Source organism: Amaranthus tricolor, chromosome 3, assembly GCF_026212465.1.
Source record: "Amaranthus tricolor cultivar Red isolate AtriRed21 chromosome 3, ASM2621246v1, whole genome shotgun sequence".
In the NCBI taxonomy this organism is placed as follows: Eukaryota; Viridiplantae; Streptophyta; class Magnoliopsida; order Caryophyllales; family Amaranthaceae; genus Amaranthus; species Amaranthus tricolor.
In genome coordinates this window covers 34,162,503-34,215,635 of record NC_080049.1, presented here as the reverse complement: position 1 = coordinate 34,215,635, position 53,133 = coordinate 34,162,503, and the positions used below count along the sequence as shown (strand labels likewise).

Sequence of the window (53,133 nt, the reverse complement as noted above, 5' to 3'; positions counted from 1 at the left end):
TCTTACTAATAATCAAATGCCCTATTAATATTTGATAGAATTACTTAAATAATATTCGATTGATTTTAAACTATAACTATTAAAACAATTGTTATACTGTTAGTTTGAATAAAGAAATAATTAAATTAGTTATATCGTATATATTGATCAATTAGTTGGAACTTTTAAAATTTATTACTAATAACTAAGCACCCTATTAATAGAATTAATTAAATCTTAGATTAATTTAAAACTATGATTATGTAAAAAACATTTATTATATTTTTAGTTCGAATAAAGAAACAATAATCAATTATATCAAATGGATCAATTAGCTAGTAGTAAGCTCCTTTTGTTTGTTTTTAAATTTGTGCATACCACTTATTTTTAGTTTGCATAAGGCAACATTTCTTTTTATATCATATTTGATCAATTAGTAGGAACTTTTTTTGTGCCATATATTTTTCCCTTTAGTATATTTTAGTGGAAAGTTGTTAGTTTCCTGCTTAGTTGAAATACTAGCTATTCTCTTATTTCAACTAATAACATAATTAGTTTAAATAACTATCGTTTTATGATGTGTGCTTTTATATCTATAGTGATCTAATATAAAAAAGTACTCTAGCTACAATAATATATCCTTCTAAATTTCATGTGTATTGTTAATTATATATACTGTATCCCTTTTTTATATTTCAACCATCAACTTAAACTTTTTTAGAGTTAATTTCTTAATATGATATCAAAGACAATATGACGTAAGATCCACTTAATTTTTAAAACTAACGAGCTTTTTACGTAAAAGGACATGATAAAATATATACTATCAATTAAAGTTTTAAATTATGTTCGTTCCTCCATAAATTTTTTATTTTTGTTGATGAAATGATTTGAACAACATCATTAGACTAAATGTGAACTTAAAAAATAATTATTATGGGGCCTAAAATAAAATATCAAGGAATATTGGAGGTTCAAATGCAATATTTAGCCTTTTTTTTTTAGAAATATCTTGGTTAGATCTCCAAGTAAAGCAGCCACTAGTAGGTGGAGACATGATTGAATTAAAATTTAGAAAATCAGGCCCATTTAAAAAAAAAATTATTTTGGAAAATTTATTAAGGAAGATATTTAATAAACAATGAATAATATAGTTTGGCCAATCTAGCATCATATTTCAAATAAGCTGCCTAAAAGGTCATATTAGAAGAGGTAGCCAAATAAATTCGTTATATTAATTTTGTTAGAGTATATGACATATTTTTTAAGTCTTGAAAGTTTTTTATTAAACTAGTATAAAATCTGTGCAACGCATGAGGTTTTATGCAGTGAATTTTTTTAAAACGTAAATTTTAAGTTATTGTGCAATTGCATATTATTATTATTATAAAATTATAGTAAATATATAAAATGTAATAATATATTCAAAATGTTTACAATAATATAATAGCTTGATAAATAATTATAGAGTAAAGTAATAAAAAAATAAGAAAAATTATCTAGAATAATCTAACGTTTTATTGATTTTCCTATAATAATCTAAACTTTTGATTAATCATGAATAATATCAATTTTAGGGTCACATACCCAAGAATATTGTTGTCCAAATGGTGACCGATTTTTGCAGGTTAATTGTTACAAAAAAGAAAATTAAAATTAAAATATTAAATATTAAAAGTTATAATAAAAAAACTTACTTTATTTCTTTTTAATTTTATTAAATTTTTTCATTTTTATAATTTAATTTTGTATTTATTTTTTTTATGCAAAATGACTTGTTTTGTAGATAAGAGCTTACCTTTGTAGATTCTTAGCAAGCACTCCTTATATTTGGGATTATTATATTTTATCTAAAGTTGAGATTATTGTAGGACATTAGTAAAAAATTTAAATTATTCTTAGGTAATTTTTCCAGAAAATTAATAAAAAATATCATATTAACATTATAAAGTTATAGTGATTTAAAAAATATAATAATAATATATTTAAATTAATGCAACAATATAAAAACTCCAATAAATGATTAAGAGCAATAAACAAACAATAAAAATATAGTTTTATATTATCATTAAGAAATTATAGTAATTTAAATAAAATGTAATAATATATTTAAAATTTTTAAAACACAATTACTCAATAAAAGATTCAATAACAGAGTGATAAAAAACAAAACAAAAAAATAACATTGTGTATTGTTATTATGAAATTATATTAATTTAAAATATAATATTATACTCCAAATATTTAAATTTTAACAATAATTCGTTATGGAAAAAATATACTACATTAAATATTTTCATTGCAATTACCAAAAAAGTTTCATATTATTACTAAAAATATTTATTTTGACTATTTAATTTATGTTATTCTTATTAAAGGGAAATAGTGACATTCTATGTCTTTTATTACAGAATTATCTAATCATTTGATTGTATGATTTCAATTATCAAAAAAGTTTCCTTTTATTTTGGAAAACTAAATTTTTATTATAGAAACAATTTCATCATTCATATTGTATAATTTTACTTCATTTGGTAAATAACTGTTAGATTATAATTTGTAACTTAACAGCAAAATTATAATATTGTATGATTAATTTTTTAATATAATATCAGAGGCGAATGTCATAAGAGATCAGGTAATTTTCCAACTAGTAAATTGTCAAGAGTTCAGCAAATTACATTAATTTTTATGGAGGCTGGGATTGCCAATGCAACCCCAGGTTACAAGCTAAGTCCGCCAATGAATTTCCATCCCAATTTTGATAACCTAAAATCAATTATTTACTTGTCGTCGAACAAGACCAATTAAAATTAAATTGATTAAAAAAAAAACAAAAACCAAAATTGCTAACTATAATTAATTTATTTGATTAGGATACTTAATCAATTTGGACACTAGTAGACGTAGTAACCATGAAATTATTATAGTATACCAAAAGAGTAGTTACTTCATCTTATAGTAATAACAAAATCTCTTTTTCACATTGCTAATGAGAACCATCCACATTAATGCATCTTAAATTTCAAAAAAAAAAAAAAAACATAATAATATAGACAAGATTACCATGAGTTTTTAAAAAAATTATAAAAATAATCCCAACCCTCTTATTCACTATAATTGTGCTATTTGGTTTTTAGATACTATTTATTGGTCATTTTTATTTTGTATTTTCTTCATAATTTATAAGTCAAAGCATAGTCATGTTGGATTTTGTTTAATTTATTTCGTTGTAAATTTTATAATGTCAATAATTTTTAATTTTTAATGAAACACAATTAGAAATATTTACGATTAAATATGTGCATTGACAAACGTGCAAAAATCAAATTGAAACAATAATACTCCTTCCCATTTACTTTAAATGTTCCATTTGGTTTTGACATATTTGCTAATGCACGTTTTCAATCTTAAATATCTATAATTGTGTTTGAGTAAAAATTATAAAAGTTATTATCAATAAGACGAATCAAACAAGATCTCACTTGACTATATTAATATATAAAATAAAATAAAAGCATAGCTTATAAAAAGAGTAATTAATAAATAATATTAAAAAATCAAATGAGACATTTAAAGTGAACGTGAAAAATATTGAATATGAGAGAATATTAGTGTATTTTGTTTAAAGCTTTTTTTTTAAAAAATAAATTTTAGTTTAATTAATATGGATGATTTGAGTTTGCTCATAATTTTGTTTCTTTTTTTCTCTCTCTTCCTCTTTTCTTATATATCTAATCTAACCATCAATTCGTGTCAATGAAAGCGATCTTCAACCTTTTTTTGTAACCCTTTAAAACCCCGTTTGGCTTTTTACCCATTCCTCAATTCCCCCCAAGAAAACCCCATCTTTAATTCGATTGATATTATGTTCTTATTTTCTGAAAGAAAGAGGGAGAAAATTTAAGAGGCTATAAATTCTAGTTGGTGAACGTAGGTTTCCCTTAGCTACTAAGATTTCTGTTCTTTTCCCTGTATATTCCAAATCCCTGATCAATCAATTTCCCAAAAACAACAAACAATCCAACTTTTTTCGTAAGGGGTCTAGCTAAACATGGAATTTTACTCTTACCCATCTTCCCAAACAATGGCTTCTTCTTCATCAATTTTGTATAATCTGGGTGAAAAAATTCGTGGAACCCTTAGTTTTGCTCTTTCTGTTACTCTTGGAAGTCTTTTCTCTGCCTTCTTCACGTTTTGCTTTGCATTAGGTTTGCCCCTTTTGTTCATTTCCTTGAATTTCATATTTTTATGCATTTAGAATTGTTGTTTGTGTCAAAAATTGATATGGGTTTTTAGTTAATTAATGATTCTTGTTGATTTGATTTGGGTTTTTAATAATTTTTGATAATTTTAATTTGATCTGGTGTGTTGGTCTTGCTGGGGAAATGGGAAATTCATGAACTTTGACTGTAAACTTATTGTCTTACAGAGGTGTAGGTGGGCATTTATCATTATAAAAATTCATCAATTTTGACTGGATAAATCAATGGACTGTTTGAGATTTGATCATTTTATTGGATTAAGTAGATTGCAAATTGTATGCTTTTTCCTAAATTACTAATCAAAATCTAGGATTTGATAGGATGATTTGGTATAGTTATTGAGTTTTATTAATTTTATAATAGGATGGAAGTTAATTTTGTGAGTCATATAGTATAATGATAATAATGTATTGGTGTGGCAGTTGGGACACTGTTGGGAGCCATGACTGGGGCATTGATAGGGCAAGAAACAGAGAGTGGGTTTGTAAGAGGAGCCGCCATTGGAGCTATTTCTGGTGCTGTTTTCTCAATTGAGGTTTTTGAATCATCAGTTGTTCTTTGGAGATCAGATGAATCTGGAATTGGCTGTCTTCTTTACCTGGTAGGAATGAATTTTGTGAAGTATTACTTTGTTGGTTTATCTAGTATTGTATTACTCCTATTTAATATGAAATTGTAGACTATTATTTACTAGTGTTAACTTGAGATTGTAATGAAACTTACTTGGATATTTGGGAATTTGGAATACACCCTTGTCTATGAAAACCTCGTTATATTTCTGTTTGGGTAAGGCTAGAGCAGTGTAACATAATTTGCCAGTTAAATCGCTCGAAATGACCCTAAAATAGCCCAAAATTGACTGTAATTAGCTTTTTTTATTCGCAATTCGCAAGTAGATTAGTGAATCATGTGACAGTGGTCTAGAGAGTGGTGAGTAGCAAACCTTTATCATAAGGTGAAAGGTAAAACCTTCAACCAAGCCGGTCCATGATTCTTTGGAGTTCAAGATAGGATATTCAAGAAAAATATGGTGCAATGAACTCATTTTAGGTTTGTGGTGTGAGAAGGTGGATACTAATGGTGTATTCTTTCATTCTTAGTTTCTTTTTCTTAAATAAACTTTGTGTCTTTAATTGGTTGTTTTTGTTAAGTTATTCTTTGAAAATGATTGCATTCTTCATACTCTGGCTTGGATATAGTGTTTTGATCTTTATTTGGGCTAAAAACACCGAATTTCGTTAAGATTGAGTGGGTTTCTTTGGACTTTTTTCTTGTTTGTGTTATAGGAATACCATTATTTACAACAAACCAATTTTTACTGTTAAATTTGGAGGCTGAGTAACTTTTCCTTGGACTTTATAGATTGATGTGATCGCGAGCCTGTTGAGTGGTAGGCTTGTTCGTGAACGAATCGGTCCAGCAATGCTTAGTGCAGTACAAAGTCAGGTGAGTATGTGCTTTCTTTTTTAGCCAGTTATGGAAGGAACCCTTTATACAAAAATTGCTTGCTAATCTTAATGTATCGATCATTAGATGGGTGCCGTTGAAACAAACTTCGAGGAAGTTACGAATATATTTGACATAGGCGGGGTGAAGGGTTTACCGGGGGATTTAGTAGACAAGATACCAAAGATCAAAATCACAAACACAAACAATATCGATGATTCAGGGGAACGAGTCTCCTGTTCTGTATGCCTTCAGGTTCGAGACTATTTTTTACCTTTCTAATTGCATTTTTTATTTCTTGAATCCAATATATGTTTACAAATTCCGATGTAATATACTCAGGATTTCCAAATCGGAGAAATAGTTCGAAGTCTACCTCAATGTCACCACATGTTTCATCTTCCCTGCATCGATAAGTGGCTGATGAGGCACGGTTCCTGCCCGTTGTGCAGAAGGGATCTGTAATGTATTCAACTCTTGTGCTATTTTTGACCTTCTTAACTTACTCTTACTACTTTTTTCTTATCTTTTTGGTTGAGATGCTGTTTTTTGTTCATTAATATACTCATAAAACAGCCTCAGATAGAGATTAGTTATATATATAGCTCTTATGCCTTTGTTTATGGCATTGTTGTATTTGAATGGATGATCATGTACAAAAATTTTGAGAGTTGATTATGCTCTTCTTTTTCACTTTTTGATTTGATCCGAACTTTGACCTTGAGATTTTTCATTATTACTGCTCCCGCCGTTTTTTTTGTTATTTTTATTTACTTTTTTACAGTTTTCAAAGTAATTTGTAATTTTTCAGTCTTAATATCTTCAAATATACATCATAAAAAATTATAAAAAATATAGTATAATAAAAAAAGTATATATTAAGATAGTTTTAATGAGATCTTATATGTATGTATTCTATCTTTTACTTTATATAACTCTGATAAACCTTAGTCAAATTTCTATTTTTTTAAAGTGAAATATTCTAAATTCTATATGAGAAGAACATTAAAAACTGAGAGAGTAATTATTAAGTATTTCCAATAACATGTTTCAATGTTTATGCTGAGACTTGCAAGAAACTTTATGCATAGTCTAACCCATTTTGGATGACTTTTTTATCAACTACTCACAATCAGCTTGATAAAATTTACTCGTATGAACTAAAAATTAATTTTCATCGAGGCATATCGTATTCAATGAAGAAGAAGATTTATGTGGATAACCATCAAAATTAATTTATTGATTAATATAGTTTAATTTTATCGTTAAGAATTAAGACTTCCATATTGTTGTTTAGTAAAAATTATTTTCAGTGGATCATCAATGTTCTTTTTTTAATAATTTTTACTTTGAATGATTGTAGCTAGTTATTTACTATGTAGGTTTATATTGTTTTGTCTTTACTCTTTAGTGCATAGTTTGGTCATCAGTTATTTTAATAATTTTTTACTTTTGACTCTTTGAAAACGTCTAAGTTAATATTTCTATGTCATATTACCATTCTTGAATACATGGTAAAATCAAAGAACAAAATTATTTATTCTAATTGAGATAAACCTGATTTTTTTATATGGCACATTTAAAATTTTACGAACTACAACTTTAAAGTTCTTGTGGTTTGCAAATTGTAGCCCCAATGCTATATTTTAATCATAACCACCAAAGTATCAATTTCAAGCCAAATCACAAAACTTTGACTATTTTAATAGTCAGAGTTTTAAGTTAAGTGGTCGAATATCTGTGATTTGATTTGAATGTTGTTGATATTGATATTTTAGTTGCTATATTTTAAAAAAAATAAAACTAAAACTGTAATTTGCAAATAACTTAAACTTTGAAACTTCGATTTCCAAATTAATCTTGATTTTAATATAATAGGAATAGTACTATAAATTTAATGTTTAATTCTGTTGAGTAGTTGCTAGTTGGACATCTATGGCGACTCCAACAATGAAAATTTCAATTCTATGAAGTATTAAATGCTTTTCATAAAGGCCCCTCTAATATGTGCTTTATGGAAAACCATGTGTTGTCTCCTTTCTGTATTGGGGAAACTTTCTGTTTAATGGATTTGTCAATAATTCTAGTTTGATTTTTAAGAACATTTGTCTATTTCACTTGTTTTTACTACTTTTTTATTGTAACATAAAATTTCCGTGCGAGACGGAATTTTCGTAAGATACTTCTTATATAGAGGCTAAATAATCAACTAATATAATTATTAATATATGGTCTCCTCATTTTAAAATTGTCTTATCAAAAAATTAGTCTCTCACAAAATAGCTATTATTGTAAAACTTTCACATGAAATTTTACTATTTATCAAAGTATGCAACAAGTCAACGAAAATTAAAAGTCTTAAATATTCCACATTAAATAAGAGGTGAAATTAATTTACGCACATAAATTTTGTCGTGTTTACTTTTGATATTATATCAAAAAATCTTTTTAAATTAAAAAATTTAAACTTATAATTAAAGAACCAAAATATGTATTTTTTTTTATTCTGATAGGCTAGAAAGGGCATCTCTACATGAAGCGAGATTGGAGAAACCGAAATAAATTATATACTTTTATATGTTTTATAAAAAAATGCAAACGATTTGACCGATGATCGATGCAGTCATGCAATATTGTGTTTTTGGTGATCATTCTATCCTAATACAATTTATTTGAACTTACATGTTATATATAGATGTATTAAATTGAACAAATTTGAACGTAAATAATTTATTAGTATTTTATTTCAGTGGACTTTGATTAACCTTTTTGTGATTTAAGTACATATTATTATTCAGATGAAGTAGGATCCTTTAGTGGACATGAGTTTTAAGCATTACGAGCTTAGTTATATCATTATTATATTTAATGTGTTCTCTTCAAAGATATATTCTTCTTCCGTTCCAAGGTACATGCATCAAATAAATTTGTGTGTGATTTAATACGTTTGTCGGATTGTTTATATCTAGAGTTACACATGACTAAAAATTATAAAACTTTGACATTATAAAAATATGCAACGAAACGAATACAACAAGATTAAATATGACTATGTTTCTTCTCTTATAATAACAGAAATATTTAAATTATTATAAAATAATAAATAGTGCAAAAATTAGTTTGATACAAGTAATATTGTAATATGGCATATAGCTGCCTGTTGTTGACTTGCAGCCTTAAGTGTTCTACAATTTCAAAAATCAAAATCTAACCTTCCTCTTTGACTTATAGTTGCATAGTTATATTCAAACTAAAAATTAATGTTGAATTATAGCTGCACTACCAAAAAATATATGGGAACTGATCCATCGAAATACTAGCAAAAAATTATACCAAGTAGTTACAAATTGTATTCTCATACATGACTTTTCTATACCATTTTACCCCCATCTCATTCTCATAAAATTTGCTATAATTTCCATTTTAGACCATCTTATGGGTTAAGCTACATTTACTTTTTTGTTCATGACAATTGACTTACACTTTTTTTTAATTTTAATCTCATATTTAACTTATCTTTTTATCTCACCCATGTATTTATCACATTTTACCATACAATATCTCTTTTTCTCCCGTGTCTTGGGTTGCTTACAAATTCTCTGTACTCCATAATTTCTAATTTTATCCATTCCTTTAAGTTTACAATATTTCTTTTAATAGAAATATCCTCGTCTTTTTTTCATTTACATCGACACACTTGTTCTTCTCTTAATATCATTCATACAATAATATAAATTATTTCTTACCGTCGCTAATGTTTCAAGTTGTTATCATGCTTCTTAGAAGATCTTTCTTGAGTTGAAGGATTTTTTAACCGCACTCTTTTTTATGGGTATGAATTATTGTCTTTCTTTCTTTCCAAGACCCTGATTTTTCTATGAGGGGATAGACCGAGTATGATGGTGATAATGAAAATATCTAACGTTTGAATGATTACCCTGTGTAGTATATATAATTCACTACACATGTTGGGCCCATCCTTGCGAAAAATAAATATAGTATCATCAATGCAATGCAATGGTAGATCAATGTATTGGAAGTGCGAGAGAGATGGGAGCATAGTATTTTGTGAATTGTAATTGTGGTCATTGAAATTACAAAGATTTAATTCATTAAAATCATTCATTCACATTTCTGATTTCAGCCAGACAACACATGAGTTCTGAGTTAGAGATGTGAGCAGAAATTATTGATTAAATTGACCAGTTAAAAATATTGGTTCATAAATCAACTATTTAAATTAGTTGTTTAAGTTAACTGTTATAAAGATTTTTAGTAAAAATTATTTGTTGACAGTTGGTTGTTTATTAGAAAAAAATTGAGCCAAAAACCAAAAACTAATAATAAAAAAGCTATTATTTAATTTTTTTTATTTTGGTTGAAAAGTCGGTTTTTCATCAGCTAGCTTAAAAACCATTAAACCATTTTTCTTATTATTTAACCAACTAAAAAGTTAAAAACTATACAAGAAAAAAACAATAGAAACTACTTGCCAAAACACCATTTACCTAATTAAACACCAATGTTTAAGCTCAATTTAGTTCGTTCACCATTATCATTCATCACCTTCACAATCAAGCTATTATATTTATCAGCTAGTTAATTAAAATATAAGTTTATTATTCCTATTTAACTAGGATTAATAACAGGGGGTCTTTGAAGGTATGCAAGGTGATCAACCGCACAGTACCTTCTCTTTCTCTCCTATATGAAAAGTTAATAATAAAATATATGTTAAGTTTATTAATAAAATAAATATATTTACTAAAAACGCAAAATAAAAGTTTTGCACATAATCCCAAATTTTTCTAAACCTAATTAATAGGGTATTTTGAAATAGTACTAAAGAAAATTAATAACCAAATCACACACAAAAAAACAAGTTCATTGATATAAACATAGGAAATTAGGGTTGATGACTAACAATCAAGTTTTAACAACTATATATATTTTCGTGCCATGCACACATATTTTTATAAGATTTTCGTAGAAACTTAATTTTAAGATCTTTAGGCTGTTATAATATTTATTTATTTGAATAACTATATATTATAATAATTTATATTGTGATGTAATTACTATTATTTTTATCGAGTTGATGGATTTATTGGCCGTGATATCTTTATTTTCTTTGATAAGAGTATGATATGTCGTCATTCAACTTTCTTAGACCCTGATCATTTGAGTGGAATAATATACTAAATATGATAATGATGATGTTGTATTAAAACATATTTTAAATTTTTTAATATATATATATATATATATATATATATATATATATATATATATATATATATATATATATATATATAATAGATTAATGTTTACCACATAACTTTTTCAGAAATGTATTTTTCTTTCATATCTTATACTCCTTATATTTACATTCAGATCTTAGTATAATATAAATTAATATATATAAATGAATTTCATATTTTAAAATAGATTAACAATTTTATCCATGCATATAAATGATTTATTTCAATTCATATTCACATTCAATTTTTGTACTTATTTAATAGAATTTATGCAACAATAATATAAATACTGTTTAAAAAATTAAATGAGTGTTCATAGAATTGGTTGAGTCTATGAGGCATTTAGACAACTAAATATTTAATCGATAATCAATAAAACTATATATATTTCTCAACTAGTTTAACTACTTATCGTGCAAATGAACGAGATATTGTTGTTTTGACCAACAATAAATATTCGCTTTTATTAAAAAATAATAAACTTGATTTGATTGTTATGAAATATTTTCTATTAAATGATCAAATATATTATTTTAAACACATGTATTTATAAATGAGGATATTGTTACATGTGGAAAAAAACTTAATTATAATTTAAATATGATTTTATGAGTCATAAAATAACTTAAATACATGTATCAAATTAGTAATATTTTATTTAAATCATTTATAAGTCGTATTTGACACGAGAATCTATCTATTATATTTATAAAAGAGAATATTGTTAATTATATCTTAAAAAATACTCGCTTGAAAGTTAAGAACAAGTAGCGTACATATTTGAATTTTCAATTAGGTAATGAGATATATATTATATTGGTATAAAATACGTGTCATAAATGAGGGAGTAAAGAAAAGGAAAAATAAATTTCCTAGTAAAATTTAAGTGGTAAATGCTCATCGCTAGTTCTACTCTCAACCAAACAAAAATTTTCCTAGTAGTTATGCTCTTTTGGGTAGTAAATCCTTACTTTATTTAGAACATACTTTTCTCTGTTTCCTCCCTCTTTAACTTTAACTTTCTATTTTTTATCTTTTACATGTACTTTTTTAGGAAATTTATTTTGAGATGAACTTTTATAGGAATTACCGAGTGGCATATAAATAGAGTCCAATATACTACAAGTGATCAAGGGTGAAAGTAACAACAACAAAAAAAAAAAAAAAAAAAAAGTGTTTGTGATTCTTGAGTTATGGCACATTTTCAAAGTGGATCATCAAGTCCCATGGGAGGTAAAGTTAAAAGCAATCTAACACTTTTACTTAATTCAGAAACAAGAAACCTTAATAATGGTGATGCGGCCAAGATAATTCCGCCTCCTAGTCCTAGCCTTACTACGATCAGTGCATACGCAGTTCCTATTCAATGCCCCCACATGAGGTTCTTTTCTAATCCTGATTTTGCTTATCGATTCTAGATTGTGCTGACCAACCTAAGATTTTAACTACTAGGTTTTTGATGAATTTTATCTAATATATTCAATAATTTTTTACAATGTTTCTTGAGAATTTTATTTAATAAATTTTAACTATTAGGATTTTGATCAACAGTTAACTTTTATAATTCTAATTAATAAGTTATATTATAGGCATTCACACGAATCATGTGAAGATGGAATAAATGAAGTATTTATCATTTCCAATGATAATGTAAGTTATACTCTCACTATATGTCGTTTCATTGCCTCCTAATTTTCTTCAAAAATGTATTTTCTAAAAAGCGTATGTTTTTCGTTTTCTAATATTCTTCCCATTTAAAACATTTTATTTTGGAGAAAGAAATTTGATTAAGAGTTTTAAAACATATAGTAGATGATAAAATATATTCATGTGAAATCTTGTTAGATTTGTCTTAAGGCATACTTTTTTATTATATATTCTTTTATAATTTTTTATATTACGTATTTAAAGATATTAAGGCTTAAAAGTTTACTTTAAAATTATGCGAAAAGTAAACAAGAATAACAAAAAAAGAATGGAAAGAGTACAATATTTAATAATTTTATTATAAAATGATAACCAAAATTATTGGATGTCAAAGTTTTAATGTGGCATCATACTTCCAGCATACTATCAGCAAATAAATATTTAAAAAATTGTTAGATACTTAATACTTCTTATAATAAATTCCTTATATAAAAAATGCATCTAAAAATGATCGTTTATTGGAAAAAATTAATTTTTACAACAGTAAAATTAAATCTTTTTAATTGGAGTAAATTTTACAATCAAAGGAATAAATATCAAAACATATAAGTAATTACGAATCTTCTAAGTTAAGTAAATCTTATTAGAATGATCAAAAAATGATCTACTATTATGCGTACTTATTTTAAAATTTTTTAAAATTAACAATATCTTTTGTAGGAAAAAAATTTCTAAATTATTCAGACATTATTTTTGCAAGCTATATTGAATAAAAACCTTAACGTGATGTTTTAAATTTCGCTTATTAGGTCAAAAATATTTTGAATAATCAATAAAAACCATAACATTGCAGGGTTGTCTCCGACATTTCAGAGGTCCTGAGCAAAATCTAAATTATGGGCCCCTAAAATCTAAAATTACGCACTAATACATTTTGGTATTTGTAAATGAATTTGTTTATCAATACTTTAATTAGTAGAATTAATTTTTATCAATATGTTAAAACATTATTAAATTTTATAATTACATGGAACCAACAACTATTAATCATAAATACAAATAGCCAATCCTTCTAAGTTTAAAGATTATACCACTATTATCATTTATCTTAATTGAACTAATAATAAAAATAGTAAATTAAAAACAATCTAGAGAGATTAAATTGCTCACTTACAATAATTTATACTAGTATATCCTAATCATTCACAAGCTAATAATACAAATTTATTAACCAATTTATATAATTATCTTTTAAAATAGATTGAGTGTGAATACATAAAATTATAAAACTCTCTCTATCCATCTAATTTTGCTACACAATACAAAAAACCCATATTTTAATTATGAGGCCCCTTATAAATTAGGGCTCTGAGCAGTAGCTCATGGTGCTCCTCTAATAGCCGGCCTTGTAACATTATAAGGGTTTTATATATATCTTTATACTAACAACTTTGTACATCATCACACGGATTTTATACTAGCTAGTTGCTATAATATTTGTTTGGTTGATTTTTTTGGACAAACATACGAACTGGAAATCAAAGTATAAAAATTTAATTATCAAAGAGTTGTCAGCGATTCCAAATTCCCGTATTAATTACAAATTACAAAACAAGAAAAACATTTCTTATAAATTTAACAAACAAAATCATGTTCAAGAAATTAGAAATTTTCATTTAAAATTACTTTTTGTGTCAACGAAAGAATCAATAATCATATTTATGTGCAAGATATAAATGATGTAATTAATCATATTATATATGTTTTTACAGACAATTGGATCTCCAATACCAAGACCTCATAATCCGCTAATCCATGATGTCAAATTCGTCCATCAAGAACTTCTATCTCGTTGGTACAAATCTTCGTCACCACCCATTTGAAGTCTATATATAAACACAAATTGTAGTACGAAGTGATTTCAATGTGAGACACGCTCCACAAATGAGTTAAATAATCTAACTAACAAAAATTATGATAGTAAGGATTCTTTATAATTTTGAGACCATCTTACTGAAAAACAGTCGCTTTTAAAAATAGTTGGTATATACTAGTATATTATACCATTGTTTTGTCAATTAGCTTGGGTAAATAATCAGTTCAATGAGCTTGTATTATATTCTTGTACCCATCCTTTTATTTTAATGTTACTTTAGAGAGTGCTCGTGCGATGCATGACTTTATTAAGTTTTCTGACATATTTGTATAAATTAAGAAATTAAATTTTAAGAAATAAATTTTACATTGTAGTTATATTTCATTCACCTTGAACGGTTGTATACATTATGTACATTAAATGATATTTTGCATTGTGCGCGCAAGTGATTGTGAAAATTTAGTTCATGATAAATAAATTACAACAAAAAAAGTATATCATGTTTTAACCATTTCAAAAAAATCAAATACATTAAATAATACTCTATTAATAAATAAAATTGAAAATATTTTATAAATAATTAAATAAATGAAATAAATTATACTATGATTCTCTAATATATGAAATGATATAAGCTAAAGAGTAAAAAATCATAATAAAGTAAAAAAAATAATAATTAGAAAGTAGTAAAGTCAAAGATATAAATATTAGTAATAATAATAATGACATTATCATTATATCTTAGAAGAAAAACTTTTATTGAAAAAATAGCACTAAATTTGATCCAATGCTAAATTTGCATATAAAATAATCATTTTCAGACTAGCATAAACAGAAGGGTTAAGGTGTAAGGATGTTTAATATCTAAAAGTGATGTTGACCACGAAACGATGATTAGATACAAGAATTGATGGTTTGATAGTGCAGCCTCAAAATCACTCGAGAAACTAGCGCAAGAAGTATTAGGAATATATATAATACACCAATATGTACCAATTACCATGAACAAATTTTGTAGGCATCATGATCTTCACAAATATGACCAATGTACAAATAAAATATTTCCTTTGTCTCTCTCATTTTGCACAAGTTATAAAATAGGTGAAATTTAATAAAAAGAGAAATTAGATTGGAAAATGAAATAACAATATATTATAGACACTTTGATAAACAACGACTATAAGAAATGATGGCTTACAAACATTAATAAGAAAAACAACCACATTGAATCAAAGACACAAGGTTAATCATGCCTTAAATAAGGTTTTCTCATGGCCTTTACAAGCTAAATAGTAACTAAGTTGATATAGTCAAGACTCAAGAGTTTCTTTTATTAGTAGGTAGACAGAGGATATGGAAGGGTCACGTGTAGGGATGGTCATGGGGCAGATTTGAAGCGGGTCTGGCCAGACTCGAACCCAGACCCTTAGATCCAGACCCGGATCCGGACTCTAAGGGTTCAAAATTTTCAAACCCAGACCCAGACTCTCCGGATCTGATGGGTCTAGGATTCTTGATGGGTGCTTAATGAGTCTTAAACAAAGTCTCTTTGATTGCCAAAATTGAACCTTTTGCGAGTCTTTTTGTATTTTTGTAAGCAACTTATTATCGTATTACAAACACTTGTTCGAGTCCATAAAATTCAAATACAAAATAATTACTAAAAAGTAAAAAATATTTAATTGTATAGGGCCCGAGTCCGGGTCTGAGGGGCGGGTCTAGGGTCTGGGTCTCGAGGTCGAGTCTAGGTTCGGGTCCGGGTCCCAATGTGCAGACCCGGACCCGGACCCGTCAAATATTTTCTTGATCCAGATTCAACTCGGATCTGATGGGTCTCAAAAAATAAGACCCAGACCCTTAAAACTGGGGCGGGTCCAACAGAATCCTAGACCCATAACCATCCCTAGTCACGTGAGAATAAGATTCATAACCATACATGATACATGAAAAAAAATATTATTCTTTTAATTTAAATAATACTAATTTTTAATAAATTTTTTTATTTCTTTTAACAATAACGATTATTTATAAATAACAACGAAGACAAAATACATTATATAAAATAAAAAAAAAACTCACTCCATTTCTTAAAAAAGTTTCCATTTTGTTATATTGGGGTGTTTCACTTTTTGTCCCCATAAAAAATTTTTTTATTTTTATCACAAATTTTGGATAAAAATAACCTTATTCATCTCCATTTTAATATTTTTATAATGCTTATGGTCTAAACATATCTTCCATTAATTGATTTTAATATTTTTATAATCCTTATGGTCCACATGTTTCCCACTAACTTTATAAATATATTTGTTTTTTAGTTTTGGTTCCCATATATATTTTATACAATTTTTTTTATATTTTATAATGTTTATTACTATTTTTTCATCAAATTTATTATTTAATAAAATAATATTTTAAAAATTCTAATTTTTTTAATTCACGTGAACATCTATATGGAAATTTATTAAGGAACAAAGATTATAACATAAAATCTCAAAAGCAAAGAAGTGAAGAACACATAAGAATAATTTTTGTTAAATAATTGTTATTTATCCATACATTTAAAAAAAAATGAAAATGTTACAGTTGAGTTGGAAACCGACCTAATATAAATTTCCTCTTTTCCGATGATAAAGGCCCTTATAATCGTCAACGACAGGGGTCTCTGCAACTCTCAAATCACACATCAAATGCTTCTCATTGCCTTCCCCTTTCTCTATACTTCTAAGCGTAATGGGAACCCCAAAACACTTAGTGAGTAACCCAACCCGAATCCGTATCCCTGGATCCGGGTCTGATGAAGTATTCGGCTGGCTCTGATGTGGGTGATGATGGAAGCGGATCGGTTTGGAAAAAACAAGAAAGATGAAAGTGGTGCCAGTAGAAATGATTACAAGTGAAGATGGTGAGTCGAGAATCGATTCAGGGTAAGTAAAAGGTTTTATGTTTTTTCTTTTTTGTTTGTTTGTTTGTTTGTTTGTTTGTTTGTTTGTAACGTAACAAAATTGGATGATTTTGTTTCAGTGTTTGTAGCGTATGTCTATTTTACGAGTTTTTCTATTTTTGATATTGTTATCGTGATGGAAAATTTGCGGAATGGTGTGTCTAATGTCTTTACATGTATTTGTTAAATCTTTCGTATTTTTGCTGTTGAATTTTGTTAGAGAATGCACAATTGATGAACTAATGCTTGTAATTAATTGAATTGCGAGTACACATTTTCAAGTTGTTGATGGTGTTTTTTAGTTGCAAAAGAGGAGTGTATATTTTAATGCGTTTTGGTTTATTGAGTTGATATCCTTTTCATTGCTGATGAAACTATTATGTGAGTTGTGAGCATTTTAAGGCTCATTAGAATTGAATTGTAATATTATTAGTGTTTGGTTTATTTGGGAACATTCTGTTTTAGGCTATAAAGGTAGAACTTTTATCTTTTTCATCATTGATGAGAGTCTAATTTGTGACCTTTTTAAGGCTTATGGCTTTGTGTTTGATGTTGATGAACTTACAAATTAGGGTTTTATGCCAAGACTAATAAGAATAAATGCATTATAATGATTTTAGATTTCTAGATTTTGCTTGGTGATTGTTTATATATTAAAGAATTATTGTGCTCAGTGGTTTGAGAAAACCTTGATTTTCTGATAGAAGTGTTGAGTATTGGTGGATATGTTGATAACAAAGTGGGATGTTAATTTTTGGTTACAAAGCTGGAATATGTATGACCTTTCATTGATTCTCAAATGTATTGTATATAAACAAGTCATATCATTGATTATAATGTACTAGAGTCTAATTTTTGTGAAGTTCTCAATGATATTTGTTTTCTAAAATTTTGGTGTCTTGAGGAGAAATTTGAGAAAAGGTGTGAATTTTAATATACAATGTGGATTTAATGAGAATATTCTATTTTGGGCTATCAAGGTGGAGCTTATATCATATCATTATGGATGAGATTATAACCTATAGTGGTATTTTAAGGGAAAATTAGAAGCTCGTTTCCAAAAACTTTTAACTAATGGTAGAAACATCTCGATAACTTTAAGATGCAATTGCCATGAAAATGAAAAAGTAGGCATGAGTGTCGAATTGAAGTAAGAAAATCTTGTACCTGACTGTAGTCAGTATGAGTAAACATAAGTAAATATTGGGGGACTAAAAAGGCTTGAAAATAACTTAACTTAGTGAATACTTTTCCGGCGAAAGACTTCCCCATACATCATTAATGATTTTGTGTTTGTAAGAATCATTTCGTAGATTTTTTGTGTTTTGAGAGGATTGTCATTATGATAGTGATTATGCGCAAATAATTGTTCAATAATTTGTCTAATAGCGATATGTGCTAAGTGGTACAAGTTTCGTAACTCGTAAGGCATGTTTATTCTTGTAAGGTGAAGCTTGTGCTGTACTAGGAGCTCATTCTGTTGCTTTGTAGTTTAGTGTAGGAAATTGTATGGGTAAGTATAAATTTTGGAAAGAATTTTTCAAGATTTTGTTTGAGAACAATAATTCATTTCATAGTAGAGATTTCAATTATGAAATCATAAATAAAGAACTTGAGAATGCCAAGGTTTAAGTACTCATTTTCAAATTTTAAACTTTAACTACTTTTAAAACAAGTGTGGAATTAGTTCAAATATGATTTTTTTGATTTGCCAAACACTAAATTTAAGTCAAGTTTAGATTTCCAAATGAAATATTGCTAAATCATGCTAACCAAACGCAACATAAAGGAGTTTGATATGTTTTCCTTTATTATTGTTATTCATTTCTCCCAAAATCAGAAATAGGATTATTTTTGTCTTTGATAAATTAAATTTTAAAATCTAATGATATAATTGCTTGTCATCGTGCCAAAGTGTTTTCTGAAACTAAATTATAACATCTTTTATATACTTCATTTGATGATTATTTATCTTTGGAGAGTCTTATGAGAACATAATTCATTTGACGGTGAGCCATATTCCTGAAATGCACATAACAAGTTGGTCTTGATTATCTATCTTTTGAGAGTCTTACGAGAACTGGGCTCATAAAATTAGAATGTAATAAATTATTGATAATATGTATGATATAATACAATACAATTTTGAGTTTATTACAAATCGCAAATGCTTCCAATGGAAACCCTCCATCTTATATTCATTATACATAAATTGCAGTATCTATGCAGTTGTTTGAAAGAGACACTTTTCAGCATAGTGTTAAATCATTTTTGTGTCTTTTTGTCGTACCTAGTGAAATCCTTAGTTATATAATCATTCATTTGTACATTGTGTAACCGGCCTGTTTTTCTAGAGTATACATGATAATTGAGGCCCTAAAATGTGTTATATTCTCTATCTGTTTTTTCTTGTAGCAACATGGAGAAACTATTCCATGGGTATCATAGGGAGGAATGAGGACCATTTTTGACATGTTTGGAGCAGTGTAGAATTATATTTCATGATCGAAGTGCTTATTACAACATTATCTGAGAAGATGGAGGCCCTTCTAAACATACATAATCATACATGATACCACGAAACATTTCATTATTTCTGGATTGTGTGAGGAAAACTGTATTATGTCCACGTTTAAGCAAAGAAGACGGTACACCTATGGTATACAAGCGATACAGTCCATGAATCCCATGTCTTGCGATTGCGTTATCCCGACCTATAAGCAATGTTGTGAACAAAGGCTTACTTTGCACATCAGGATTGTTAATTCTCACCTGGAAAAATCACTAATTTGTTAGACTCCACGTAACAAGGCTGAATGTTACTGTTTGGCATGGTTCTGTCTAGGGTAGAAGAAACCTGACCCATGAATAGCATATAATAGTACACTAAAAAATGTGACTCACTTGTAGTTCAGATTGTGTTGCAGATGCAAGCGCGATTTGTAAAGTGTACGTAGTATTTGGTGCAATGGTCAGTAAAGGGAAAACAATCCGCCATGTTGTGGGCTGATAAGTTTTTCCTATCCTTCTGCATCCATGAGTTTACATCAATAATGTCTAGACTTAAAGTATTGCACAAATCTAGGTAGTAGTTGTAGTTGGATTTACCTAAGCACATGAGCGAAAAACCAATGCTTCCGAAAATCACTGACACCAACTGTGTAAACAAGGTCATGTCTCGGGTATAGATCAGTGTAACGATCCCATAGACCATATTGTCTGTACCTATTGGCTCCAAAGAAAAACCGAAAAATTTCGATGAAATGATTGTTATGTTAGCAAAAAACATGGGAAACAGCGGTCTAGAAAATTTGGAAAACTAACTTGTTTTCAGCATCGTTGACAAACACAGGGTTGGTGAAGTGTGGAGTAGGGTCAGGCACAAAGTATTCAGCTGCACTGCGATCAGGGAATCCAATTTCCCAGAGTGTCGGCCCACTTCTTGGAGGTATAAAAACTTGATCACCAATGTTTATTTGCTTCCCTTTATTTGAAGGAAGTTGCATTTAGACTAGTAGACATGATATGATGTGGAATTGAAGTGTTAGAATTCACATTTTGACAGTGCAGTTGAAGATAAGTACCTGCTACAATGTTAACAGCTGCAGCAGATTTGTAGTCTCCAATAAATCCTGGAACCCATGCAAAGAAATTGTAGATGCCAACACGAACATTCGGTATCAGAAACCTTCCTTCACTATCAGTCTGAATCCAGAATTGATAGCCCTGCAACATCACTCATGGTTAGTCCTCTGTTTCACATTATATGTGAGCCAATCTAATAGTAATTGTATGGTCCTTTGTCTTTCATTGCTTACTTTCATTTCGTATTGCCATGAACCTGGTTCACCAGGTGCAGCCAAGCCAACCCAACCAAAATTTGCGGGTGTTGGTACTTTTGACCTATTATAATTCATGAAGAAAGTTCAGTACCTGAAAAACGCGCACTTATGCAAACATGTTAAGCAATGTAAATATTAGAAGAAACCAACTCAGGATGATTTGAATCTCAGGATATGTTAATGCTCCCTCTGTCCCACCGAATATCCTCCCTATGCAATTAGTGAACAAACCAAGGAAAGTAGGTAAAAGTGGTATTTCAAGGGGAAGTGAGAGAAATGTGTAAATGAGATGAAAAGGTAAGTCAAATGCGTAGATGAGAATTAAAAAAAAAAGTGAGTCATGGTCAAAAATTACAATGGAGAAACTTTGGTGGGACGGACTAAAAGGAAAACTGAGTCAAAACTCACGGGATAGAGGGAGTATAATTTATTACACCCCCTCATTTAAGAGCCCTCTGGGATGAATATTGTAGATGCAATTAGTTTAAGTTAAAGAATCACTCAACCAAAGGTTTTAGATGATGAGTGAAACCTTATGCTATATACTCTATCAAAGGATTCAAGAAAATACCCATTATTGACAAACAATCTACCCACAACTGATCCGCGTTGATTAGCCTTAGGGAAATCTGGGGATAATGGGAACTCATAAGGCCAGTTCTTAACTTCTGTCTGCATCTGTTCTTTCGCTTGTTGCCATAATACAACAGGATCTGCTTTCCCATGAGCCGAATTCAAATGAACCAAGTATGGTCCAAAAACCTTTTTCCATGGTTCTCCATTTTTGAATCTCATTATTAAGTCATTACCACCATAATGTGTACTGTGAAACATCTATTGACATAATAATGATGGTTAACCGATGTTACATTGCACAAAAAAGGTGTAATTAATGAGAATTAGTTTACATACAGAAATCATCGTTGGTCCAACATGAGATGTAAGGTCTTGTTTAAGAGGTCCCCCCATTCGGAATTCATCACTTGGTGTTATAAGCCAAATTCCTACTGCAGGTTTAAAGGAAATCCATCCATGTAACTTGTTATCTTTATCTTCACATGAATATTGGTACTTGTCATCAACCTTTACCATAAATGGAACGAACTCAATGTCATTAGACTAATAATTTGTTCGGAAGTTGATTTTCTCCTAACAAAACATATAACCGTAGATTAGCTGAATCATATTCTAAAGCAACAATATTAAACCCTTAGCCTTAACAATATGGGGGTCATATAGCATATTATTTCTCAACAATCATCAATTTAAATCTTTGATTGTATTGGTTTCTCGATATGGTATCTATCGAGTATGATGATGACCTGTGTTGCATCTATAAATAGTCCAATAGGTTTTCGTATCAAAGGACGTGATAAAATACATAAGATTCCCCCGAGGCTACAACCTTTAGCTTATAGTTGAGTTGACCATCAACTTATGATTATAGCCTCATGATATGTTAATTACTCACTATTCTATCAGATTCGACTACATAAAATGTTATATACTCAGCTACTCATATCATGAAAGGTGACAACTAAAGTAGATGACATAATATACCTGTCCTTTAATCTTAGAATTAGTGGGTTTTGTTATTCGAACAGCTTCTTTATAGGCCAATCGCTGACCAGTCTCTCGATCACGCAAGGTTGGCATAATTCTTTGTATTTTATCTGAAATTGCCATATAAGTAAACCTACAAATATATTCTTTATGTTATACACACAAAATTTCAATGTAAGGTGATTAGTTTAGAAATGTGAGAGATCTTACAATGTAGTTTGAAGCTTAAAAACAGTCCTGATCTGATCCACATCCAAAGGTGGCAAACCTTCTGCACGTTCAAAAATGGCATAAGAGTAGAATCCTGACCGTCCACGCAGCAATACATATCTACATGATCAACAACCCAAAGATCAAGATTGCATATATACTTGTTAGTCTCAACTTCTTTTATATATATATATATATATATATATATATATATATATATATATATATATATATATATATATATATCTTCTTAGGATTATTAAGGGTCGGTTTTGAGATTTAAGAGGCTTGGGGCGAAATATTAATTATCGGCATATTCAACCTTTTGCGCCCTTATTGGGTCGGTCCTGAGACTAATGAATATTCTATTTAATAATTGTACCTGATTTCAACTTGTAGCGGAAGTGATGAAGTTCTTTGACAGAAAAATGAAATCTCTGCTTGATCTGGAGTTTGGCTTATGATTTTATAACTTCTCCCTCCAAGCCTGTCAACTTACCAGTTAGATATCAAATACTATTCTTTTTATAGTTTTATTAATTCTTATAATTGTCACCGCATAATGTTTAACATGTCATTTTGAACATTAAAACACTTTAGATATTTAAACATAGTTGTTTAAAAGAGTTGCTTTAATCTGCTGTGAGTTTCTCATACAAGAATTGCTCGTGAAGTTATCATGTTATGAGAAACTCCTATTCTAAGCATGGAATTCTAAATAATACCCAATTTCATTTGTATCATCATTGTCTGGATTACTGACTGATGCTATGTCCCAGTACCTGTATACACATATTAAATTAAAAAATTCTTAATCAATCACCGTGATTTGTAAAACACCACAAAAAAAAAGTAAAAAAGTAAAAAAAATCAAAAAAGAAAAATTAAAATAATAAAACTCTCACTCTATCAAATCTTACCATATTATTTACTAAGACCGTCTCATATTAAATCACATTTTACATATTTCTTATTATGTACTTTCATATGCAAGGTATGCTTATAAGTTGACATTAACACTAGCCAAGGATCATTTTTGCAAGAAAATTGAGTAGAAAAAATTCATAATTGATGATATTCGTCTCTACTATATCAATAAATTTTCTCCACTCTTTAAATTTGTTATACAACATTTAAAAATTATCTCATTTCAATTTATGCTATGTAGTAAATTTAAAGGGGCGAAGAAAATTTTATTGTCAAAAAAATTAAAGGTAAATACCCTCTATCAGATAGGCGATTAGTGACATCTAGTACATTGTCTATGCCACCGAATCGTATTCCAATAATGAAACCTTCTGGAATGGAGAAAGTCACTTGAATTATGCCATTGTCCAACACAATCTGCACCATATTGCACGTATTTATACATTATTATTTTTTTTTAAGAAATATACATTATTATTATTATTATTATTATTATTTAACTTGTAGCATTACAATTTGTACTCTTATTATGATTCATACTTCTTTTCAAAAAAAAGGATCTTTTTTATTATTATTATTTATGATTGTCATTCTAAGTTACATGTATAAAAAATAAGAAAGTTGATCAGCACACAAGTAATCAACTTTAAATTAGTATGCGGTTTTTTTGAAAGGTGGCTAGAAATAGGGTTTATCTCAAAGCGACAATATCATACTAATGTGGAATATTTGCGGTGGTGCACTCACCAATTAGAGACAAAGGTTTGACCAGGGAGAATAGTGGAGTAACACTATGGATGGCATCCTAAAATGCTGAAGTGCATACGTGGGTGGATTTCCAGTTTGACCTAACGATGGTAATGGTGGCTAGTATATTAGAAAGAGACTTCATTGTGGTCAAGTAAGTAGTTTTTGTTGATAAGGGGTGGTACAAGATTCAGTCGGCTCGCGACAATCAACCAGTTGTCGACAACAGTGGATTGGTGCTGTAATGCAGGCGCTGAGGTCCAGGCTTCCAAATTTTGATAGAGAGTGGGGAGGAAGACATAGTCGAAAAATGGGAGAATTAAGGTAATTGAATAATCATTAACTAGTATATGTTTCGTGCAATGCACAAATATATTAATTTATTAAGTTATATAAAAAAATTTATTGAATATAATTGTTTATTTTTCAAAACTAACCATTATATTGATCATAACTATATTTTACTAACTAAAATGATTATTAGTAAAATGATTTTATTTCACTGATTAAAATAATTTTTACTAATAAAAATAGTTTTTATGAATGATAATTTTTCTTTCCTAAATGAACCAATTAATCTTAATATATATTAAATTTATGGTTTACTAAACAGAGGCTATATTATTGTGCAAACATTATATCAAACTTCCTTCTATGAAATGAATATATGGTATACTCATACACAAATATTTTATTTATGACATGCTCAAAATATATACTTCTATAATTTTTTTTATCATGATTATCATTGTTAGATTATTCTAGATAAAATTTTAGGTATTATTTTGTAAATATTAAAGTTGACAAATTTTTTGATGCTACATAATTTAAGAGTTTTTAATTATAAGGTTATTTATAGTTAACAACTATTTTATATTTTAATTATTTTTATATCGTAAATAAGGCATAATTAATAGTTTACTCATTTAATTTACTAAATCAAAGTTACCCAAAATATTTTTTTTTAAAAAAGTGTATTTAAAAATTTAAAGGTTCTAGAATTGACTTTTTTCTTACTATAATTGTTCATTTAGAAATGAAATTTAATTAAAACTCAAAGTTTTCATATTTAATTACTTAAAATTTAGGAGGGAAAACATGATGTATAAAGGTGACAAGCGTCATATTCTTTTATTGTTTTAGTAGAATGTATGATGATTTTCTGCCGTTAATAGTCATTAATTGTAATAGTTCTCATAAATTATTAATTATGTTAAAGTTATAAATTATCAAATGTGAATGTTATAGCTTAGTGATATTAATTAGAGTTTAATTAATCAATTTGGCAGTAGGTCATAATTTCAAACCTTAAGTGCAACTTTATTGAATTTTTTTAATGGGATTATCATCTTAATTCAAGGAGACGTATTATATTGTTAGAGGAGGGAACACAAGTGGTGTTGTTCTTAGTGAGAGGAAGGGATTTTGACTGTTATCAATTCTCATGTGGAAAAAAATAAGAAAGAGTTGACTAGGATTTAAGTGGTACAACTTCCAATTAGTATGCCGCATTTTGAATAGGAGTTGAAAGTTGAAACTATTTTTATGGGGTATCAAATTAATTCAGCTTATTTGCGACTGGTGAACCCAATAATTTTTAAAGTAGTTCAGATTCTCTACAAAAAATTCTATATTTTCTTTCCAATTTATATGAACTATATACTTCCTACTACCTATATATTAATTATTTAAAAATACTCGAGCATTATGATTTTTATTTTAAACAACATTATTGACATAATAATACAAGGGGTGCTAATATGCCTATCAGACCTGAATGTTTTGATGATGAATAAAAAGAAGGGAGACAGAAAGAAGTAGGAAAAATTATTGTGAATAATATAAATTTTGTCAATTTTTTTTATGAAACACTAACTTTAATTAACCTTAAATAAGATTAATTTAGGGATATTTTTTTAAAATAATATGAACTTTCGTTTAACCAACATACTATAAACAAATTAATATTGATATTATACTATTACGAACACATCCTAAATTGTTAGGAGTATTATTTATAGCTAAGTAAAAGTTGATATTATTCTTGAAAAATTAAGAAAAATTTGTATTATTGATGAAAATTTTATCCAAAGAAATATTTACCTGATTAGCAGTAACATTGACCAGTACAGGAGCAGCACTATCAGTACCAGAGTCCGGCGGCATATTTGGTATACTTCCCCCTCCCATCCTATTGCATATTATAGAAAGTACTCCATTATTTTTTGAGGTATTTTAAGTTCTCATATCGTGAAAAATTTACTTGATACAATTATTTGGATCATTTGGCCAATGACTTATTTGTTTTACTTATCTCTAATTTTCAAATATGAATATAAAATAGAAGTATGCATATTGCCATAACAACCTTTTTAAAAACACAAGAGAAATTGACAACCTTTCTCAAGAATTCCAAAAAAAAAAATATTTAAAAATATGCATGATTGGATAGCGTGAAAAATTAAAATTTTAGGTTGCTAAAAACATGAAATTAGAGAAATTGGCTACATATTAGGTTTAAAGGGTACATTTAAGGATTACAAAGCGATATATGTTTTTTCTGTTAAAAAAATAAGTTGTAAGTATATATAAAAATGTTATAATTAAAATGTTAACCATTCCCTTTAATTTCAAATATGTATTCATTTTCTCGAATTTTTATAGTCCTAGAAAATATAAAAGTCACGTGAACTTGAGGTAGTTCAAAACAAAATCAACTCCTCAAAAAAAAAATTCATAAATCAAAGTTCTGAGGAATGAATAAATTAGAAAATACTTACGGATTTCTGCCACTACAATCTCCTGCAAACATCAACTGGATAAAAAATATGATTTTCATTATATCCTTCCATTTTGTGATATTTCGATTCTCCATTTATAAATATTGAACCCTGTAAATTCTGAAAATAAATTACATAAATATTTGAAAACTTTTTAAAAATATTTATGATCAAAACTTTGTCACACAAACTTTTTATTTGTCTTGAGAAGAGGGGATTTTATTTGTACAAAAATGATTTCTTCTGATTTATGATGAAGCTTTGTGATTTATTCTATCAGAATTTTGTACAAATAAAATCATCTTGCAAAAATAATTTATTCAATCATCTAAAATATTGTTTGTTGCTGAATTTTTATGATTAATTCTGATTTATGATGGTGCTCTTATGCAAGATTGAATGAGATAGTTAAAATCTTTGTTAAAATAGAAGGCAATAATCTCCAATTATGTTCTTATGCAAGATTAATTTCTATTAAAATAGGATCTCACTGAAATTAACAACAAAAATGCTAATTATACAAATAGTTTCCTTAACTAGAAATAAATTGTTTTAAGTTGCAAGATCAACAATTGCTATATCATTTCCTTGTTTGTGTCTTGTGTCTTTATCCCTATCTTTCTAATCTTATACTTTGGTTCCAAATTATTTGCATCATTTATTACTCTTAATTTGTAATTAATTATAAATTTATAAGTTAAAATAAGCATAGTCAAGTGAGATATTGTTTATTCGTCTCAATGCAAAGATTATTAATATCGAATTTTTATAATTTTTTATTATACATTGTTAGATATATTAAGGATTAAATCAGTGCATTAAATATCATGAAAAAAATAAATGTTACAAGTATTTTACAACAGATAAAATATGATAGAAATGATTAGCTTATACAGTATCCTTGCGTTTCACTTTGACATCAGTGACACATAATGTCAGTAAAAAAATATTCACCTCTTAAGAATTGAGTCTTGTTTCAGTTGAAGCAAGTACTGCTTTTCACTGGTAAGGTCTTAAATTCGATTCTCAATAAGTCTTTCCTCCTCTAAGCATACCATGTAATCAAATAAAAAATGTTTGCCTCCGCCTAAGGAGCTTAGGCCTCATGCATTATGGATTATGTAGTAAACTTACATTAACGAAAGGGCAAGTGAAACATTTATTGAGTAAAAATGTGGTTAACTGTTGGGATCAAGTCCCGAATAGAAATGAACAAAACTAATAGTGAAACATATATAAAAAATAAAAAATAGGACAGAGAATTTAAACCTGCATGGAAATCGATGGTTTAACGTGTGCAATTCGGACTCATATTTTGATTTCAAGAATATTAATATCCAAAAGAAAATAAATTAATTGTGTGAATATTATTTTCTAGGTTGCACCACAAGAACAACAAAAAATTAAATTATATGGTATGTGTAACTCTTGATAAATCACAATTATAATTATAGGAGTTACATATATCTCGTATGAAATTTAATATACCGTTTCTACTTAGCTCGTATGAAATTATTTTTATGAAAAATTTAGCTTCGGATTCGCCCTTGCTGTTACCCTTAGCTTGTCATTTGATTTAAAATTCTATTTATGTCAAAAGAATAACAATCGAGTAGGTTCAGCACACATATGAAAGTGATTAATGTTCGCTCCATTTTATATTAATATCATGGATTTGCATGTGATTATTCTATAACTAAAAAACAAAAAAAAAATCACTAATTTTGACATACAACATGAATATATAATGACATATAAAGGGTTGCATTATCACATTTCATGTCAAACATAAGTATATGAATAGCATCAAATTGTGATAAGAAAATGGGTAATTTTACCTGAAATCTCAAAGTCAGTATCAGATTGTAACTTTGTGTGAACTTCCTTTAGAACCTTTTGTTCTTGGAAAGTTAGAATAACTTTGATCTCACATTTTAAATAGGAGGATTCAGGGTAGAAATCACTTCCTATATTAATGCCATAATTTCCAATTTTAATGCAAATTACTAAATTTATTCTTTCTTTTAATGGATAGATATTTTCCTAAACCAAAGGATTAAAAAAATCTTTTTTGGGAAAGCTAAAATCTTTAATTTCCTCTATTAGATATTATTTAATTTTTCTAGGGAGGATTGTTTTACTTCAATAAAAAAAGTTCCATATAGTAATTGCATATTAGGAGTATGAATTAATTACAAAGTAACAAATTACAAAGGGAACAAGAATGAAAATTTTACATAATAACCCTTATAGCTTGGATGAGACTGTCTAATTATGAAATACGTTTATATAATTAGTTTATTTTTGTAATTAATGTAATTAATCACTTTAAAATTATAAATAATTATTTTAAGATTATAAGTTATCACTCTAAAACTATAAATAAAATTATCGCTTTAAAACTGTTAGTGTTCACTTTAAGGTTATAAGTAATCGCTTTAAAATTATTAATGCATATTGAGTAATCATAATAAATTTGATCTCTCTGTAAAATGATCTCATTTAAAAATTTGTGTTTAAAAAAACTAGGTGTGTAATGAAGATCCGTCGCTGTTTACGGTCATCTGGCCAAGGACCTTATGGAGAAGTTAGGCGCTAGGTTCTAGTTCATCATATTTTATTTTTTTTTTCCGTGCTATAGAATATTATACAACCAAACGGAACATTAAAGTATTTAATTTCGGCGCTATAAAATACCTACTGCTTGTTTGATTTTTCTTCTTATAACAACTACAATGTTCTTTAATTATATACAAAAGTAAAACAGAAAGAAATTAATCATGCAGTTCTACTCCAATGTAAACCGTATATGTAAAACTTGTATTAGATTGTTCGAGGGGGGCCTTCAAGCCGAATATAGTCATACATAACTCCAAAGAAAGGGGAATCATGTCTTGATTGCTTGAGATACAAGGTATTGTTCCCTACACAAAGCCATTCACTTGGAACATCCACATTATACAATCTATATATCCCATGAATACCATGCCTTGCAATTGCATTATCCGTACCAATTACTGTTGTGGTGAAGTGAGGTATGCTTAGTTCCGGTTCATTGAATCGTACCTACGAAAAACACATTAATTAGAGCTTATATTAAAGGAAAAGAATATGTACTAGCTGATGCTGAAGAAATGCAGAACACATTGCTGCTTACTTGCAATTCAGCCCTAGTGGCAGAAGCCAAGGCTATTCTCAGAGTGTAGTTTGAAGAGTTGATCACTTCTTCAAGGGTAAACACGATCTGCCATGTTGTCGGCTTATAGGTATTATTCTCCTCCTTCCTGTAGTTTGAAAAACGAGTTATGATTTAAAAAATTATCGACTAGTGACAAGTGATTTGATATACTATATAACATATCATAGGGCCTCAACCATCAACTTAAACTATTGGTTGAATACTTGAGTTAGTTTTTTGCATGGCATCAGAAGCCAACGTGCTAGAAGCTTATAGAATACAACTAAAATGTATTACCTGGTAACTTGGGCAAAAAACCAGTCGGTATGAAAATCGCTTTCGCCAACAGTGTAAATCAGATCTTCGTCAGGATACAACTCAGCATAACGTTCCCAAAGGCCGTATTGCCTGAATCTGTTGGGAATTTTGAATGTCAGTAGTATTTAGAAGAATTTTCGGAAGCTGAGCTGAGGTAACTTGAATACATGCCATAGATTGATAGAAGTTGAAGAACTTACCGGTTAACGTTACTATCGGTGTAAAGTTTGTTTACGAATAAGCTATTTGGTTCCGGAATGTAGAACTCTAATGCAGTACGGTCTGGATACCCAATTTGCCATAATGTTGGTCCATTTCTCGGTGGCTCGTAGACAAGATTACCCAGTTTGAGTACAGAGCCTAATAAGCACAAGGGAATCAAACGAAAATCTCATTATTTTCGTCAAATATATATACTACTAATTAAAGGTGGGACTTGGGAGTATAGTACCTTGAGCAATAGTGATTTCTTCTTCGTAAACATAATCTCCAATGAAACCCGGAACCCAAGCAAATAAGTTGTAAACACCTTCATGAATCCCTTTGATCATGAAACCTCCATTACGATCTGCTCGAGTCCAAAATTGATAAACCTGATGAGATTAAAGTTTGGATTATTTGTAGTCCGATATGTTACATACATGGGCGAAGCCACAAGGAGGGATGGCAGCGCCCACCCTTGTGGCCCATTTGGTGGTTCAACAGTAAGGGCAGCTTATATGCATGAGGTTAAAGATTCTAGTTTTATTTTCTTTATCTATTTATGGCCCCTAAACTTTTATTTTCTGACTTCAACCCTAGTGCATACACTAGATTATTTTGAGAATAAAAGTAGTATCATACTTTGGTTTCAGTTTGCCAAGACCCTGCTACACCTGGTGCTGCGAGCCCAATCCACGCATGACTTGCAGACTTTACAACCTTCCATCTATACCTAGAAAATTTTGTATCAAATAATCATGAGAAAAAGTTGCATGGAATACAATCTAAGAATACATGAAAATCTCAAGAATAAAGTAAATCGGGTAAACCTATCGTGGACTTGCAAGCGACCATAAACAAAACCGCGTTCAACAGACTTAGGGAAGTCATTCGATAATGGGAATTCGTAAGGCCAGCTTCGGGTTTCTTGTTTCATCTGCTTCAAACTTCACTTGTCAAAGGCAATAATATGAAGCTTATGACGATTAACTAAGAAAAGGCTGGGTGGTGGTTACACATACCTGGTGCTTTGCATCTTCCCAAAGTTCATGAAAATCGGTATAATCAGAAGCTGAATTAAGATAAACATAATAGGGCCCAAACACCTTCTTCCATGGTTCCCCTTCTTGAAATGACATAGTTACATCATAACCAGCATAGTGTGCACTGTGAAACATCTGTTACAAAGAATATATTCAAACTGTCTTATATATATTTATCGTCTTTGCATTGAATCAAGGAATTAATTGTGCAATTCTCACAGCTAATGCAGTTGGGCCAACATGGGAAGTGAGATCTTGCTTGACGGGTCCTGCAGAACGAAACTCATTGCTTGGAGTAATAATCCAAAACCCGATTTGTGGATCAAACGATATCCATCCATGCACCTTGTTATCTTTATCGTCGCATGAGTACTGGTACTTGTCATCTACCTATTTTTCATATGTCGAATCAATCATATTGCATCTTGACTAGTATAAATATTAGTCAACAAAAGTGTCACATTGTCAAGAAACCAAAAACTTAAGCTGATGGTTGATGGCCTAATTTAAGTTAAATATTTTATCACGCCCATTCACCCGAGAAGCCTCTGGGCTAGAAGAGTGGATATAGCGCAAGTGTCCCTCATAACTTGGCACTACTAACTTCAATGAGAATCAAATCTGGAACCTGGACTTCTGATAATATGTCATGGAAGCAACTCAACCAAAAGCTAAAGCAGACAATTAAAGCCCTAATATATGTTATTAACTCGATCACAAACAAATGAAACTAATTCAGATTATTATGCGAAATCATGTTTTTTTACCTCGCCTCTCAAATTAGGATTTGTAGGATCAGTCAACAGAACAGCTTCTTTGAAGGCAAGGGGAAGTCCCGTCTCACGATCCTTTGGTGAAGGCATGATCCTTTGCCTGTCATCTGAAATAGCCATATATTGGAACCTGCACGACGCTTTCAAAGTTAAAACAATTCACCAAAATATACACAATTGTTCAGAGCATGAGAAAACAGAACTAATACCGCTCTTGATCTAGCTTATAAACCGTCCTGATTTGGAAGATATTCGCTTCAGGCATCACTCCCTCCTCACGCTCTAATATCATATACGTATAGAACCCAGATGATCCTCGAAGCATTATATACCTAAATATACACATTGGTTATACATGCATTTCATTTTATCCATCAGTTTTCCGAATTCTGATCAGAAAATATGTATATATACCGTCTGTCAACATTTGCCGGAATTCTCCAGACATTTGATGTATTCCATGTAGTTGAATCCCATTTATACGAAAACGAAACCTCCACTTGATCCTCATTTTCTACTATCACGTTAAAAGTTGATCCTAACAACCTGAATAATTAAGTACATTATTAGATATAATCATGAAATTTCACATATAAATTCGCAGGAAAATTGCTAAAATTACAAAAAAAAAAACTATACCAGTCAGTACCGTAGTAATTTGTAGTTCCCCAAACTACGTCCCAATACCTAGATATTAAACCATTAATGAATATATATTAAAGATTGAACATCCTGTTTACGACTAACAATCATTGTAGGAGATCATATATACATGGATAAACAATTGCGTACCCTCTATTCGATTCTTTGTTAGGAGTTTCGAGTATATTATTTACTCCACCGTAGCAAACACCCATCAAATGACCTTCTGGATTTGCGATTGTGATTTGCACGATGCCATTGTCTATCACGACCTGAAAAACGTTATACTCTGATAAGCTTCGCGGGGCTATAACAGTCGCATGATTGGTGTATACGCTACCGCCTTAGGCATAAATTGTCGTCGAGAAACCATTAAAAATATGGTCCTTGAACATGTATTGTGTCTTAAGGTAAATCACCAGTAAGAAGTTACAGTATGTAGCCCTGCTTCATTAACTGTCACGGATGAATCAATATATTTACTTATCCTCAAATCGAACAAGAAATACTGGACGTTCAAATCTTTATCAAAATATTATATTACATTGAATATTGCATGCAAATCAACAGTTAGAGATCCATTTTAAGATTGTTCTTCTGAGTCTTGAACTTTATCGACGAATCAACTCAATTTAAGTTGATGGTTAAAGTTCCGAGAACGCTTTGGACTAGAAATGTGATGCAACATGTTCCTGATGAATGACTTACCTCAGCATCGGTAACGTTCATAGTGACCCCAGGCAATGAATCATAGTCGTCGTTCACTCGTTTATGACTGTACCTTCAACACAATTAATTAATTGATATTTAATATCAAAACAATTCATTACTAACAGGCATTAATAAATAGTTGAGTCTAACTTACCAACAACAAAAACATTTTTTTTGTGATAGAGGAAAGCTAGTTTGGTCGCGTGCAAGTCATTTGAGTCTTCAAAATTGAGTTTGTTTTAGTTCAATGTTGTTAGGAATTGTAGTTTTGGCGGGAAGAATAATAATTCTGTTATTCTGTTTTACTCATTGCTTGTATTTGATAGATAAGATACAATGTTGTCATATGAGGATATCAATAATACAGTATTCATTCTTCCTAACTTTCCCTCTTTCTGCTCTAACTTTCTACTTCTCTATTTCTCTCTTTCTTTTCTATTTTTTGTTCTCTAATTTGATCAGAAACCAGAATTCAGTTGATGATCTTTGCATGATCACCTCTGAACTGCATCATTTTGTTTATTTAACAGCGGATAATTACACGTTGGGTTCATTAAATTTTTCTTTTTTCAAAAAGGGAAGCATGAAAACATGGAATTTAACTCTTAAATTCCCACAAAACAAGTATTTTTAACAGAATATTTTCAAGATAAAATGACACTCTCATTTGGGTTTTTTAAATTCCCACTAAACACAAATTAATTCTTATTTAAGACCGTCTTTATAAAAGACACGTCTCAAATGAGCCGGCCCATTAATAATAAAAAAAAAACAACTACCAAAGATATGTAATTCTATTTGGAGTTGGTGTTATAACCTATTAAAGTTGGTATTATAACCTATTTGGAGATACCAACTTTAATAGATTATAATACCAATTCTAATAGGTTATAACACCAACTCCAAATATCAATTTTAATAGGTTATAACACCAACTCCAAATAGGGTCAAACGCGCGCGTCAGTTTTTAGATTTTTCTCTTTTTTTTAATTGTTGGGCCCGGGCCTGGAGAGTCGTCTCTTGTAAAGACGGTTTCTCAGGAAATGCCCTATAATTTAAATAGGTATTACTCTTCCCCATACCCGCCTAATTAGCAGGTGGGCGATGTGCCTTTTCGGATAAAACATACTTCCTCCGTTTCATATTAGTTGCAACATTACAAAAAATGACACTATTTATTCATCACTCTTAATTTGTGATTAATTAATTCAAGTGAGATCTTGTTCATTGCAATGATTATTAATATTAAATTTTTATAATTTTTTATTATACATAATTAGAAATATTAAGGATTAAATTTGTGCATTGAACTGCGTGAAAAAACAAATGTTGCAAGTAAATTGAAACGGAGGAAGTATCTGCCTAAATTTTTCATCACAAATTTTTGTGAGAGAGACCGTCTCTATTTGGATCGGCCTATTATATATTGTTTATAAAATTGTAAGTAAACATTAAAAATGATGTAAATAGACACATTTAAGATGTTGAAAGTAGGCATTAAAGATACGGTAAGTAAGCATTAAAAATAATGTAATTAAGTATTAAAAATATAGTAAGTAGCCATTAATTTTTAATGGGTTGGACTTAAGATACGTCTCTCAAGAGACTAGCTGATTTTTCATAGCCACAACTTTTTTACCACACATGACGAATAAAATTATTATATTCATGCATGCCCATATGTGTATGTATTTAAATAAATGCACAGCCACTATTACCTACCATATACCTGCCTCATATTTACTTTTGAGTCCGTATTATATGTTTCATAAAAATCACAATTATTAATAACCTTAATTGCATATTTAATTTTATTTAAATTATACAATTTAGAGGTAATAAAATAAAATTAATATTCATAATTTTTTATCAAAGAGTTTTTAATGAAAATATTAAAAATTGATATAAATTAGTACATAGTTCATATAGAGTGGGTCAAGTGGGTATGGAGTGGGACGAATAACACTTCATATTCACCACCTTTAATAATAAATCAACCAAACATCTTAATTAATAATGATTTGTAGAGTTAGCTTAACCACCAATAAATACATTCGATGTTATTAGCTGGTTAAAGAAAACTATCAAACAAGTTAACAAAAAAGGACGAACACCCAAACACTCATAATATAAACTAAAATAACTAATAATGGATTAAATTGGCAAACTTTAATATGATAGAAAATGTAAAAGGAAGAAACAACCAAAAAAAAAAAAATCAAACATAAAGAAGGAATACATGATGGCCGGAATAATACGACAGGAATACGTATAATGAGCGGTGGAATGTGTATAATTTGGGTTTAAAAAACAAGACAACATAGCTTTACGCCTTAGTGGGAACTGTGAATGGATGACTTCAACTAAACGCATTAAACAATTCTCCTCCAACCTACCTAGTACTAAGTACTACCTACCATCACATAATACTTCTTCTGTTTCATTATACTTATTATATTAGACTTTTTATTACGTTATCTAATGTGTTATTTTAATTATTTATATATTGTACTATACACATTTAAAATTATAAAAATTTAATATTATGAAAATATATAATTAGACGATTCAAACAAAATTTCACTTGATTATATATTTTCTTACACATTAACCATAATATATAAAATAATCTTCAACTTAAATAGCATTAACAACTATATAATATAGTAAGTATTTCAAAACGGTATATACTTTTGTAAACTCAATTATAATTTTATAGGACTACTTTAAACCGACGAGACTCTTTTCGTAACACAAGCAGACCAAACGAGACCAATAATATATGAGTTTATGATAAACAGCCCATAAAATGACAGCAAAAGGTGTTCTAAAGTGGAAATTACTAGACTCCACTCCACTATTCACTTCAAGTCTTCAACAAACTACTATTCCTATAATTTCTTAAAATTGTTTTTATTTTGTTATTTTAGGTCATTTTCTTTGTTTTTATCCTAAATAATTATTCTATTTACATCATAATTGTTTATGCAAATTTTTAAAATTTTTCTCTAATTTTACATTAATTTTTAGTTTATTTTTTTAGTGAATTATCTATTACAGCAGGTTATCGGGTTACATTATCCAAGTTTACTCTAGGCAAATACCCTAAAAGTTGAAATTATTCATGATTAATCAATAGATAAAATTATTATAAGAAAATCATGAAAAAATTAAATCATTCTAGGTAATTTTTCCTAAAATAATTCATTTTATTTATTAAAGTCACCTTGTTTTAATTTAGAATTCATTATTTTAACATTATTTATTTGTCATTTTGAGTTAGCTACATAGAAGTATAGGCGTGTATAATTTTAGGTCGTCTTTTAACTTTGCTAAACTATTTTATTTATAGTAGTCCTATATTTTATCTCCGTTTTTTTTTTTTTTTTTATCTACATATATATTTAATGTACTTGTTCTTTTTAATCTTTATCTCTTACTATTTTATACTCCATCAAAGAACAAAAAAGTAAAATCTCACTATAATTCGTAGGAGTTGTTTAATTGCTAAAGAAGTCCAATTAAGAAAACTATGCAAAGCTATTTCCCAAATTGGTAATGACTATTGAGAAAATTAACTGTTCAATAGAATCTTGGAAAGTGTTTCATTCAAGATTTCCAAAGTTGAATAATTTTCCAAAGTTAGAACTATTTCACGTGCTTAAACTACACTCTCCATCCAAATTTAATTTTCATATTTTCAATATTATTCTTACTCAATAGTTAAAGAAGCAACTCAACTAAAATGTTGAGTTGATGATTGAATCCATAAGATATCTTATATAATTATTTTTTATTAGAGACTATCTCTCAAAGAGAAGACGTCAAAATAAGAAGCCTACGTTCTTATTTTCTCTTTAATTTGTAATGATTGGACTATATAGCCCATATATCTAATGTGTCTCTCGAAAAGACCGTCTCTCACAACAATTTGTGTATCTTATATACTCTAATACGTCACGTCACATATATGCATGGATACAATATAGACTCTCTTCCTTATACTTAATGCTTAATATTTCAAATAAAATGAAGGGTTGGTAAGATTCAAATCCGAAACCCTTTTATCACATTGATTTCTAATACATGTCAATAACATAGTTTTCCTCTAATTAAGGGTCAATAGTAGATGTTGGTTGTGACTTGTGAAATTCTCCTTTTATCCTATTTACCCTTGGTAATAAAATCCCGAATTAATCTTGATTTTTCCTTCTTTTTCGTAGGAATTCTACTTTTAAAATTTAATTTTAAAAAGCAAACGTGTGGAAAGTAATAATTTCTATCATTAAGTCAACTAATAATTCTCTAAATAAATATTTTTATTCAGAATAAGGTGAAGAATAAACAACAATATGTAATTAAATTAAATGTCACACATGGTATTAGACTATTATATATGGCACTATAATTACAAAAACTATTTTGTCAAACTATTTTCCCTGCAAAGACGTAAGGAACCTATGCTTACAAGTTTGAATTTTGACTTATTTAAGTACCAAATTCTAATTAAGTCAAATATAGTGATTAAGGGTATATTAATGATCAGCTAGAATTAAATTTTGTACAGTTTGTTTATATTTAATGATAGTTCATCAGTCGTATAAGGGTTCAGCTTAAATTATAAGCCCTTGACTTTGGTGAGAGGATCAAGCGAGGATCAAACCAAATTTTCTCTTGAGAAAAATAATACATGTTACACTTGATATAACACTCAATTTAATTATTAATGCTGAACTGAAAATGAGTTTTAAAAACATGTATTAAGTTAGTTTTTTTTGGTTGAACTTCAACTTTTTTTTTTCAAAATAATGAAACTATATATATATTTTTTTTACAATCATCTTTCCAAAATTCATGCTAGTGCATCTTAAAGGTAAAATATTTGTTAAATAAATATTTAAAAACACAAAAAGAAAAAGATTAACATGTTAAAATTCAATTCAACAAAAATAAAGTGAATCTGATTACCAAATTAATAGGGTTTTTACATTCTAATTCTAAAGATCAATCATTTTCAATTACTAGTACAAAAAGTCCAAAATAAGGATTTCCTTTCAAGGAAACATGAGCTAATGGACGTTGGCATAGACAAGAGACATAAAAATAAATCCAATAATAATAAAATATAAAAAAATAATAATAAAATCAAAAAATCAAAAAATCAAAAAAAAAAATTAAAATTACAAAACTCCATCCTATTAAATCGTACCACATAAAAATAATTTTTTAACTTCACAAATCACTGTTAAAGTACTAAGACTTCCTAAAATAAATCGATATAATTGGTTATTGAAATAAATCGGTATAAAATTTGTTATTGGGTAGCCTTGTCACAAACCAAGACGTTTTTTCTTTTGAAGCAAAAGTAGACAACAAACAGGGTAGGTAACACCCTTATTATAACTATGTATTCTTCTGATATTTTAATTAATAATTTTTCTTTATATAGTAGTCTAGGAGTAATTTATTATTACTTTTTATGTTTGTTATTGTGAAATACAAATATTTTTTTTTAACTTATCTTGGAGCATTGTTTTGCTAAGATAATTGCAAATGATTTTAGGGGTGTTTTAGGTATTTGGCTTCATTGTTGGTCGAAAAGCTAAAAAATTGTTTGGTAAATAACTTGTCAACTTGACTTTTCTTTAGCTTATGACATGTTGCTTATTTTTCTCTAATAATTGGCAAACAATTAATATTAATTTCACCAAATGTCTCTTAAAAAAAATAAGGCTCTAACTAATTAAAAAAACGAACAAAAACACTAAATTCTTCTAGACTTCTAGTCAAATAAATAACATTTGCCAAACACCTTTTAGTTCTAGCCATTCTAGGACTATAGATGATCATGTGAACTTGTAAGGACGTGTTTGTTTGGTGGAATCAAGGGGAGGAAATAGGATATAGAATAGCACGCTAAATTTTGGAGTATTTTTTTTCCTTATTTTACTAAAGAGATAAATTATTTTATTAACTCACAGTTGAAAAATATGAAGAAAAAATGTGGAATGAAAAAATATACTAATAATATGAATTCAGAGAATGAGAAGACTAACTTTTTCTTAGACCTTAATAAACCTTTAACTTTCTACTTTATGTCCCTTTATTTTTCTTTCACTAATATTGCCTTTGTTTTCATTTGTTTTTATGATGAACTTTTTATGTCGATTTAATGTAAATTTAAAAGCCAAATAATTAAAATTGTGAGTTTTTAAAATTTCTAAAAAAATTGATATTTAGAAAATATATATTGAGATAAATAGATCAAGATTTAATATGAATATGTTTTTTCATAAAGATCAATGAGAAATTATAATCAAAGTTTAACACTAAAATTCGTAAATTATATTTGAGAAATATTATAAAAAGGAGGGAGTATAGTGCTTTTCAAACAAGAAAAATGCAAATCCTTTATTTCCATGTTACTATATTTCTAGGTCCATTACGCTAAAAGTTTCTTCTATTAGGCTGTTAAAGTTTCTTCTATTAGGCTATTCAATTCAAATATCTTACATATTTTACGATAAGATGATCTTTTACGAGAGGAACTGTTCTAAATTTAGTGTAAGTGAATATAGCAAAATCAAAGGATGATGATAGCGAGCAAGTCCTTTTGTTGGCCTTTGACGCATGAGAGGCCTTATATTGAAGCATGATTGTAATCCCGTCACGATAGCAGAACCCAATACCCACCTCTCCTTTTGTTTTGTCTCTTCTGCACAATCTTTCTTTTTCTCCCCCCGTGAACTTTTTCACGCTTTTACTACATAAAATTCAAAAAGTCCTAAATCTATTTCGATAAACTAAACCCCATTTATTGCCTTAAAAAAAATTATACCCCATTTATAATATATAAAACATAAAATCTATTACAAATTCATGCTTTAATACACCAAATATTCATTTTTCTATTAACTCTTACATGTACATTTAAGCAATTAAACTATGAATAGTATACTAAAATTTAATGGTAGTTTTTCACTAACTTTTAACTTTATTATATTGATTTTCCATAATAGTTTAAAAATCAATTCAATTGATAATTTCAACTTATCAAATCAGATAACATGTTAAGACCAGCCTAATTTAACATAACAACTTCAGTTAATATATGTCACATATTCTCTTAACATAAAAGAAATATGTGGTAGGAAAACAAATCCCAACAAAAGACGTATGATCATAAAAGCGAAAATCTCATCTTACCAAATGCACTTAATTTTAATTGAAAACAAGAACACAAGAAGCCTACATTTACATGTTTAATACAGAAAAAAAGCACAAAACAGAGGGGAAAAGGAGAAGAACTTAACTGGGATTTGGCTGAACAATTACAGACAAAAAAAAGCACAATTCCCATCACTAATAAGAGCTTTAAACTCAAATTTCCATGTCTTATCCAACCAACATTCATCTCCAAACCTGCATGCAATTTTAAATTACAACAACTTGAGCAAATTTAAATAAAATTACAAAAAAATAAAAAATAAAATTCTGTAAAATTAAATGTTATACATTGCATGTAGTAAGAATTATCAAACCTTGATAAATATTAAATGAAAGGTTTGATTTAGGTCTCTTCTTTTCTTGGATCACAGGGCAGGCCGAGGGAAAGTGAAACTTAAGGACAAATGTTCGATTTAATTATCTCCTTATTTAAGGCTTTTGTTGTGTTTATAAGCTATTACTAAAATGTGAAAAAACAGAAGAAATTGGGAATGTGTAAGTTTATCTATCTATATATATATATGTCTTTAGAGCTTGAATGGTATCAAAATGGTGTTTAGTGGGAAATGGGAAATGGGAATGTAGTAGAATCATAAAATATGTTTCGTTTATTTCCTTCTTTAGACTTTTATCCTCCTTTATTTTTTTATTAAAATATAAAGAAAAAAATAACTTCGTTAAGGTTGACTGCTTTTTAAAATGTTTATATGCTCTATACTTTGCGTCATAGTATAAGTAACCAAAATACCAACTTGTGTTGTCAAAAAATACAACTTGTAAGTATTTTATTTCTTTACCTTTTAAATTATTAAAATTACTCTTATATCAATCCATCAATAATGTTTTTGAACTGAATCAATCAATAATATTGAGACTTCTAGTAGGAGTAAAAAAAACATGTTTTGTCCACCTGAGATATTATTTTGATTAACATTATCAAGCCATCTTGATGTTTTGTAAAGTATTTTAAATTTTAACCTTATAACAATATAAAATAAATTCTGAATATTATGAAAAATGAATTATTATTATCATCTTATATCCAGTGTATCCACTAATAAAAATAATAAAAATTAATGTTAAAATTAATTTTTTTGAAAAGTCTAAAAGTAATATTTTATATTTTTTAAAATTAATATCTCGTAAAATTGAAAGCTCTGTGAATCGCTCACAATAGAAATGCCTTTAAAATCCCTCTATTCATAGAAAGAATAATTTTTCGTTCTCTTAATTACTTGTTAGAGATTCTCAATTTCTCATTAGCTTGAAATAAAATTAAAAAAAAAAAAAAAAAAAAAACATTTCTACAGCATAGAACTTGAGCCACATATGCAAATAATAGTTAATTTTAAAATTAATTGAAGACATATTATAAAAAATATATATTTTTTTGGAAGTGAATAATAAATATAAATATAAAATGTTTAATTCTTTGACGATATGCTACTCTATCTCTATATTGCATTGGCATATCTACTTAGGTTTTTTCAGAAAAATAAATCATTTTGATTTAATCTTATAAACAATATCTTAAATGATGTTTTCAAAATTTTTTAAGAAGAAATTTATATCCTAAATAGTTATTTTATGTTTTTCAAGAAAAATTTTAAATAACACTATTATGTAAAATAAAATTATCCTTCATATTAATATTTGCACCATCTATTTTTCTGAAGAGTTTTTAATGCAAAATTTTGACCACAAATTTTGACAATATGCTACTCTCTTTATCTCTTTATCGTCTCGAGCCGGGGGACTCCTTTGATCACGCTTTCTTTTTTGAGTATGAATTATCGCCGTCTTTCCCTCCCAAGATCCTGTCCGTAGTTTTTCTATGAGCGGGATTCATTGGATAGAATGACGATGATGATGAAGGGTAAAAATACATAGTTTTTAATTATCCTTGGTCATATTATATAATTATTAATTCAAATAATTTCACTATTATCCATGTCGCATGATTGTTTGATGTTAAAGATAAATAATACACCGATTTATGTTATGTTAATAATATTATTTTCATAATTTCACAAGTATTTAGAAAAAAACTACCATTAACATGTATCACACAAATACTAAACTAGTAATTAGCTAGCATTCATCATGGACTAAAATTGGTAACTAGTAATTTCTAATATATTTTTTTCAAAAGTAAAATATGAAAATTTTCACTTGCCTTTCCTTGGGGCAAGGGAGAGGTTGAAAAGTTAAAAAAAAATTTCAAAGGTTAGGAAAGTATTAGTTGGTTATAGTTAATTGTACTAACTTTGAAAATGCATGTATGCCAAATATAGTTTGACATCAATTTCACAAATTCCTAATTTTTAATACCAAATGAGTTGATACATTAGATAAGGCAGTTCAATTACACCTAATTTCAATACAACACATAAGATATAGTTGCCTTATTCATAGTTACCGGTTGTTAATTAACTCATTTGGCTTAGATATCATCTATACAACTCCTCTTTTGTTATTTTTTATCCGTTATTTTTTGTTTTTCCTGTTTACTTTATGTATAAGTTTTAAAGTAATTTTTGAGTTTCAATATCGTTTTTAAACATGTTTCACAAAAAATTATATATAATAAGAAAGTATACATTTAGATGAATCTAATTAGATGTCACATTGATAAATTTTATCTTCAATATATTTTTTAAAAACCTTAATTAAATTATCTCTCTTCTTAATAGAATATATTTCTAATGTGGGAGTTAGATTCCAACCCTTTTCTTCCTTCAATAGGGAGTTATAACAATAATTCACAACAAATGTACATTGTTTATGAGTTAAAAAACATGCAAACTCCTAACAAAACTTTTAAGTATATATAATCATTATTTTAGGTTTATTACCCATGTGAAATAGAAATATTGTGCTAGTTCATGAAGCCATACGTTGGACACTAGTCTTGTTTATAGAAGTATTTAATTGCAACAAACATTATGAACAAAAAAATTGTAGAGATTCATTACACCAAGTGGGGGTAAAAGGAATGGGAAAGAAAATATGTAGTGTGATAAGGATTGTTATTTTAGGAATCGAGTCTTGTTTAAATTTAATTTTTAGAGTCAGGTTAAACCCAAAATTTAATGTTAAGGGTCTCAAACCCTTAAGGTTTGGATTGAGTCTAAATTTATATCTAAATCCTAGAAAAATAGTTTTATCATTAGTGGATTTTAAGGGTCTAAAATTAGACTATTAATTTTTCTATTAAATCCAAACTTAATTCCTAAATTTTTTTATTAGACCCGGACCTAGAATCGAGCTCCTAAAACAGGGTAGGATCCAATAAGTATTGGCGGGATCGGACTATTGTCTATCCTAACTAAAGAGTGAGGTAATTAAAAGGAAAAAAAAACAAGGGTGTGTTTTTTAGATTAAAATGAGTTTAACTAAATTGATTTATATTTCACAAGGTAATGTGGTAACTAATATGATTAAGGGAACTAATTAATCTCATCATATATAAAAGTTTATATAACTAATTAACTATCTAAATACGATACGCTTAAAGATGAATGTGTTTTTCACAAATTAACAAAGTTGAACTTAATTCGATGAAAAAATTCAATTTAAATTGAAGAAACATATAATTATAAATTAAAATTATAATAATAAATTAGGTTATCTGTTATAGAAAAATACAAGAATAAATAGGTGTACCATAAATGACAAAGTTGATCTTATTGCATTCAAGTGTTGATTTCAACTCAAGATGATACAATCATTTTCAGAGAACAAGGGAGTAGAGAGTAGTGAAGGGAAGAAACAATAGCCTATTACATATATATCAGAAAGAAGAGAAGGAGAGAGAGTATATATATATATATATATATATATATATATATATATATATATATATATATATATATATATATATATATATATATATATATATATATATATATATATATATATATGAGAATCAGGGGTATTTATGTAACACCCCCCCCGCAAACTAGGGGTGAGGATCATCCCAAGTTTGGTCAAGAGGCTGTTGTGTTGTTTTGAAGGCAGAATCTTGGTCATCACATCAGCAAGTTGAGAGGATGTTGGAAGATAAGTGAGTTGAATGAGTCCTTCTAAAACTTTCTCCCTTGTGAAATGGCAATCTATTTCTATGTGCTTTGTCCTTTCATGATATATGGGATTTCTTGCAATGTGAATTGCACTCATATTGTCACAATGCAGGATAACAGGTTTGGTGATGGGAACCTGAAGTTCTTGGAGGAGCCTGACCATCCATGTTACTTCACTAGCAGCAGAGGACATAGCTCTATATTCTACCTCACTTGATGATTTAGAGACAGTACTTTGTTTCTTAGATTTCCAAGTTATGGGAGAAGAGCCAAGCATCAAAACATAACCAGTAATAGATCTCCTGGTGTTGGGACAGGCGGCCCAATCAGAATCACTAAAAGCCTGTAAGGTAAGTTGTCTAGAACTATTTCAGAGGATACCTTGCCCTTCAGTAGCAGCAATATATCTCAAGGCATGGTGGAGGGCTGCAACATGAGGTGCTCTGGGTTCTTGTAAAAATTGACTCAAATGTTGAACTGTGAAAGCCAAATCAGGCTTAGTGTGAGTTAAGAAATTCATTTTACCCACTATAGTTCTGTAGTATGTAGGATCATGATATAATTCACCTTCTTGTTGATGAAGCTTGATGTTTTGAGGAAGAGGAGTGACAGTAGGTGTAAGATCTTGAATGTTGCAATGGGAAAGGAGTTCTCTTGTATATTTGGTCTGAGTGAGGCTTATCCCAGAGGTGGTGTACCCAACTTCAATGCCCAAGAAGAAATGAAGTTTGCCTAAGTCTTTTATTGTAAAGATGTGATGAAGGTGAGACTTAAGTTGAGAAATACCTTTAGAATCATTGCCTGTTATAAGAATGTCATCAACATAAACAGCCACAATGGTGATAAGAGACCCTACTGTCTTAAGGAACAGACTATAATCATTTTTGGACTGAGTGTATCCTTGGGAAATCAATTCTGAAGTGAGCTTTGCAAACCATTGCCTTGAAGCTTGTTTAAGACCATAAAGGGATTTTTGTAGTAAGCAGACCTTGCCAGAAGGATTGGGCAAACCAGGAGGAGCCTTCATGTACACCTCTTCATGCAAATCACCATGGAGGAACGCATTGTTTACATCCAATTGCCATATATCCCATTGCTTGGATGCTGCTATTGCTATAATGCAACGTATATTGGACATTTTGATGACTGGTGAGAAGGTTTCATCATAGTCTATGCCTTGTTTTTGAGTAAACCCTCGAGCAACCAACCTTGCTTTGTACCTTTCAATGGACCCATCTGATTTCAGTTTGAGTTTGTAAACCCATTTGCAGCTGATAGCCTTTTTACCTTTGGGTAAATCAACAAGTATCCAAGTGTTGTTGTTGTGAAGAGCAGAGAGTTCATGTTGCATAGCTTGTAACCATTCCTGTTTTTGAATAGCTTCTGAGTAGGAACGAGGCTCATCTTGAGCTGATACCTGAGCAATAAAGCATTGATGCATAGGGGGCAGTTGTCTATATGGAATTATATTACACCAAGTGTTAGTAGCAACATGTGAACAAAAATAATCAGAGAGATAAGCTGGTGGTTGTGTAGTTCTATTAGAGTGCCTTGTGGGTGTAGGAACAGGTATGGAACTGATGTCAACTAAGTTACTGGGCTGAATTGTAGAGGATGTATCAATATTGAAAAGGGTGGAAGGTGGGTGTGGATGAGGAATAGTATCTGAACTATTGATATGAGTATTATGGTTTTCAGATTGAGGTGCAGCAAACAATGTGTGATTATAGGTTGTAGAGTTTAAAGGGAGAAAGAAAGGATAGTGTGGTGTGAAATGAGGATTGTTAACTGGTGTAAAATGAAAAGGAAAGTGTTGCTCATAAAAAATAACATCTCTTGAGATAACATTCTTTTTGTCAACCAGATCATATACTTTATAAGCCTTTTGAAGATTTGGATACCCAATAAAAATGCATGGATGTGCTTTGTTATCAAACTTGTGTCTGTGTAAAGAACTTGTTGTCGTGAAACATAAGCAGCCAAAAGCTTTCAAATGTGCTATGTCAGGTTTGGTTTTAAAAAGTTTTTCATAAGGTGAAGCAAAACCCAAAGATTGTAATGGCATTCTATTAATGAGATATGCAGCAGTTAAAACACAATCACCCCAAAAATGAATTGGAAGATTTGATTGAAAACAAAGTGCTCTAGCAGTTTCTAATAAATGTTTATGTTTTCGTTCTACAACCCCATTTTGTTGAGGGGTGTTAGCACAAGTTTTATGATGTATGATGCCTTTGGAGGAAAGAAATATTTTCATTTTTCCTTCACATAAATCTGGGGCATTGTTTGATCTAATGCCTTTAATAACTGTATTAAATTGTGTGGAAACATAAGCATAGAAAGATTGAAAAACAGTAACAGCTTCGGACTTATTTTTCATTAAGAAGAGCCAAGTGACTCTTGTATAATCATCTACAATAGTGAGGAACAAAGTACAACCATTATGAGTACTATTTCTATAAGGTCCCCAGGTGTCTATGTGCAACAATTCAAAGGGTACAGTAGATTTTATTGTACTATGGCCAAAGGGAAGTCTGTTCTGTCTTGCAGCAGGACAAATTTTACAAAGACAAGTATTTACATAATCTGATATATTGAGAGAAGGTTGAACATGTTTGATAACAGAAAAGGGAGCATGACCTAATCGAAGATGCCAAAGCTTGGCCAAATTGATATTTGATTGAGCAGAATTGCAAGAGTATAGAGTAGAGGCAATGATGGATGTGGAATTTGGTGTGCTTGGTGTATCATTCTGATAGTAGTATAAGCCTTTTTTGAGCCTACCAAGCTGAATTGGCCTGTTCAGAGAAGGGGCCTGGATGCAACATGAATTATTTGTGAATGATATAGTACAATTAAGATCTTCACATAATTTACTGATGGATATAAGATGAAAATGAAAATTAGGTACATGAAGCACATTTTGCAGGATGATGTGATGATTAAGATTAACAGAACCTACATGTTTAACATGTACAGAAGTGCCATCAGGTATAGTAATTGTGTTATTGTCATGAGCTGTGATCTTATGATATGATGAAAACAAATTTAAATCATAACTCATGTGATTAGTTGCACCACTATCAAGAATCCACATAGTGTTAGTAGATGAGAATAAACAAGATTTACCAGCAAGGAAGCAAGCATTGTTTGAGTCTTCATTAAGAGTGGGAGTAGTTTCATGCTGTTGTTGACTAAGAAGAGTCAGGATCTGGGAGTATTGTTCCTGGGTAAAAGATGCAAGGGTGAAGAACTCATTGGTATCAGTATGATCATTTGTTATAGCAGCAGCAACTTGTTTCCCTTTCCAGTTGCCTTGGGGTAGAGTAGAGGATTTAGAAGGATAGCCATGTAATTTGAAGCATTTATCCCTAATATGTCCTGCTCTTTTGCAGTAATCACAAAAAGGTCTTGATTTCCTTGAGATATCATGTTTGACAGAGGTTTGGGAAAAAGAGAGTCTATTGTGTTGTCTAGACCTGTTGTTGCCCAAGAAAGCGTGAGGAGTCTCAGTTGTAAATTCAGAGTAGTGTCAATGCTGTTCCTCTTGTATAAAGAGTCTGTAAGCATGGCTTATAGCAGGCAGCGGATATTGCATGAGCAGGTTAGATCGAACTTGTGTAAAGGAGGAGCTGAGTTTCATTAGAAAAATTATAAGCCTTTGTTCTTCTTGTATTTTTAGAAGCTTAGAATTGATTCTGCAAGTGCAGCCATTACAGACACAAGAAGGCAAGGGTTGTATGGCATCGTGTTCATCCCATAAGATTTTAAGTTTAGTATAGAAGGAGGAAATAGAGTCAGAACCTTGCTCAGTATCAGCCAACTGTTGAAAGATGGAAAAGATTTGTGTGCCTGATGTTTGTCCAAACCTTTCATGCAGATTGTTCCAGATATCAAAAGCAGTGGGAAAATGTAGAACACTTCTTGCAATAGGTTGATCAAGAATTTTCATGAACCAAGTCATGAGAGTGTTATTTACTCTATCCCAACATTTGATTGTAGGTGAATTGGGTTCTGGTTTAGGAATGGAGCCATCAACAAAGGCTAATTTGTTCTTTGCAGAAAGGGCAATGACAACAGCACGTTTCCAATCGTTAAAATTGGTTCCAGAGAAAGGTTCAGACACAAGAATGAAACTAGCATCACTTGGGTGTAGATAATATGGTGATGTATGATCAGAATTGAGATCAAAAGGGGTAGATTCTGAAGACATCCTAAAACCGGTCAAGAAGATGATGACGCAACAAAAAAACCCCAAAAAAAATTGAATCAAGAACAAGAAACCAGAAAAATGAAAGAGAAAGAAGATCAATAGAATCAACGGAAAAACGATTAACCAAGAAAAATAAAGAATAATCCAGAAACATTCAAGAAGGAAAACAAGCAGGACATCAATGGTGATGAAACATGAAGCAAAAAGAAAAATACCAGAATGTAATCATTCATCAGAAAAAAAAAAATTTGAGAAGATGTAATATGGACAATCGCAATTGGGTGGCGTCTGATACCATGACAAAGTTGATCTTATTGCATTCAAGTGTTGATTTCAACTCAAGATGATACAATCATTTTCAGAGAACAAGGGAGTAGAGAGTAGTGAAGGGAAGAAACAATAGCCTATTACATATATATCAGAAAGAAGAGAAGGAGAGAGAGTATATATATATATATATATATATATGAGAATCAAGGGTATTTATGTAACAATAAATGTAAATTTGGTTAATGTTTGTTACAGCAGTGTCCCACAAATTAAGTGTAATATCGGCCTATTGAAATTGGAAATTGTAAAAATGTTTGGTCAGATTATTACGATGCATATGGTGGTCAAAGAATGAATGTTTTATCTTTGTTGAACTTGGAAACTGTTAATGTTTGGTCGAAGTATGAGTAGGATGAGGAGTTAGGACTATTAGGAGTATACCCCAGTCCCCAATGTCACGGGTGAACATACTCTTCATTAGTCTTGGCATCCGTTCGTTATTCTTTTATCACCATAAGGTTGGAATTTCTGGTAGTTTGAGACTTATTAAATTTTGATTTGGGGTGTTTAATTTTTCGCATTTTGTTTAGCTTTTTGGTTGACTTTTGGCTTTTAGCTTTTTGCTTGTTGTTCTTCAAACAGTCAAAAAAAGAATTTGGTAAATGGCTTTTAAAGCAGCTGAAAAGCTGACTTTTAAGCCAAAATGAAAAAGCTGCTTCAGCTAGCTTTTTTGGTTGGCTTTTGGCTTGTTGGCCCACTTTTTCTCTAATAAACAGCCTACAACCAATAATCAAATTCATCAAACATCTTTACAAACAGCTAGCTTTTTCAACTAACTTAAAAGCCAACAAAAACAACCAACATTTTCAGTTGGTCAAACAAGCCAACTAAAAAAGCAAACAGCCAACAACCAACAATCAATTGTCAAATACTATCTTGATTCAAGTTAAACTAAAATCAACCGACAATCAAGGATTATATTTTGTTAGCAGTCCGAAATTAACATCACTTGAAAATACCAAAAAATAGGTAAAATCAGAAAAAGTAATCAACTTAGTTAAATTTATCCTATTTTATATAAATGGGTAGTGAATTACATGATTTAACTAACAGTAAAAAATGGATTAAATTGCTAAGTTTGACTAGTTATATTTTTCGATTTGGAGTAGATTGAAAAATATTTCTAGAGGAAAAGAATCAGAGAATATTAACCTCTCTACTAGTATAGTAATTAGAAAATACTATGTAAAAAAGATTGTCCTTCATGATGTGTCAAGGTTTCTATGATTAGGAAAAATCGATTAGTTCATTACCGGCTTTCTTATCATCCACCCTCAATTTGAGTGGCGAATGAAAGAGCTCAATTTTATTAATTGATATTAGTTGTTCAGTGAGCAGAAACAATTTGTGAGAGCATAGCCTAATTGCTCATGGATAGAATGTAAGTCACTCAGAGTTTGTGTTGACAATATTATCTTGCCAGTTTAGGCATAGAAAATGACCTATGAAGATCATTGATAAAGACCACTTTAACTTAGATTCGATTATGATAACATCGTGAAGTTAGTAAATTTGCGTGATATTCCTATCTCCTTCTAAGAACATCAAAAAACATTAATCAATAAATATTACAGTCGTCTTATTGAATAAGAATAGTAGTACTACTATATTAATATGCTAATTAATTAAAAAGATAAATGAGACACAAACCTAACAAGATGAGCATGAGCATGAGCAATTGCCCACAAATTAAAGTGTAAAACAGTGGTGCACGGTGCACCCTATTAAATTGCCGTTAACTTGACGAACGCAACTAATAACACCGGCCATGAGCAAAAAATAAGCCAAAGGTCCCGGCCAACTAGTTTAACCATGTAAAGCGACACTGTTTATTTTATAATATGTATAACTCATTAGTCTCGCTAGAACTTTCTATATTGCAACTTTGTATGGCCATCATGTGAACCGGCCAACACCCTTTTGAAATAAAATTTTAGGGTATTGTCTTATTATCCCTTTTGGAATCCCAATTGCTTTTCTAAGCCATGGAAAGATTGACATTTGTCAATTAAATAAACTTAAGTTGTTTGTACACAAAAGTCATGCAATTGAGGGAGTTTATAAAACATAAATGCATGAAATATATATATAAGTTTATTAGGCTGAGATTTTAAGTCTTATTTCAGTTTTAGTATTTATTTCAATTTTAGTATGTATTATTTTTTAAAAGAATTAGTATGCAATCCTTACGGCCCTTAATAATGTGAGTATACTCATTACTTAGTTTTTTAGTTGTTGAGCTTTAAGCTAAAAATGGTTTGTTGAGGATAATTGATATCCTCAACTTGTTACCTCTCACACACTAGAAATTAAAAATAAAAAATAAAAAAATTTTGTGACGTATTTGTATGATACAAATGCCTGAAAATTATGTAGTCTTTTTGTTCTTGTCAAGACCAATATTTTGAAAATATATGTTGTTCGTTGTTGATAACGGCGAACTAACATTTGTTGATTTTTCCGTTTACTTTTAAACGTTATGACATTGTCTTTCTTTGTTCGCTGTTGGTAATAATGGACAAAGTTAATTTTTTCTCTTGTTCGTTGTTTGTAACTGTGAATAAACCTTGACCTTAAACTCGACACGAATACGCTTATTTTGGAAATTAAAATTTTTCGAAGCTTATTTGGAAATTTTTTCAAAAAAAAAGTTTATTTTTTTTTTCAATTTTTCAACTTGTTACAAGCACACTCTACTGTCAAGGATTATAGGGTACAAGATAGCGGACCGGTTTATTTAGCATGGCCCAAAATAAGTATTGAAACAATGGGTTTGGCTATAAAGAATGAGCAAACACAAACACCAAAAATGTTACTCGCCTATGTTTCGTGAATTGCTGTCCAAACTTATTCCAAAATTTTTTAAATCAGTCATGGGTGGGCTAAGGCCCAGATTGATCCACTTCATGAATAGCCCATGGGTAACGG

General features: G+C 29.3%; 3 protein-coding genes across 5 annotated transcripts; 1 reads left to right on the top strand and 2 right to left on the bottom strand.

Moving 5' to 3' along the window:
• The first annotated feature begins 3,696 nt into the window (after nt 1–3,696).
• On the top strand, nt 3,697–6,435 carry LOC130808880 (NEP1-interacting protein 1-like). The gene is made up of 5 exons (XM_057674419.1): nt 3,697–4,190; nt 4,667–4,845; nt 5,607–5,690; nt 5,778–5,945; nt 6,033–6,435. The coding sequence occupies exons 1-5, from the start codon at nt 4,034–4,036 to the stop codon at nt 6,153–6,155; spliced, it is 711 nt and encodes a 236-aa protein (XP_057530402.1). The 5' UTR covers nt 3,697–4,033; the 3' UTR covers nt 6,156–6,435.
• Nucleotides 6,436–19,935: 13,500 nt separating this feature from the next.
• LOC130808567 (probable rhamnogalacturonate lyase B) lies at nt 19,936–29,746 on the bottom strand. Its single transcript, XM_057674025.1, has 16 exons — nt 29,326–29,746; nt 27,488–27,607; nt 26,811–26,898; nt 24,256–24,377; nt 23,759–23,815; nt 23,416–23,520; nt 23,034–23,153; nt 22,821–22,956; nt 22,173–22,343; nt 21,832–22,094; nt 21,237–21,321; nt 21,003–21,144; nt 20,743–20,902; nt 20,527–20,643; nt 20,323–20,446; nt 19,936–20,190 (listed from the first exon to the last, which is right to left on the bottom strand). Exons 2-16 carry the CDS (start codon nt 27,580–27,582, stop codon nt 19,936–19,938), a joined length of 2,040 nt encoding a protein of 679 aa, XP_057530008.1. The 5' UTR covers nt 27,583–27,607; nt 29,326–29,746.
• Nucleotides 29,747–30,180: 434 nt separating this feature from the next.
• Nucleotides 30,181–42,263, bottom strand: LOC130808908 (probable rhamnogalacturonate lyase B). 3 transcript variants are annotated; one of them, XM_057674461.1, is made up of 17 exons: nt 41,895–42,263; nt 41,667–41,775; nt 34,351–34,417; nt 33,793–33,914; nt 33,640–33,687; nt 33,415–33,546; nt 33,210–33,332; nt 32,995–33,130; nt 32,447–32,617; nt 32,207–32,362; nt 32,015–32,121; nt 31,827–31,917; nt 31,435–31,576; nt 31,184–31,343; nt 30,963–31,079; nt 30,645–30,771; nt 30,181–30,553 (listed from the first exon to the last, which is right to left on the bottom strand). In XM_057674461.1, the coding sequence occupies exons 2-17, from the start codon at nt 41,765–41,767 to the stop codon at nt 30,311–30,313; spliced, it is 2,043 nt and encodes a 680-aa protein (XP_057530444.1). In that variant the 5' UTR covers nt 41,768–41,775; nt 41,895–42,263; the 3' UTR covers nt 30,181–30,310. The 3 variants fall into 3 exon arrangements, with proteins under 3 accessions (XP_057530444.1, XP_057530445.1, XP_057530443.1); XM_057674460.1 differs by having other exon boundaries at nt 30,295–30,553; nt 34,351–34,423; nt 41,895–42,188; XM_057674462.1 differs by lacking the exon at nt 41,895–42,263 and having other exon boundaries at nt 30,183–30,553; nt 33,793–34,098; nt 41,667–41,686.
• Nucleotides 42,264–53,133: the final 10,870 nt, after the last annotated feature.

Bases quoted from the DNA above. Each gene is read 5' to 3' on its own strand.
- LOC130808880 (XM_057674419.1), top strand. From the start codon at position 4,034: ATGGAATTTTACTCTTACCCATCTTCCCAAACAATGGCTTCTTCTTCA. The intron at 4,846-5,606 runs GTAGGAATGAAT...TGGACTTTATAG, and splicing joins TTGGCTGTCTTCTTTACCTG to ATTGATGTGATCGCGAGCCT. The intron at 5,691-5,777 runs GTGAGTATGTGC...ATCGATCATTAG, and splicing joins TTAGTGCAGTACAAAGTCAG to ATGGGTGCCGTTGAAACAAA.
- LOC130808567 (XM_057674025.1), bottom strand. From the start codon at position 27,582: ATGGAGAATCGAAATATCACAAAATGGAAGGATATAATGAAAATCATA. The intron at 22,344-22,820 runs GTATATTATGTC...TTTATGGTAAAG, and splicing joins ATTCTAAGATTAAAGGACAG to GTTGATGACAAGTACCAATA. The intron at 20,191-20,322 runs GTGAGTCACATT...TGATTTTTCCAG, and splicing joins CAACACAATCTGAACTACAA to GTGAGAATTAACAATCCTGA.
- LOC130808908 (XM_057674460.1), bottom strand. From the start codon at position 41,767: ATGAATGTTGGTTGGATAAGACATGGAAATTTGAGTTTAAAGCTCTTA. The intron at 33,915-34,350 runs GTAAGTCATTCA...AACGTTTTTCAG, and splicing joins TGAACGTTACCGATGCTGAG to GTCGTGATAGACAATGGCAT. The intron at 30,554-30,644 runs GTAAGCAGCAAT...TGTTTTTCGTAG, and splicing joins CCACTAGGGCTGAATTGCAA to GTACGATTCAATGAACCGGA.